At 44.1% G+C, this 54,656-nt stretch overlaps 7 protein-coding genes and 1 long non-coding RNA gene across 11 annotated transcripts; 4 read left to right on the forward strand and 4 right to left on the reverse strand.

Moving 5' to 3' along the window:
• Positions 1 to 7,346: 7,346 nt before the first annotated feature.
• On the forward strand, positions 7,347 to 9,062 carry LOC100835495 (acyl transferase 15). The gene has a single exon (XM_003580886.4). The coding sequence runs from the start codon at positions 7,564 to 7,566 to the stop codon at positions 8,962 to 8,964; it is 1,401 nt and encodes a 466-aa protein (XP_003580934.1). The 5' UTR covers positions 7,347 to 7,563; the 3' UTR covers positions 8,965 to 9,062.
• Positions 9,063 to 14,792: 5,730 nt separating this feature from the next.
• On the reverse strand, positions 14,793 to 15,793 carry LOC104585484 (acyl transferase 15). Its single transcript, XM_010242390.3, has one exon. It carries the CDS (start codon positions 15,690 to 15,692, stop codon positions 14,793 to 14,795), a length of 900 nt encoding a protein of 299 aa, XP_010240692.1. The 5' UTR covers positions 15,693 to 15,793.
• Positions 15,794 to 17,692: 1,899 nt separating this feature from the next.
• Positions 17,693 to 19,010, forward strand: LOC104585485 (acyl transferase 15-like). Its single transcript, XM_010242391.2, has 2 exons — positions 17,693 to 17,710; positions 18,573 to 19,010. Exons 1-2 carry the CDS (start codon positions 17,693 to 17,695, stop codon positions 19,008 to 19,010), a joined length of 456 nt encoding a protein of 151 aa, XP_010240693.1.
• Positions 19,011 to 21,050: 2,040 nt separating this feature from the next.
• On the reverse strand, positions 21,051 to 27,214 carry LOC100835802 (DNA repair protein RAD5B). Its single transcript, XM_010241297.3, has 18 exons — positions 26,169 to 27,214; positions 25,939 to 26,072; positions 25,723 to 25,858; positions 25,569 to 25,619; positions 25,201 to 25,359; positions 24,964 to 25,115; positions 24,790 to 24,874; positions 24,248 to 24,451; positions 23,926 to 24,069; positions 23,674 to 23,823; positions 23,497 to 23,564; positions 23,291 to 23,413; positions 23,071 to 23,170; positions 22,592 to 22,704; positions 21,933 to 22,506; positions 21,778 to 21,849; positions 21,563 to 21,661; positions 21,051 to 21,428 (listed from the first exon to the last, which is right to left on the reverse strand). The coding sequence occupies exons 1-18, from the start codon at positions 27,129 to 27,131 to the stop codon at positions 21,306 to 21,308; spliced, it is 3,450 nt and encodes a 1,149-aa protein (XP_010239599.2). The 5' UTR covers positions 27,132 to 27,214; the 3' UTR covers positions 21,051 to 21,305.
• Positions 27,215 to 27,871: 657 nt separating this feature from the next.
• Positions 27,872 to 40,287, reverse strand: LOC100843008 (actin-related protein 9). Of its 4 annotated transcripts, XM_024455581.1 has the most exons (21): positions 40,131 to 40,287; positions 39,909 to 39,981; positions 39,454 to 39,575; positions 39,293 to 39,352; positions 39,147 to 39,218; positions 37,985 to 38,087; positions 37,345 to 37,553; positions 35,851 to 35,971; positions 35,078 to 35,142; positions 33,745 to 33,834; positions 33,546 to 33,596; positions 32,449 to 32,580; positions 31,093 to 31,182; positions 30,773 to 30,843; positions 30,619 to 30,692; positions 30,479 to 30,522; positions 30,342 to 30,391; positions 29,910 to 29,955; positions 29,662 to 29,712; positions 28,365 to 28,511; positions 27,872 to 28,268 (listed from the first exon to the last, which is right to left on the reverse strand). In XM_024455581.1, the coding sequence occupies exons 1-20, from the start codon at positions 40,131 to 40,133 to the stop codon at positions 28,368 to 28,370; spliced, it is 1,671 nt and encodes a 556-aa protein (XP_024311349.1). In that variant the 5' UTR covers positions 40,134 to 40,287; the 3' UTR covers positions 27,872 to 28,268; positions 28,365 to 28,367. The 4 variants fall into 4 exon arrangements, with proteins under 4 accessions (XP_024311349.1, XP_010239600.1, XP_010239601.1 ...); XM_010241298.3 differs by having other exon boundaries at positions 27,872 to 28,214; positions 30,479 to 30,692; XM_010241299.3 differs by having other exon boundaries at positions 30,479 to 30,692.
• A 1,105-nt stretch (positions 40,288 to 41,392) lies between these two features.
• On the reverse strand, positions 41,393 to 43,788 carry LOC100846873. Its single transcript, XM_003579852.4, has 5 exons — positions 43,523 to 43,788; positions 42,793 to 42,907; positions 42,584 to 42,673; positions 41,871 to 41,969; positions 41,393 to 41,772 (listed from the first exon to the last, which is right to left on the reverse strand). The coding sequence occupies exons 1-5, from the start codon at positions 43,588 to 43,590 to the stop codon at positions 41,671 to 41,673; spliced, it is 474 nt and encodes a 157-aa protein (XP_003579900.1). The 5' UTR covers positions 43,591 to 43,788; the 3' UTR covers positions 41,393 to 41,670.
• A 2,724-nt stretch (positions 43,789 to 46,512) lies between these two features.
• On the forward strand, positions 46,513 to 48,170 carry LOC100845142 (1-aminocyclopropane-1-carboxylate oxidase homolog 2). The gene is made up of 2 exons (XM_003579847.4): positions 46,513 to 47,269; positions 47,477 to 48,170. Exons 1-2 carry the CDS (start codon positions 46,758 to 46,760, stop codon positions 48,054 to 48,056), a joined length of 1,092 nt encoding a protein of 363 aa, XP_003579895.1. The 5' UTR covers positions 46,513 to 46,757; the 3' UTR covers positions 48,057 to 48,170.
• A 152-nt stretch (positions 48,171 to 48,322) lies between these two features.
• On the forward strand, positions 48,323 to 48,961 carry LOC112269528. The gene is made up of 2 exons (XR_002961403.1): positions 48,323 to 48,528; positions 48,623 to 48,961. It is a non-coding gene; the product is annotated as an uncharacterized LOC112269528 (long non-coding RNA).
• The last annotated feature ends 5,695 nt before the right edge of the window (positions 48,962 to 54,656 follow it).

Here is a 54,656-nt window from a genome sequence, read left to right on the forward strand (position 1 = left end):
ATAGTAGAGAAGTGTGCACATAGCTTTCACATGGACATAGGATCTTGGTATCCTCTGGCTTATCTTTATATGCAAATTCCAGAAATCCATCCACACCAGCTACGTACTCCGAAGTTCCTCTTGGATAACACAAAAGCAACTTGATAGCTTCTAAAGCCATATCAACACTGTATAAAGAGTTTAGTCTAGATAAGCGATCTAACAAAAAAAAATCCGACCATGCATCAAACAAGATGGCAGTATTATCAAGCATCTCAAACAGTAACATGAACATCAATAATACTATGCTAAAAGTATTATCACCGGCATAAATTAGAAAAGTTGCAAAATAACAGATTTTTCCCCAGCTGTAACACAAAGCATTGCCATAGCAAGGTGCAGCCATGATACTAGTATTATTGTAATCCACGAAAAATTAGATAAAGGGGATAGACTTTCAACACATAACCAAGTTGGCATGCACAGCGAAACAGAGATAAAATTGCTATGGCTGCAGCAGCCATTAGGAGAACTTACCAATGGGACTCCCACAGACATAGATGGCGTTAGCAAACGGAGGAAATCCTGACAAGATTGATTGAGCTCAGACCTTGGGACGGTGGTAGGCCGCATCCAAATCACAGGAGGCAGCGGAGACGAATCTGGAGAATAAAAACGATTTAGAGATTTATCTGATTATGGGTGAAGCTAGGTGGACAAAAAATTTCGGTACTCAATCTGCCTGAGATTCTTACCTGCGTCCTGTTAAGGATTTGGAGAGGACGAGGGGTTTGGATGGAGGAAGGAGATGGCCGTGTCCTGTTAGGGATCTGGAGAAGATTGTGGGGGATCTGGAGTAGAGGAAAGAGATACCTGGAAGGAGGAAGTCGTGGAGGAAGAGGAATTTGGAGACAACTACAGGCAGTTTGGATCGGAAGGAGATCTCTTCTCGGTTTGTTTCGCGCGACTTTTTTTTTCAACGGTGCTTTCTCGGCGATTATTTCTTTGGTATTTATACCTTCTCTATAAATATTGGTTTAATGGAAAAAACTATTCAGAACTTAGCACAAAACTTTTGCAGTTTATTGTCGTTTAAGAAAACTAGATTAATCAATGAATAGTTTAATTATTTGTCAGATTGTGACCGCGAGACTGATTAGATCATATAAGTGCATATGAGATTATTTGCAACGTATAATTTGCAACAAATATATGTGTTGCTACGGAAATTAATTGCAACATACAATTTGCAACACCTATATTTGCGTACCTATGAAAACTAATATTAGCGAATTGAGTTTTCAACGCATATATTCGTAGCTATGAAAATTATTAGTAACACATATTTAAAGCGTTGCAAAGTATGCATTGCTAAATCGGGGTAGTTGTTGTAGTGACGGGGCCAAAGAATTCTACTCACCACAGGTTTGATGTGTCCGATCTTGCGGATTTTGAGTTTGTATCCTCGCAGATCTGTTCTTACAGATTTGATGAGTTTTTGTCGGTGTGCCATGGTGCTTTCGGTGGCATGGTCTTTTGTGGCTTTGAAGTGCTTCTCTGGTTTTCTTGTGAGATCTTGCGGTTCGACAGCTAGTACTTTTAGGGGATCATATCCGGCCCAAGTACGTCCAACGCTCATAGCTTCTCGTATTTTTTGATAGGCGACTCGAGGGGCTTTCTGAAACCTTTGAAGGCAGTCAACTTCGTGCAGGGGTATAGTGGCGGTGTTGCCGCTCACGTCTAATTGCAGTCTCTTTGCAAAGATTAGTATCACGGAGAAGATTTTTCCAAAAGATTTCATTTGTAATTCTTAATTATAAGAGTTGCTTTGTAATTTTTTGTGTTTATGATCCAGAGTATTGTACATGTAACGATTGTGGAGTTTGAATAAAGTTATGGGTTATTCAAAAAAAGCCATTAACGTGGGATCCTCTCAAAAAAGAAGAAGTAATTAACGTGGTAAGAAAAGCATAACTAAAATCTAACGGGCTAACCAGTCAACTGAGATTTTAAGGGGAAAAGTGGAAAATAACCGAAATGCAAAACTTGAGCGAAATTGACCCTTCATCGTTGAGATTGTAGTCAGATGGGTGTTCCATACATGCATGGTGGGTATTGGAACAACTCAGCATTTTCTAAAAGGAAAAATACGCCATGTATAGATTTGCGGCCATGTCGCATAAGCTACGAAGCCAAAAAGAAAAAAAGGGATTGGTGAGATAGATCGATATATAACGTATACCTTACAATAAGAAAAGTCAGAGGAATCTGGTGACCAAACATTTCTAGATTGAAGGCCTGTTGTGTCCAGTTACTATTTGTGGTTGGCAGTCAGCTAATCAATACACACAGTGACATGCAGACGTATCGTGAGATGACCGCAAAAAATTAAAACGCTTTCCTCATCTTTCAGTGAAGCTAAAAAGCCTCAATAATATATAGGTGGCTTGGACCCGGATCTCGCTATCAGGCCGAGCCGGCAGCCTCGATATATATTAGAAAAGCGGTATCTATAGAGTGAAACCAAATTGCTAGCTTGCTTGGGTTAACTGCATATAGAGCTGCCATGTGAATATAGTGTACTATCTATTTAGTTCATTTAGTTCCTGACGAGGGATAGTACCATGGTTTTAAATAGCGCACTATTTTCTCGCTATAGCGTCGCTATAGTATATTTGAAAACCCGACGTTACGTTTAAGTAATTTTTCTAACTATGCCTCTAATCTCGCTATTAGCATGCTAAATGACGTTAAACGCTATTTCGTGTAGCGTCGTTAAATATTTTTGTGTCCAAAATCCAAATAGTACCATGTCGGTCTAAAACCCAGGCCCAAAATCTCTCAGTCTCTCTTAGATCTAACACACTCGAGCAACAACGCGATCACTAACCGGCTCCAACCCGAGGGCAGCGGCGGCAGATCCTCCAATTCGTGACCAGCAGCGGGGGCGGCAGCTCCTTCCTCCAGCTCGCGATCGGACGCCTTTCCAACAGGTCGCGACAGTGGCAGCACCTCTAGTCCTTTAATTATGCCTCATATCTGTGTTTATCTTATGGATTTTGTCTTGTAAACGATTGGAGAACCTTTTAGTACGTTGTTATGCTAATTTTTTTAATTTTGGGCTATATTTGCTTTATTTATTTTGCAAAACGCTATTTAAAATAGCGGCCGCTAGCGTTTATAGCATCCGGAGGAGACCGCCCCTAAATGTCGTAGCGTGACTTTTAAAACCATGGATAATACTGTTGAGTGAGCGAATTAAAACATTACACGTGGACCGGAGAGATAGGGCGGCCGACATGCATCAGCTAGAATTGTGGTATGCAGCTAATTAGCATCCACGTACGCCACACACCAATCTCGTGGCCAGACAGCATATTCTAATTTGAACCGCTCAGAATCGTGGTTGGGTCCATCTCGAGAGCTTACGTCTTCGTCAATACGTACACATACAGTGACATGCAGACGTTCACGTGAGAAGATGCATGTCTGCCTACAGGAGCATTCATGTGTATTACCTTGCATCTTGACGGAATAGGACGCGGACAAATCATCAAAGTCCTAATTATATGATCAGATATATATGTCGCAAAGAAGCCACCAAATCCATGGAATCAACAGCATCACCATTAAGACTAGGATCCATTAGCAGATCAAACAAGGTGGAAATATGCAATGTCGCGTCTAAGAAGCGATCTGGTTCGTTTGGTGGCGGCAGCGACAGGGAATTCTTGATATGAAAAAAAAAGCATGGTTATAACTCATAATTTGTTTTGAAGTCACCAAATTACCTCGCTTAAGTAATTTAGTATATGAAAACCCATTATTAAGTTCATTTTCAAAATTATTCTCATCCCTCGGTCTCTGCATTGAGACCAGCCATTTATTTTATTGATAATGGTTTTCACAAGAGTAAAAAAAACAAGCAAACCAAGTGTATGCAAAGCAAAAAAATAATATTGCGAGAATATGCAAAGCAGTTAAGAGTAGACCAGACATAATATGTGGTGGTAGGAGGTTGTAAATGATATGGATGACATAGGAAAACAAGTGTTTGCAAAATGTGGTGGTCAAAGGAGTACGTGTGTGTTAATTAACTGGATCCAGGGTCGGATGCAAGCGGGGGACCCTACTTATGTCCTGTTTCTAACCGATTATGTACTTCTTTGTTCAAAAAATATGCCCACAATTTGACTTAAAAATTTAGAAATTGATCTTTGATCTAGGATCGAACATACCCGAGATCACGTTACAGGGTCCCATGAATTAACTAGGACAGTTGGCTCGTCAGTTTGCTTTGATGAAATATATACAAGATGCCAACTCATGTAGCTATCTAGTGACCACAGAGTACACAGGAGTCGGTACCAGGAGTACTATCTAGGCTACTAGTCAGAGCAACTGAAATCAGCTGACAGCCTCAGAATCTCATATCTGGCTGCCGGGAAGGAATAATTGCTGGAGTTGTAGCTAGAGCAAGATTCCTTCCAAACATGATGAGCCTTTCGCTGATGGTCCGCCCGTCCACGACGACGGAGCCACGGAGCCTTTCGGTTAAGCAATTTTGTATATCAAGACCCATTATTATGTGTTTTTTTCTCCAAAAATTATGTGCATTTCTGTGTCTCTGAATCGAACGTTGTACGCAGCTATTTATTTATCGTTAAAGGTTTTCATAAAGAGAGTAGAGAACAGAAACAAGCAAACCAAGTGTCATCAAGCATTGTGCGCAGCCATTTATTTATCGTTAAAGGTTTTCACAAGAGAGTGTCAAAAAAGACAAACAAGCAAACCAAGTGTGCGCAAAGCAATTAATAGCAGACCAGACATAATATGTGGTGGTAGAAGGAGCATGATATGCGTGACATAGGAAAACAAGCGTTTGCAAAATGTGGTGGCCCAAGGAGTACATGTGTGTTAACTGGATCCAGGTACCGATGCAACCGGCGGATCCTACTTATGTCCTGATTCTAACCCATTATTTACTTGTTTGTTCAAAAACTATGCTCAAAATTTCAGAAATTGATCTTTGTTAAGTTGGTCTTTTTGGAATTGTCGAAATGATTTGATTTTTCACAAAAGATTTCCATTTTTTGCAATTGGTTCTTGGGGCGTCTCATTTGCTCCGTATATGGTCCCTGCTTCTTCAGCCGGAGGCATAAGGGTCTATGGAATCGAGGTGCAACTGACTGGAGACAGTAGCATGAGATTTCTTGTGCTGGTTTGAGTGGGCGCACAGAACTTAGACTATAGGATGTGTGATTTTGTTTTGCTTGTCTTTCTTTTATTGTACTTTGGAGACATGTACGTTGAATGATTTATAATAATTTGATTGTTGTGGCAACAACCGATGCAGAGGCCAGGGCTTTATTCTCCTTTTTGAAAAAGAAAAAAAGTTTAGCATCCCATACAGGGTCCTATGAAATAACTAGGACAGCTGGCTCGTCAGTTTGCTTTGGCAGAAATATATACAAGATGTTGTAAAAAAAAAGAAATACATACAAGATGTTATTTAAAAAAAAATGCTCACTCTGATTCTAAATTCTTGACTCAAATTTGTCCAAATATGAATGTGTCTATTCTTAAAAAACGTCTAGATACAAGTAATATTTCGTCAACAATTTAAGATCGAAGGGAGTATATACAAGTGACCTACACGGTGCACGGTAGTCAGTACCAGGAGTACTCGCCGCTAGGCTACTAAGTCTAGAGGTGCAACATGGTGACCCTTAGGGTACCTTTTGACCCTTCTTAGTTCAGACAAATGAACTAGTTTTTTTAAAAAGTTGTGTCATTTTAAAACTTTAGTTCATTTGGTTGAACTAAGAAAGATCAATGGGTACCCTGAACGTCACAAACTTGCAGCTCTAACTAAGTCGGACCAACTGGAATAACTGAGAGCCTTTCCGTGAGCAAGTCCCCAACGGTGGATTCTGAGAGTGGTGTGGAATCGAGGGAGAGGAAACTGTCTGTGTGCGGCCGACCAGCAACGAGACAGAGGCCAGGAATGCATCCATGCAGGGACGACTTAGAGATATTTACATGATGTGAGAGTGTGAGACTATACATAGGAAGAAGAAAAGCCAGCAGTTTTTTTTCTCGAAAAGAAGAAATACCTCCGGCCTCCGCATCGATCGATGCACACATTCAGAAAAGCCAGCAGCTAGCTAGCAATATTATTGAGCAGGAAAGAAACAGATATATATGTTGTGGAGACAGGCGGTTAAGCTACCATCCACGTAAAACATGCCACAGCAATCTCGTGGTTGCTACATCGGGGGTCCCCATCGTACGTCTTCATCGGTATGTACAGCGTGACTTGCAGACGTACACGTGAACGTCGTCCTTATTTCTTTTCGATGACGAAGCTCAGATGACGCAATTAAACCCCATCATGCATAATTACCATGGTCCACTGTTGTTGCATGGTGTGTTGCATGGAAAATCAGGAAAAAACTATTATTACCCTTACGAGGGTTAATTTAAGATTTCTGTAAACGAAAATATTTGATTAAATTTCCCAAAAACCCACATACTTTTGTGGTTAGGGTTGTGGTGGAGCTGCACAACGACGCCTTCAAGAAAAAAGCGACGCCTCATTATTATGTTTTTTTTTCAGAAATTATGTGCACTTCTCTGTCTTTGCATCGAACATTGTATGCAGCTATTTACTTATCGTTAAAGGTTTTCATAAAGATAGTAGAAAACACAAACAAGCAAACCACAAGTGTCATCAAGCATTGTAGGCAGTCATCTCTTTATGAGCTCTTTTATTTATCGTTAAAGGTTTTCACAAGAGAGTGTAATAAAAGACAAACAAGCAAACAAGTGTGGGCAAAGCAATTAATAGTAGACCAGACATAATATGTGCATGGTGGTAGAATAGAAGGAGCATGATACGAGTGACATAGGAAAACAAGCGTTTGACTGGATGCAGGTACGGACGCATGCAACCGGTGGATCCTACTTATGTCGATCCCAATTCTAACTCATATTTACTTGTTTGTTCAAAAAATATGCTCAAAATTAGACCTGAAAATTGGTGAAATTGATTTCTGTTAAGTTGGTCTATTTAAAGCCGTCGAAATGATTTGGTTTTTCACAAGAGAAGTTCCCCATTATTTTTTGCAGGTGGTTCTTCAGGCGTCTCAATTGCTTCATATCTGGTTCCTACTTCTTCAGCTGAAGTCACATGGGTCTATGGAATCTGAGTGCAACCAGCAGGAGACGGTAGCACAGGAGTTCTTAAGCGGGTTTGAGTGGTGTACACAGCTCTTAGACCAGAGGATGTGTGATTTTGTCATGCTTGTCTTTCTTTTGTTATACTTTTGAAACGATAGGACGGGAGTTAGTAGGACAGCTGGCTCGTCAGTTTGCTCTGGCAGAAATATATACAAGATACCAACCCATGTAGCTATCTAGTGACCACACCGTGCACAGTAGTTCAGTACCAGGAGTACTCGCCCGGCTACTGTATAGTCAGACCAGCCGAAATCAGCTGAGAGCCTCAGATGAGATCTGCCTGCCTGGAACCAATAATAGTTGTTAAGCAGGTTACTAGAGAGGAAGACTCGGACGTACACGATGAGCCTTTCGGTAAGCAAGTCCCCGCCGGTGATGGTCCGCCCGTCGACGCTGACGGAGCCGGCGAAGAAGGCGACGACCCAAGTGCAGCTGTCGTCGTGGGACAGGAGCTACGTGGGCTTCCAGGTGACGGCCGTGCTCATCTTCGACGGCCCAGCCCAGCAGCGGCCCATCGAGGCCATCAAGAAGGGCCTCTCCAAGGCGCTCGTCCCCTACTCCCCCATCGCCGGCCGCCTCGCCCCCGCCGCCGGAGCCGGAGACGAAGACGATCTCCCGCTCCAGATCGAGTGCACGGGCGAGGGCGTCCCCTTCGTGGCTGCGTCCGCGGAGTGCGCCCTGGCGGACCAGGAATGGCTGCACGGCGGCGTGCCTGTCCCGGGGAGCGCGCTCTACGACCTCGCCTCCTACTACCCGGCGCCGGAGCCGGCGCGCACGGAGCCCTTGCTTGTGATGCAAGTCACGGAGTTCTCCTGCGGGGGGTTCTCCGTGGGCGTGACGTGGAACCACGCCCTGGCCGACGGCGACGGCATGGCGCAGTTCCTGCAGGCCGTCGGCGAGCTCACCCGCGGCGCTATCCAGACGCCGTCCGTGGCGCCGGTGCGGGACGGCGGCGAGGTCCCTCTGCCTGCGCTCTCGCCGGCGGTGGTCGCCGGGAAGCAGTGGCTGATGCTGGACCGCGGCGGCGGCGCCATGGACGACGACGACATGGTCTACCTCGACGTCACCATCCCCAATCGCCTCATCGACCGCATCAAGTCAGACTACAAGAATCACGACCCTTCGTCCTACTGCACGACCTTCGAGGCCGCCATCGCCGTGCTCTGGCAGTGCCGCACGCGCGCGATCGGCACGGGCTCCATGGCCATGGCGCCGCTGGCCTTCTTCGTGAACGTGCGCAAGGGCGTGGGCGCGGCGGCGGGGTACTACGGAAACTGCGCCGTGGCGCAGGTTGCCATGGCGACGGGCGCCGAGGTGGCCGGCGGCGACATCTGCGACGTGGTGAGGCTGATCAAGCGCGCCAAGGAATCGGTTCCCGAGCTGCTGCGGCGGGAGGGCGGCGGGGCCGTGGAAGGGATGGCGGAGATGGGCGAGGAGGAGACGGCGGCGCTCTTCGGGTACAACGCATTCATGGTCACCAGCTGGCGGAACATCGGCTTCGACCGCGCCGACTTCGGCGCCGGCGCTCCCGCCAGGGTCGTCGGCCGGTGGCAGCAGTCCACTGTGCCCGGGTGCATGGCCTTCCTCGCCTGCAGGGCTGCCGGCGCCGGAGAAGACGGAGGGGAGAAGATGCTCACGCAGTGCGTCAGGGCAGAGCACGCGGCCGCGTTCCTCGCCGAGATCGACAAGCTCGCCTCCTATGCTGCCTCTGCACCCGTAGCCGTAGCAACTGCATCTGCATGAATATTATTTCTGTTCTGTGTGCATCTTTCTCTCCTTCCTGAATCCTGACCTCTATTTCTGTTGGTTTTTGAAATGAATGGATTTGTTACTCTATGTTCTCTCCGTCTCACATTAAGTGATTCAAATTTATCTAAATATGGCTAGGAAAATAAAAAAAATAAAAAAATGGAGCTGTTGCTTTACTTAAGCCTCAAAGAATATGTTTGGTCCGTCCAGGCATATATAGACTGATGAGGCTAATGCACGAGAGGCAACGATGCTTTGGAAAATCAGTACTGTTAATTTCTTGTAGTAGTGTGTTTGATCAGTAGAGTTGTATTCCTATTAATTGTGAACTCGGTGCGCTGAAATTTTATTTGTGATTTCCAGCAAGAATTCGAGAAAAAACTATTCTACTGCTTCAGATGGACATTCCTGTCAAACCTGCAGTATTACTTCTTTGTTCCTCAAATATAATTAGCTGGCATCAATTAATATCATGGTTGTTGCAACTACATTTTTTTGGGACCTTGTACTGAATGCTGCAAATTAATATCATGGTCCTATCTACATGCATGCATGATCAGTGTAGCACCAGATACTGCAAACTGGTATCATTTATCTACATGCATGATCAGTGCCGATCGAAAAGACTTAGAATCTTGTTGAGATTTCGCTTAAGTTTTCTGAGATGTCTGTGGGGAACCAAAGTAATTTCAAAATTTCCAGAAACTTGGGCCATTTTGGTGACGACCTCAAAGGTGTCGCGTACGGCATGCATGCGCCAGATTTTCAAGCGGTGCATTATTGTAACAGTACAGTACGAGCAAGCAAATAATTGTACGAGTAGCAAAGCAGCACATGGGATGGGAGTTCCTGCCTGAATGTGGATACGCCTGACGGCAACCAGATCAACACTTAGCACCGCCCTAAAAAATGTCGGGGACAGCCCCATGCGAAAGGCAGCGGCTGTGTACTGGGGTACGTAGCTGGCTCAACCACACCACTAATCGCTTCTCAGGAGTAATAAATCGATCGATCATCCATTCACTACAAACCAACAGCTCGACACAGGCTTCTGTAGCAAAAAGATCCCAAATCCCACCATACAAATCAAGATCAACCCCTGCCGGCGCCGGAGGAAAGGAGATCAAAAGAAGTCTGTACTACGCACAAGATCTGCTACAGCAGGCCCGAAAGAACGGCGTGGCCGATGACAGACGCGGCCTGCAGCTCAGTGCCAAGGCCGACCAGGCCGAGGACGCGCTGGACGAGCTCCACTACTTCATGATCCAAGACCAGCTCGACGGAACCCGGTACGCGGTGCCGGATCTGGGTGATCATGCTCGCCACGGTCGCCATGCTCTTCGCCACACCGTCAGTAACTGTCTTTCATGCTTTTCTTGTTCGCCTATGCACCAAGATCATGATCAAGCTGCTGCTGCTGTTACCCATAAATCACGCAATCCAACCAACTCTGCTAGTGCTAGTAGTGGAAATAATGGACCAGCTGATAATTCGCCATTCGACAGAGTGGCAAATGTCCAAGAAAATTAAGTTGGTCATAGAGCAAATACTTCCCCTTTGTGACACGACAGATATTCCTTTGTACATAACCACGTTAGCAGATTAGCTGCAGCAGCAACCACCTTGAGAAGATGAGCTACCCGCACCTCCAGCTTGGCCGGGACTACATATCCAACTTTGATTCCGTAAGGCTGCAAATTCGACAAAATATGTATTAGATCATACTCATGTGGCGGTAACAAGATACATGTTACAAGCAAGCAAAATATTTTGGAGAGCAGGACAAGGTTCCTGGTGGCAAATGGCATTTTCACTATCAGAGAATTGCTAGTTTCCAGAAAAATGGTTTCTCTGCTAATCCTTGGACGCTAACAGGTAACAAGAGTGCAAGGTCTTAGTTGATAGCAAGTTTCAAGAGATCAAGGACAAACAAGAGTGCAAGGTCTTAGTTGATAGCAAGTTTCAAGAGATCAAGGGCAAACAGGCACTCTTGTCTGCCAAATGTTGATCACCAGCTCGGTGTACTCATGCAGCGCGATCTCGCAGATGTTGTCTGGATCCTTGGAGAGTTGGCCTACTGCGAGACTGAAACAGTAAAAAAACAAAACAAAGAGATCACAAGCTGATGCTAGAGACTAAACAGAGAAAACTGCGGCTCGATCCATTTCACTATTTGATAAAATCAACAAAAAAAAAATCAAATTCCGATTGTCATCTAATTGGAACCACAACTTCGTTAGAACATGTACAATATATTTGACCAAAAACATCTAAAAGGATTGAGCCGTTTAATACAGATCTCAGAAAATTCAGGAAACCCTAGAGAAAGGAAAATTTTGAGGAACATTCAAATTCAATGATAACATACATGCACAAATCAATTGTTGATTCTTCATAGGTTTGCACTTACAATGACAGTAAAGATGAAGGTCGCTGGCAGTAGCTCGAGTCCCCTGGCTGTCAGCTACAACCTTCAAGCTGTTTTGCTTGCACAGCGGTCGCAAAATAGTTGGGTCGTGTAGTATTTGCAGTATGTCAGGTGTTCTTGTGTGCGTTTGTTCCTGCTTGTGACTCGATAGGAGGACTTCGCTCACTGTCCGTAAAACTCTGTTTCAACTCTGCTTAGTGAAATACTGGTATGATGCTGTTCGAGAATAAAAAAGACACAGCCTTCAAGCATTGGCAAACAAAATGATAACACGTGAAAGAATGAGGGACACATGGTAAAGCACGACAATATCATAATCTGTTTCACAAGGCATGACTCAAAAGTTCTCTAAGCTTACTTTATAACATATATCTGCCTTCCTACCTAAAAACAGATGTGCAATTTCATTTTCTCTATGTGCTTCATATTGATAAATCTATTATCCATGCTCATTAGGCATAATCAACATTTTTTCGTCAGCAAGTTGAGAACCTATCATGATACGATGTGCATATACATGGAGATTAAAGGACCCGCTGTTTACCTCATGGCCATTATTCCCTCAAACACCTCCTGCGCGAGTCTGATGTTGCAGATGGAAACTTAAAGATAGTAACTTAATATCAGACAGATAGTAACTCAATATCAGACAGAACATGATTTTAGCATTTTACAAATATAAATTAGCTGGACGAGCACCGTACAACTGGACAGATTTTCATTGATCTGGCAGCCTGGTGCACGTAGCTCCCGCTTGCGCAGGGTCCGGGAAAGTGTCCGACCACTTTGGATCTTTTGTACGCAGCCTTTACCTGCATTTGTGCAAGAGGATGTTTACAGGACTTGAGGTCACAAGGCAACAGCTCTACCGCTGCGCCAAGGCTCCCCTTCTGGGCAATGAAATATATAGAAGCAAATTTAGCTGAACACACAAAGGCCCCAACGTCATTGTACAGTATTGTCAACATACAAAAGATCTTTCCTAGAAACATACAACAAATGCTTTGATGTTCATGTACGAAAAGATTACAGCGTATATATGGAATTACAGCGTATATATGGAGGCCTAACAACATCTGACTACTTTCGTGGCCAACCACCTGCATAAATTCACAGGGTGCACACACACATTCAGACAGGAGAAATGAAATGCATATGCATCTAATGGTAGATCAGATAAGATGGAGATATCACCGGGCAAAAGAAACATATTACTAATAAAAATGTCGTTGCCAACTCGGAACTCTTACACAAGAAAACATAGGGAAGGCAATACATTAACTTAGTCCCAGTTGAGTGTAGACATTATTTTAAATAAACATATAGAAAGGCAAGAGAGTCACAACTGAGAGAAAACTAAACATTAATACCACGACATTCAAAGCCAAAATGCCACAGGATTCACATTGCAAGGTGCTTCCACAGGCACCTCGTAGGATTGCACCGCACTCTTGGCAGCCGTCAGGTCTCCATTCATGTCAGAGCTGAGAGAGAATGTCGTCAAACGACAACATGAGCTTAGGGGGCACTTGTCTGTCTGATCCAGCTGTTTCCACTCCTCCAGCCACTTGTGCACATCCCCATTGCTGGCGCATGACTCCACAAGACAGAACCTGCTTTCTCCCAAGTAGACTAGTGTAGTGCCTAAAAGACTCTCATCTGGGTCCTTGCTTGACAGATTCTCCTCGCTGAACCACACGTGTTTATCATCACCGCCTAACCACCTGCAGAAGCAGAGGTGGCCTTTGAAGGCGTCTGCGTCTTTTGGGAGCCCAACAATCTAGATGGGCCCATCTGATGTTTATTCCCTTCTTCCTTATCCTGTAGCATCTAATTATATTAATCGCCAAAAATATTAGATCTCATCTATAATAAGGTTCAGTTTGGCTTTAGTGAACTGTGTTGCGCTGAATTTATTTTATAATATGTTTTTAGTTGTGAAAAAATACACACGGAAGCGGTGAAAAGTTGGTTAGCCAAAAAAGAAAAGAAAGCAGAAGCTGGTTGAAAGGCTGGATTATCATAATCCAACTCAATACCAAACTTACCGTAAGTAGTTAACGTCACAGTGGTTAGTGGTGGGTGCTAGATTGACTTAGTGTGAGTGAGAAACTGTTGAAACGTCACACTGAAGATGCCAAAAATGGTAAAGCCAGATTGAGTTTTATCAGGTGAGTCATTACCAAACAACCTATGTTTATACCTACGAGCATACGCATCGCCTGGCTGTGCATAAATCTCATAAAAGTCGATTGTACATATGTATAATTACGCATCGCCCAACTGTGCATAAATCTCACAAAAGTCGATTGTACATATGTATAATTATGTCTACTATTCGATCTACACTAAATGCAAGGCTCTTGAGTTCCAAGTTAAGAGCTTGGTTCGTTAAGAGCTCAGATCGTTAACGATTTGAGACCATTGTTCGGCTCGGTTCGATAAGAACTCACGAGCGCTTGTGAAGCTCGTTAAGATAAATATATGGCATGCTGATATAAACTTTTTGGCATGACCTATTTTTTTTAGATAAATATTGACATCAAACAAAATAAGTTCCTGTAGCCACTCAAAAGGATGTACAAGCGCTCGCCGAGCTCGTTCATTAAGATCGTTAAAGGAAGTTTGGTTTGTTTTTTTAGTTAACGAACCGAGCCCTTAACGAACCGAATTAGCGAGCGTTTAATAGGATTATGGAACTTCGATCTTTTTGTGTCCAGGCCTATCTGAGGATTCCAAATGGGGTCTTACATGAATGGAAGAGGAAGTATTATATAGAGAGTTTTTATGGTACCTGTATACCGCTGACCTCCTCTGAGCAGTATATCAGATCTAGCCGTTGATTCAAAACGTAATTATAGATCTAACTGTGGGGTAGTTTGGTCTTTTGACGAGGAGTTATTAACTCGATCATGACAGCCCTTCTGTCCATCACCAGAGACTCCCCTCCGAAACTACACGATGAGACACGACCTCTGCCGCCGCCGCCGCCACAGCTACCTGCCCGTGCCCCAAGAATTCGGCGCCACCGCATTCCCGTGCAGTTGTTGTCAGCCTGCTTCTCTGTGACCGATCTCCAGGCGCTGCTCAAGAGATTGCGAGTTACTGACGACTGACATGGTCTTCGATCATGAACAAGACTGACAACTTGATCTATGATGAGTACTCGTTCATTAATTGATGTAGATAGGTTCTGGACAAGGTTGTCTATTTGTGATGCTACTTCGTGGAGGAATAATTGGCGAGAGATGGTTTCTTCAATCTGATTGTTAAGTACAGTCAGGTGAACAATTGTAATGGAAATTATACGTTACTTCTCTTCAGTTGGGATCATGGGAATTAATTCTTGGTTTACTAGTTTATGAATTTATGTTTTTGTTTGTAAGCAGTGATATCAATTGATCGCTTGCCGCCGCACGTTGCTCAGGAACGCCACCGGCGCCGGTAATTCGTCGTCGTCGTACCCGTCCTCGGCGCACGTCGTGATTGCCCGGGTGCGGCTCCGCCAGAGCAGCGCCGTGACGGCCTCGAACACCGTGCAGGGCTGCTCCTCATCGCCATGGCCGTGCTTCCACTCGGCTCTGACGCGGGCGATCAGGCTCCAGGGGATGGTGATGTCGAGGCTGGCCATTTCCTTGCTGGCACTTACGCCCATCATGGCCCTCCGTGCAGCGACCGTCGACGGCGGGAGGCACGGGAGGAGCGACGACGATCTCACGGGGACGACGGACGGTGGCGATGACACCCCGCGGGCGAACTCGCCGACGGCCCGCAGGAACTGGGCCATGCCGGCGCCGTCGGCCATGACGTGGTTCCACGTCACCCCGACCACGAACCCGCCGCAGGAGAACTCCGTCACCTGCATCAGCACCAACGGGTCCACCACAGGGCGGCACAGGTCAGCAGGGTAGCCCACGGCCAGGTCGGCCATGGATGCCGCCTTGAGCGAGAAGTAGTCGTCCAGGACGCAGCTGGCCGAGGCGCCCACGAAGGACACGCCCTCGCCGGTGCACGCGATGCCGCAGCCGTCGGCGGTGAGGCGGCCGGCCATGGGGTGGTAGTGGCCCACGCCCAGCGCCTGCGACACGGCCTTCTTGATGCTCTCCACGGGGTCCTTGATTGGGCGGTCGAAGACGAGGAGCAACGTCACCGGGAAAGGAGCGAAACACCTGTCGAAAGAGGACAGATCGATGGTGGACTGCCGGTAGTGGTCGTCGTTGGCTCCGACGACCACAACCGGCGAGGACTTGCTCACTACTGCTAGTGGTGCTACCTCTCCCATTGTTGCCAACATAGACTGAATTTGATAGCCAGCCTTTTGTATGTTGCCTGCCGTCTACTTATAAGTGTACACTTGTAGGGTTTATCTGCTCCATATATAGCTGAGCTGCGAGCCTGTCAATTATCGTTGCTAAACCAGAGGACTTCATTTGTATAATTATAAGTAAATATATACGGAGTATATTATTTGTGACGAGTTGTTGGTGTTTCATTTTCTTTCTCGTAAAAAGTAGCATTTCGCAACAGTCCAAGATAGCAATTAGCATCTAACTTTATTAATTGTTCAAAACTATTGGATTCCATCTGTGTTTAATTAACGTACGAGTGGTTAAGAGCATCTCTTCACCAATTTTAAGGATAAGAGAAACATCTTCTTTTAGATTTACGTTGCCTTTTTGTTAACCGAAATAGCAGGTGCTCTGCCTTTGTATTAAGAAGAGGGAAAACATCCAGTTACAATCAGAAAAATTGAAAACAGAAAAAAGATCCGCTGTACAAAGATTAAAAACTGTTTCCCAAAAGCTCTTTCAAACTCAGCAATTCCATCGATCTTTGATTTGGCCTTTCAGGTCCCATGGAGTTCTTTTCTTTCCTTCAAATGTTCTTCTGTTCCTCTCAACCCAGAGATTCCGAACTATGTAGGCGGCCACCGTAATCTGATTTTTGATTTCAGCATTGTTCCTTGCCCCACTTGTCACTTTTATCCACCACTTTTTAACTGAAATTGCCTCAGCAGCCCGAGCCACTCTTATATTTTCATGGGAGAAGAAGAACCAAACCTCTTTTGCATAAGGGCAGTCCAGAAATAGATGCCTTGCCGATTCAAAGGTTTGATCACATAACAAGCATTTGACATTGTGAGGCCAATCCCTAGCCCGAAGCCGATCCGCCGTCCAAAGCCTGTTCTGGATCAGAAGCCAAAGAAAGAATTTTATTTTCCCCTCAGCCCGAATGGCCCAGATCCTCTCAAGCTGCGGCTGCAGCTTTGGAATTCTTGCGCTGAAAAGGAAATTATATGCAGATTTGGCTGAGTATTTTCCATTCTTGTCAGGCTTCCACGCAATCATATCCGGACTATTTGACAGCACCAAAGAATGCACTTTCTCCCATATTTTAATGAAGGAGTCAATCTGATCTTCAGTGTTCATTCTCTGCAACCCAGCCATCCATTTTCGTCCCTCCAATCCTTGCCGAACAGTGATCTTCTTCCTTCTTGCAAGTTTAAAAAGATCAGGCGCCGCATCGCAGAATGCTTCCCCATCACGCCACCGGTCAGTCCAGAAGAAAGCCGTCTGTCCGTTTTCAACTGAAATGGCAATGCATGCTTGAAAAATCGCCTTGTTAGTAACATCACAAGGTATAGCAACCCCTTTCCAAGGCCTATCCCCCGGCATCCATTGCAGCCATATCCATCTCAAGCGCAGGGCTCTACTGAAGCACTCAGCCACATCCATCCATTGCCGAGATCTTAGAAGGCTTCTGAAATCCAAGTTGCTTGGTCTTGCTGCTGTCGATAGGATTCGGTGGAGACAGAGATCCAGAATTACGTGGATCAAGCATGGGGACGCAAACACAAAATTGTTTCATTTGAGGGCTAATGGCTGACGAAGGAAAAATCATATCCCAGTGTTGAATGGGCCTTCAGGGGAAGTTTTTGACCAGCAGTCTAAAGCAGCGATTCTCCGCAATCATTTCAGAAATTTGCTTGGTTCATCAGTGGCAGGGAATATTTCGTTCAATTGGCAGGCTCTTGGCCTGAACTCAGCTAGCCTGGAACATCTAGATGCTCCTTTCGCTCTAGAGGAATTGTTTGCTACTATTTGTGATCTACCCGCAGAAAAGGCGCCGGGGCCTGATGGTTTTTCCGAGGCTTATTTTAAGAAATGCTGGGACATTGTTAAAGAGGATTTGTTGTTGGCTTGCAATCAAATGCACAATCTCAAGGGTTGGTACTGGAATTTGCTTAACACGGTTCACATTGTTCTCCTCCCTAAAAAAGAGTCGGCTTCGACGATGGCTGATTTCAGACCAGTGAGCTTTTCGTTGTCTTTTCTCCAACGGGTTTTCGAAACTCTGTTCCCGGCCATCTATATGGGCCACCTGTCAACGACTGACATGTTTTTCCTCTTCTTCCTTCTCCTATAAACTTGTGCTCTCCCCATGCCTGACGCGCTGGAGCCCAAATAAGCCCACCGCCGCGACCGCGCTGTGCCACCTACCAGTGGCTCTCCCGCCGTCAAATTAATCCGATCAAATTAGTCGCCACCATCAAAATTTGCGCAAATCTGCATCGATTTCCGCTGCCATTGGTCAGTGAGGGTCGCAGTGGAGAGGGGACGTCGCCCATGGCCGGAGGTGGCTGGCGATGGTAGGACAAAGATGACGTGGCAATGGGTTGGTCAGAGAAAAGTCCTGATCGTGGCAGTTATTTTTCCACGAGAGCTTTTCTAGTTTTTGATAATGGGATGTTGGTTCACTAGAGATTTGGAGATGAGTAGAGAGAATTTTAGCGAATACCCTAATTAGAGATTGGAAATGGGAGATGCAACCTGCTGGGGCATGTTTTCGGCTTGTTTAATTTAGAGAATTGTGACCAAAGAGAGCCGTGACGACTGCCAATTATCATTGTTAAACCAGAGGATTTTGTATACTTGTAACTTAAATTTTATTTATTTGCGACGAGCTGTTAGTGTTTCATTTTCTTTCTCGAGAAAAGGAAAACTATACTTGCGTCCCGGTTATTTTGCAGGAGTCCAAGATAGCAATTAGCATCTAACTTTATTAATTGCCAAAAACTATTGGATTCCATCTGAAGTGGTTAAGAGCATCTCTTCATCAGTTTTAAGGATAAGAGAAATAATTTTGTATAGAATTTTTTGTCTTTCTCCAACAGGTTTTCGTGGGCGCGGAGGACGGCTCCTACGGCAACTGCCTGGCCGTGCAGGCGGTCCAGGCCACGAGCGGCGCCGTGGCGAGCAGCGGCATCGGAGACCTGGTGAAGCTCATCAAGCAAGCCAAGAAGAGGATACCGGCGGACCTGTTCAAGGACGGCGCCGGAGATCATGAGCTGCAGCCGGCCGTTTCGAGCGCAGGTGTTACCAGGTGGTACAAGACGCTGGTGGTGACGAGCTGGAGGAACCTGGGACTGGAGGCGGCGGAGATGGGCGGCGGGAGGCCGGCAAGGGTGATGTGGCAGGCGGAGCAGACCGTGGCGCCGGGCTGCGTCGTGTGCCCGCCCGGCAAGGGGAAGGGCAACGGCGTCAACGTCATGGCGCTCTGCGTCAGGCCGGAGCATGCCGGTGCTTTCCTCGCCGCCCTCCAAGCTTCTTAATTCCATCGTCGGCTGGCTGCTGCCTGTACTTCCTCCGTTCTCAAATTTGTAAAAAAAAAATTAATGTAGTATCTATTTTTTAAAAAGTCTAGATACATATGATATTTCAACAAGAATTATGGAAGGGAGTAAGTATTCATATATGCATGCATGTGGAGAATAAATTCTGTGTACCTTGATGCTGCTGAGAATGCACAAATTAATATATTCCTGCTGTATACTTGGCCCGATCGCCTCCTCTTTCCCTCAGGCTTCGTTTTGCTTATGGTTACACTAAACTTATTAACCGCACAAAACTCAGGAAATTGTTTCACGAATCACTAGCGTTTAGCCTAAATTTCTCCCGATCGATGGAACGGCGCTACATCTTTGTTTTTTAAATAAGGAAAGGCGCTACATACAGATCGGGCCTGTGCAAAGCGTGCGCGAGGTGGCCCAATCGCGTTCTCAAGCGGCACGGGCCTAAGATTTGGCCCAATCACGGTCTCTGGTTGCTTCCTTGCTGGTCCAGGAGAGCGAGAGCTGGAGTTGGGCCGCGGCACCCGATGCAGGTCACTCGGCTATCTGGGCCACTTGGACCGACGGGACGAGCTTCTGTTTTCGTTTCCGACTGAGCGGCGTGGCTTTGGTTGCTGACTTGCATATCCGCCCCATGAAGATCGTCCCGGACTGCCAGATGGTGAATGAGATTAAGTTTCACAAAACGTCAGTTTTCAGGGCGATCTCCTCACGCAGTTCCTGTATTTGCTAATTTGTTCGGAAAAATATAGTTTTGAGTCATAATGTAACAACATGTTCCAAATAACAAGTTTAGGTCTTCTGACAGTTTTTTTTACAGACCAAGCCCACATGTAAGACAACCCTGACCCTCAGCTCGTCTTCAGCCCAACTCTAAACTCAAAGAACAAATTCCAGACCCTTCCCGACCGATTAGAACTCGTGGAGGCAGTTCAAGACGACTTTTGGAAATGACACTTATGAGAAATCAGCAATTTTCAAAGCATCTTCGACAGCATACAATATTTCGAGTACTCAAAACTATTATGAGTAGGAGGGAGATAAATATGAGTCTAATTATTATGATTAGAACTAGTGGAGGCAGTTCAAAACTATTATGAGTCTAATTTTGCTTGCCCAAAAATGAATACCCAAGACTAAGTACCCATATGTTATTGTCTTTTTTCCTCTCATCTGTTTCATCGAACACGTCAGGCGCGTCACAACTCACCGTCAGCTGAACTCTAGACTCAAAAAACAAATTCAAAAAAAAATTGTATGATGCTACGCAGATACATTCAAGTACCTCGATGCAAGCTGATGCCTTGTACAAAAATGGAGGTCGATGCAATTTTCATTAAAAAAAACATGGAGATCGATGCAATTTTCATAAAAAAAACGTGGAGGTCGATGCGCGAGCTGCTCCGCGGGCCGCCCCTCGGCCTGCCGGTCCACGCGCCTGTGCAAAGCGTGCGCGGGGTGGCCCAATCACGGTCTCAATCAAGCGGCAGCGGCAAGATGGGCCTAGGCTTAGGCTTCCTTTTTGGGAGGGAAACAAAAGCCCACGGATCAGGCGCTGGTGGGCTATCTGGGCAAGGACAGCGAGAGGTGGAGTTGGGCCACGGCACCCGACGGAGGATCTGCAGGTCGCTAGGCTATCTGGGAAACTTGGACCGGCTGGAGGAGCTTTCCATCAGGCGCCGTTCCATCAGGGCTGGGCGGCGCGGGGCTCGCAAGTATTGAGATGAGATGGATGGAGTTGGCGCTTGGCGAGCTCGCAGTTATTATAGGTGCCAACGCGCCACTAGCTGCATCAATTAAGTTTGGTCATTCATCTAAATTAAGGGGTTCACAAACATCAGTCTGGCTACGATGCCAATTTATTCAAAGTTGTAGTCAATGTCGCTGTCGTCTTCTTCTTCCATATTTTTACAGGAAAGGTAGTTCTCATCCAATGATTTGTACTGACCAATACCAGTTTTGAGATATTGACCTCTAAGTAAGAACAAGCTCAAATAAGGACATTTTGCTTCAATGCTATAATGGATTGGGATTTTAGCACAGGCCAGGCCTTCTCATTCATAATAGATAGTCCGATAATGAGACCAAAATATACATTAGCACGAGGATTAATCATACCAACAAAATGTGGAGGAATGGTTCTTCATCCCCCATTCACCAAGGTCTGAACCCAAAACCACCTCTGCTCATCTTCCTTCCCCAAGGGAGATTACTAGGTACTAACTACTACCAAGACTACCAACTATATATACACAACCTTCCGCGGTCAGCCAGAGATCACTTGAACAACATCTTGAGCTGCTCGATGCGCGAGCTGCGGACCTCATCATCCGTCAGCGCTCCAGAGATCATCAGCTGTTTGCGAGCCTGCACCTGCTGCATCCGCTCCTCCACCGTATCCTGAAATCCAGACAAACAATTGACTTGATTTGAGCTTTGCTGGTTACCTGGGAGTTTTTTATGTGGTGCATCTCAAACAGGATTGGTGATCTTTGTTTTTTTTGAGTAATCAGATTGGTGGTTTTAGGTCGTACCTTGACGATGAATCGCCTCACTTGGACCTCTCTTTTCTGCCCGATGCGGTGGATTCGCATGATAGCCTGCTCCTCCACTGCAGGATTCCACCATGGATCCTGTAATAACAACAGAGGAAATGTTCAGGTAGCAAATTAGTACTATAGTAAACTGGCTGTTTTTCTTACTGTTGCAAAGTAATTCACTGAATTGACAAGGTAGATGGTAGGGTTACCATGAGGAAGACATTGGAGGCAGAAGTTAGATTCAGACCTACACCTCCAGCCTTGAGTGACATTAATAGCACCTGAAAGTACAGATCAAATGATCAGCAAATGTGATGTTTCAAGAATCGCTTCTTTTTTCACAACAAACAAAAACTGAACATACCATCTTGTCCTGGCTTTCACTGAATTCCCTAAGTACTTTCTCCCTGTGCTTCTGGCTGAGCTGCCCATCAAACCTCAAGAACTTGATCCCTTTCTGATTGAAGGGGAACTCCAGAAGATCAAAGAAAGATGTGAACTGGCTGAACACAATACTCTTCTCCCTCTTCTTCTCAAGGCCCTCCAAGGTCATGATAAGCTTGGCCACCTTGCATGAATCCTTCCAGTTGTTTTTGGCATCCACCTCGAAGCGGCACTTGCCAGGCAATTTAATGAGCTGATCTTTGGTGACGGGGCTTCGGCACAACGGGCATGGCCCCCCGGCTGGGGTGCTCCAGCTAGAAAGAAGGCATTCACGGCACATCCGGTGCGCGCAGGGCGTGATAACAGGATCATCAGATGCTGACTCAAGGCAGATAGGGCACTCTGTGGTCGCACCCTGACGGATTTCTTCAACAACCTCCTCTACATATGCTCGGGAGGGTACCACAGCGAGTCGTCCAGAATCACTCTGCACCCCTTCCAGGAAACGTTGTGCTAGTTCATCAAGGTCAGTATACTTATTGGTATCAGCTTTGCTGCACATTGAGAATTCAGCAAAGGAATAAGAGGATGAGATTGATCAAATGCAAGGAAGTCTTTTCGTTGCAATGAATGGCTAACCTGATGACTAGGAAAGGGTGATCACAGCATTGCCTTAGCCGAAGAAGTAGCTCAAGAATATTAGCATAGTTTCTAAGAACATTGCCTTGTGCCACAAACTTATCAAATTGAACCTGTTGGAAAGACCATTTTGAGTTAGACATGCAGAAAAAAGTACTTATCCATGAGCTTCCAAAGTATGTTGATAATGGTCCGAAGCATAGATCATTTTAATTTCACCTAGATGAACAAGTCAGTTAAAGCTCTGTCGTGAAACAGATATGGGAAACCAACCCAACTTCCATATCCCTTTGGCAGCATCTACTAATTCGGAACTTAATTTGAAAGCCATATTTCGACCCGGACGCTTTTGGGATGTTTCTAATAACCAACGAATGGCAAGTGCTCTTCCTTGTTTAGATCCTATTTCAATCGGAACTTTCCGCGCTGATCCTTTTTTATTACGTCTTGCTTTTACTCATAGTGACCTAGAAGTATACCTTTGATCTCCTGAAAAGTGCTTCATAAAAATCACGTTCCTCGACAGATTGTTCACATTCCACAACCTCAATATGAGCTGGTGGGAGGACCAAAATTGGGCTGAAACAAACATGAAGGGTATGATCAACAATATTTCCAAGAGGCAAGGCATGACATAACATGCTTATTGATGCAGTCAAGAACATCAAAGTAACGCAGAAAAAGAAAATGAACGCATACTTTCCCAGCTTGTCTTTTGTTTCCTTGGTTCTCCTCAGCATGAGTGGCCTAAGAATAGCTTTCACAATTTTCAATCCCCTCTCATCGCCATTCTCATAAGGTCTCTGAATCAGCCTCTGCCACCTAGAGGGAAATCAAAACAGCTTATGAATTAGGTTTTAGAACTTCAACAAATATATGAATTGAGTTGTCTGATAAAGTCTTACCAATTTGGATTACACCATGGCTCTACATGTAGGAAGCAAAGAAGACTGTAAAGGTCCTCCAAATTATTCTGCAGTAAGTCCTCATAATAAGCTAGTGTTTCCAAAAACTTGGATAATACTTTCCAAAATTATCAATGATATGAAAAAAAATCACAAATGCAGTGGCTCCATGCGCACCTGCAATGGTGTACCAGTAAGGCACCATCTGCATTGAGAGGCTAACATATAAGCTGCTTGGGCCACTTTGGTTCTGGGAGATTTTATTGTATGTGCTTCATCAAGAACAATTCTATACCAATCTATCCTGTGAAAGACACTGCTGCCATCCTGAGAAAGGTAAAATTTTAGTTAGCTAAACTGCAATAGACATTTTCTCTCAAAAAATATGATCTTGGCACTAGAGGTAAAAGCCCAAGGAGAATCTCTTACAGCTTTGTGAGCTGATTGAAGGACACGGTAAGTCGTTAAGACAACGGTATGCTCAGCCATCAATCTTAGGTCACCAGTTCTATCACCACCATAGTATACAAACACAGAAAGAGAACCTTGTGTTGAATGTGCCTCTAATTCATCCTGCAAGGAATAAGGAAAATGCTCATGTTAGTACTTCTCTTGCTGAAAAAATTATTGCAGACAAACAAGTTGCTTAAACATGCAAGTACAAGGAAAAATGTGATAAATCTGCAACATAGCACTGCACTTTCAGCTATGCTGAAGTTGATCGTAGACTCCATACATACAAATTGCTTACCTTCCATTGACCCAGTAATGCCATTGGGCACACAATAAGGGTACCTCCTCTTATGGAGGGTGATGAGGTGCGTGCTCTGGTGTCCCGGCCTCTTACAGGCCTCACATCTCTTTCTATGTACCTGGACTGCTCCCCCCTTGGATTTGACAGTATAAGAGCAATAGTCATGACAGTTTTGCCAAGACCCATTGCATCTGCCAGTATCTACAAACACAAAAACTGATACATAAATATTTCTCAACAGTACGTGGTCATGATTAAATTAGGCAAATGAAACCTCTCATATTTATAGAAGAACATATAAAAAACGATAGAAGACTTTCTGAGGCATAATGCTAATAACTGGTAAACTTGCAGTGTGTCACCAGACATGCTCAAACAAACAACACAGGATGCAAGAGTAGACAAGCAAGGCAACATGATCAACAAAAAGTCAAAACGGCATTAGCAAATCTAGTAATAAACAACAAGAAATCATGGGGACATGGTATACATTTTCAAATATAGCCTGCATACATGACCGGCCATCATAGAAGACTTACCCCTCCTTGTGTTGTCCGACTTAAGCTTGGAAATCGGGTTGTCGCTTCACCAGAGAAAACATTAATGTACACTTTCGGAGCCCTCCTGAAAAGATATCAAAATTGTCAGTTCTTAGTTCTGACTATCATAAAATTTATTTTGAATTTATTCAGATAACACTGGAAAGCACATACTTGTCTGCAATACTGTAGGCACTAAAACAGGGATCAACAGTTTGCTTTGTTTCATCATCAATACTTCCCTTCTCCAATTCAGACATCCAGAAGAGAGCTTCTTTCTGGTACGGTTTCAAGGTTGAAACAAGAGTGCTTGGGGGCTCTGCTTCCTATTTTACCCATTACAGACCAAATATTCATAAGTGCAGATAGGATAATGTAAGTGGCAAAACATAAGTGCATTTGTATGGTTACCTTCAAGTCATATGTTTCAGCTGTGCCGATAATTTTGTTCAAGGCAGCCTCTGAGATGGCCTGCTCATTGGCGCCTTGCTCTGGAAAAGTTTGGCCAGCGGTGCGATGTGTTTCAAGTCCAACTATAGGAGTGTATTCCGCATCGCTGTTGGCATCACCCTATTTTACATATGAGAAAAATATAATGAGCAATCACTCAATATCAATACAAGAAAAGAAACTGACAAGAAGCCTGGCAAGTAGTATGAGTAAGTTAGAAATGTATCAACAAAATGGGGACACCAGTAGTACATAGTATTGCATTGCACATTTTCCCAACAAATACACATGCTGAAAAACTGATAGCAGTAGGAGCGTCTTTAGCGTACCCTCAGATTCCACAATCGCTGCCTTGTGAGATCATCAAGACCGAAATCAGCCTGCCCACGACAAACACCAGCATGTAAATTGAGTCAGTCAGTCATCGTGAACACTACAAGTCTACAAGGACAACAAAAAACAAACAAATTGCTGGAGTGATACCTTGACAGATGCCCTTAGCTTGAGTAATTTGAACAAGGCATGAAGAGGGTTGTCAGAGAAATCAACACTGGCAGGAGCGAGGTTGCTCAAGGATGAGTTGTCGCCCTCGGTGAACACAGACTTGTGGATGTAGAAGCTGTACGAACAACATTTAGCATTAGCATTAGTACAGCCCAATCGTGCAATGTACTATGAACAAATCAAATCAGCCATTACCTAACATAGAGCAAAATCTCCTGCATCAACCTCAGTTCCATTGTCGGGAACACAATCTTCCCCTGGATCTTAACCTTGGATGAGTTTACCAGCGGGACGAGACAATTTGTCCACTCTGTAGATAGCTTTCCAATCTGCATTCAACATCAAAGGTTGAACAAGATTCAGATAATTTTGCGCACACACACAAAATCAGCCCCCAATCATGGGAGTAATAATGGGCAACTAACCTCTCCCGCGCGTTTGGTGGAGAATCGCACAATCTTGGCCAACGCCGCCGCCTTCTTGGCCGACATCTTGATCCCGCAGTGTTTCCTGTCGTAGGACGGGAAGGCGAAATGAACGATCTCGCCGGCGTCCAACATCCTCGTCCCGCTGTGCGTGGACAGCCCTGCGACGTAGGACTTCTCGACGAGGAACCAGTCAGGCTCCGGCGGGAAGTCACCGAGCTCCGCCTCCGGCGGCGCCACCACCATCTTCCAATCCTTCTCAGGCGCAGGCGCAATCGCCCTGACCGGCCGCGGGCGGTCGTACATCCCCGCGGCCTCGTGCGACGGGATGGCCCGGATCGGCTTCGGGTTGAGGTACGGCAGCGGGTGCGTGGCCGTGAGGTCGACCACGTCTTCTTCCCGGACCCTCTTCTTGGACCTCGGCGCGACGTCGTTGATCTCAACATCGTCGTCGGCACGCGCCACCACGGGTGGCCTCGGCACGAGGCTTATGCCGCAGGAGCCAGCGACGCGGAGTCGGCTGGTCACCTCCTCCTCCTCGTCCTCGTTGATACGTCGCGGCGGCAAAGGCGCCGCTTTGACGGGATGCGAACCTTGGTGGGGCCGCTCCTTCTTGACCTCCTCGCGGGGCTCGGCCTTCACCTTGGCAAGAGCCATCGGCGTCGGCGTCGGGGATGCGTCATCGGCAGCAACGTCGCGCTCCGCCTTGACGGGAGCTTTCTTGGTGTCCTCGTCGGCCGCGGCGGAGGCGGCGGCGGCGTCGTCGAGGAGTACGTTGATGGCGCGCTCGGCGTTGCCGCCAACGCCGCTGCGGAGGAGCACGGAGAGGACGAAGGCCTCCGGGATGCTCTCGCCGAGCACCGCGCGGACGGCGGCGATCTCCGCCGTGAAGAGGAAGTCCTGGCCAGGGCTCTCCTGCCAGTCGCCGCGGCCGTCGTCGTCGCCGTCGCCGTAGCACGTCATGGGGGCGAAGGTTCCAGGATTGGAAGGGGGGTGGTATCCTGCGGCGGCGGGGCACGGGCTGGTGAAGCTGAGCGGCGCGGAGATTTTGGGCGCGGGAAGGGATTTTAAGGGGGGTTTCTTTTTGGCGCGGAGAAGAGGAGGGAAGATGTTTTGTTTTGGCGGGGGAGGGAAAGTAAAAAATGGTGAAATGGTTTTCGCGGGGCCTTGGAAATGACAGCAACGTTGAGAAGTGGGCGGGCCACTAATGACAGAGCTTGCACGAAAAATAGTTGAGACAGAAAAAGAAATTACAAAATAAGTTTTCTGTAAACATTCATGCTGCTGGTGATGGTGCGGTGGTGCCCAAGGGGTGCTGAAAATGTTGATTTTGTAGAGAAATCTGTCGTTTCAAAAGATCACCGCTATTCAAATTTTTTTTGTAAAAAAGAAGAAATTGTTTAATTCTAAGCTGGCTATAATTTTGTTAATCTTAGCCACTAAGATCGTGCTAGTACTAAATGGCGCGCCACTGCAACATTAGGTTTGCTGCATTTTGTAGTGATTTTAGATTTCTAAAAAGTTTAGACAACTGAGAATTAGCAAAATGAACCGGGTTTCTAAAGATGCCAACCAGTGGCCACGATTCGTCATCTTGTTGTGGCACATTGAACTGGACGTAAATATATGAGATGAGAACGACTTAAATGTGATTTAGTCAGGCACAAATGGTACTAGTATAATTATATTTGAGACCTGCGGAGTCATTTTTCTGTGCTACTCCCCTCCGATCCATAATAAGTGTCTGTGAATTAGTACAAAATTACAAGTATACTGAAAAAGAACCTGGCATTTCAGAACAGGACTAATGTGATGGATGAGAAGTGTCCATAATTATCTTGACAGTCAGGAAAAATATCGAGAGACCTTCTGTTCTACTTTACAAGGTAAGCAACAGAGGGCTACTAAATCGCCCTGAAAATAGATAACGGGTTTCAGAAAGCATCTCTAAGATGATTTACAAGCATCCCTGCGATGCTACTTCTGACTTAAAGGGAAGAAGCCTTCCCCATCTTCTTCTCCATGCCCCTTCTGAAATATCGCAGTCTTGCGCGCCCAGAAATTACATTATAAGATAATTAAAACACATGCTCAGTCCACCTGTAAAAATGTATTAAACCATACTTAACACCTTCAAACTGTATGAAGATGGTTCAATGCTACTACCAGAACACAGCATGCGATGAAAGAGAGGACCTGTTATGTATTGTAGTAACACATTGTTTGCGCTTGAAGGAAATAGGAATCCCTGTATTTTCTGGGAATCCCAGGGTGAACGCCATTGTTCATCCATTCTTCTCTACGGATCCAAGCATCACGGCCAATATCAAGGACGCCCAGGATCTGTCCTAACATGGAGAGGATTTAGGGATTTGAAATATAGGAGCAGTGGAGCATATAAGAAAAGGCAAACATAACCACAACGTCGAGGGCTAGGATTTAAAAACACACACCACTATTCGAGAAATTTTCAGAAAATACTGATCAGCTACTGAGCACGTCTTAAAAAGCAAAACTGACATGCGCGTCCTGTTTGTCAGGTCCGAGCTGGCGCCCCCTAAGCATTGACACAACATCGCTAGCTACCTCCCCGACCTGGCCCTCCTCCACCTCAACTCCAGCCCTTCTGCATAATCCCAAACACCTCCAGCATGCTGCGCCTCCTCCATGAGCTCGGCCTCAGCAGCAGCACTTCTTCCTACTGTCAAGACATGCATGTAAAACACGAGGCCTCTTGATATTCTTCCTATCTAGATAGTTATAAGCACTCCTCTTATCATGCATCCAAAACGCCGAGCTGGGCCGCTTCATGGTGGGAACCACCGACATGCCAGACCGTTTGTCTGCTACCGATGAAGACGAGGGCGATGCGCTCTATGTCGACGCTCAGGTGGCACCAGCTCAAACCTAACAAGCAGGCCCCGCACATAAGCTCTGCTGTCAAGACATGCTCATCAATCGATCAGTGGTATCAGTCAAGCCTGCCCGTAGCTCAGTGGTTTTCTGAAAAATTCTCAAATAGTGGTGGTATTTGAAAATCAGGCCCTCACTGTGGTGGTTTTCTGTAGTGTACTCAAAAAGGAGCAGGACACACTACACTCATTTCCAGCCTACTGTTGACATTAAGAGCCACTGAAACGACTGCCAATAAGTATTTGTCCAGGTGCGGAAGTGTTTCCTCTGGAGTTATGGTTAGATATGGAATATTGCTTGCGTATGTGATTAAAATAAAAAATAACCAGCACAGCATGGCTATTGAAAACAGGCATGTACAAAGAATAACATCCAACTTAAATAATCATGACATTTTTCAAAGTAATTTTAGATTCAACTGTTTGCAGAAATTGTATTAAAAATGACAATTCACACATGTAAGACATTTAAAACTTTCATCAGCTTGTCTTATTACCAATAGCGAGCAATTAAATATACATGTTTCTAGTTCATAATGCGCACAAGAAACTATACCATATTGAAAATAGATGCTACTTACCACACCACCTTTCCATGGGATGAATAACGGGTTTCTCCTTGACTGTAATACCTACGAATTTAAGACGAGAGGTTACAACGAGGAAAAATAATAGATTTTGAATCTACATTACGGACCCACTGCAGCATTGAATATAAAACTGAGATAAACTGATCACATAATCCATCCAGGGATGTTAATCACAAGAAACAGCGTGTGCATTCTTATTTATAAAAATTATGGATTCGCATGCTTGCAAGGAGACATACCTCGACCTTCTCGACTGGTTGATTTGATGGAATAGTACTAAGGACCCTGGACAGAAGAAAAAATATATCAAAAAAAATCTAGTTGGTTTTCAGGACATCAATGTGCATCTGATTTTCTTTCAAAAAAAACAGGGGCTGCATTAGCAATAGTTATTGCAGCAACACTGTGATGTTCATTATCGCAAAAGATCTTTGAACAAAGACTACATAACTACTCCCTCCAATCCTAAATTGTTGCCGTTGTTTTAGTACAAATTTGAACTAAACCAACGACAAGAATTTAGGATCGGAGGAATAGTAAATACAAACAAATAAGAACAGTTGCTTGGCACCCTTGTACATTAGCTACATATGGTGGCACATTTCTAATCATTCACACAATTATTGCAGTAGTCTTCCATTAAATAATGCTGGAACAAGGTGACAGTTAACCTTTGTTCGAGAACTAGTGCAAGGCCCGCTGTTAAAGCTGCGCCACCAACCTGAAAAGCACATTAGCACTCCTCTCAACTGTTCCTTTTTTGCATCATACAGCAATACTGATATGAAAAACAACGCTGATACTTTACCAGCTGAATACTACAGAACAGCTTCCTCTGGAGGTCAATACGACCTGTTGAAAGAACACTACTGAGAATGGCTTCTACGAGGCCAATATTATCAAATTTCCTCAATCTAGTGGGTAACATTTGATAATTGTCCCACGCACCAAGCCCACCATTCCCAGAAAGACCGTCGCTTGTTTGCCATGTATCTTCCAGCATGTCATCACAATCTTGGAACCTGGAAACATGCACATGTCTTGTTTGAAGCAATCATCATGTCAAAAGGCGCAATCACCAAAGTAGAGAATAAAGTCTCACCAAGGTCGAGGAGGTGGAGGGTACTCTTCTGGAATGAGAAGCCTAGGATAAAGAAGCCCCATAGGAGGAACCTATTTTATCACAACAATTTTGAATTTGTAGATATATTATTTAACAAGAAATACTGCAAGTAAACATAGAATTACTCTCCAGCTACAGCTCAACCACCACTAGTAGATTTTACAAATAGAGGGAGGTCGGGAGGGGGAGAGAGTCCGCATGGCATTTATTTGCCAGGTCAAATAACATGCAATCTCAAAAGACATTGTCAACAAAAAGAGATAAAAAAGAGAACAGAATGCACTGGTTTAAAAAATTACACTGAGAGCTGACAGCCTTGTCTTCTGATGCCCAACAGATTTTTCATGCTCATATGAATGAACAACCGCAACAGCATCAAAACTTCCAGTCTGTGAAAAAAGTGCACTAGAATAAGATTAACAGAACATTCTACCTCAACTTAGAATAATATCATTCAAGTTTAAGAATGACAAATTTCGAAGTTCTGGCGTGGAGACACCCATGTAACTGGGTGGCAGATCACAAGGTTGTTGTCTTTGAAGTCATGGGTTCAAGCACCCATTCTTCTTCACTGAAAAGGACATGGAGTTCCTTTTACGTATACTAGTTTTCTTCATTTTGTGCAACAATTTTCACACGAAGTATGGTGGTACATAGTATGTAAATATATGAAGTGTATGTTTATAATGAATTCCTATCTGTGTTGATATATGACTGATTCATGAAGATAACAGACTACATAATATAAAGTCCGTGTACTCAAGGATTTACAAAAGGAGAAAGAAAGGGAAGCATCAAAAAATGGAAAGGTAATGAAACTAATAATAATTCACATAAGAAGCACAAGGCAAATAGATAGGTCCAAATAAGATCTCTCTCTTTCTAGAGGATTTGGCAATGTGCATAAAATAGTAACAGGAGATATGTCCTATGTAGTCAGCAAATTACAATTAATGCTACTAGAGCTCTCTTTTTTGTATTATTATTGTTATTTATCAATGCATATAATGCACTACATGATAGTCCCTCCGTTCCTAGTAAGAAGTCCTAGCTTTGCCCTAAGTCAAACTTTTAAACTTTGACCCAGTTTATGGAAAAATCTACTAACATCTTAGTTTTATTAAATCCATCATGATATATATTTTCAAAGTATATTTATTTTATATTCTAGATGTTAATATATTTTTCTGTAAACTTGGTCAAACTTTAAAGAGTTTGACTTAGGACAAATCTAGGACTTCTTACATTTGGGAATGGAGGTAGTAGCAAATAATCATAGATTATGCATCTTCCTAAGCCCATGTCTAAATGTTTCCATGTGGCCTTTTACTAACTTACTATGTTCTGACGAAATAGTACAGAGCGGCAAGCACACAGACAGATTGGGGAGAAGCTTTGCGAATATACTGATTCTAGGACTGCTATAGTCCCATGCACGGGAGAAAATGTGTTATCAAATTGTGTAAAGTCAGATGCACATGTTATCTCTTCTTTGTATAGAGTTCAGGGTGAATTTAATCAATTCAATAATACTGTAACGAACTTTGCGTGGATGGGGGAAATGCTGAACTGAAGCACAAGCAGACTGTCCAACTAGGAATTCTTTACAAGTATGAAGTTTCGAGACTTAGTAAAGCTTAGAATAAGCCACTCACCCTTATTTGGCTATATGCCTCTTTTATTTTGTTGAGCATTAGCATATCTATGGGCTTCTTCATGGGATCAGTTTTGAAATTTGGCCACGTGTGGTGGCGATGTTGAACCCAAAGTAGGCATCTGGATATGTCCTAAAAAAATGAAAATGACAAAGGCTGTACTTGGTTAGTTAATCAATCAAAATAAAGTGCAGTACAGAACGGAAGAAAGATATACAACACAGGCCATAAAAGCAATTCATGCAAAATAAAAGGTGATACGATCACAAAACAATCTAGCCTGTAGCCTTGAAGGAGATCATCCATAAATAGGTTCCAACAATGCCATCCAACAATCATGTTATAACTAGCTCACATGACACATCATAATGAATGATATTTATAACAGTTCAGCCAGTTTTCAACGTCATGGTGAGAGATTTATTGCTGTAAAGCCAAATTTACCCCAAACCCACGCTTCCGATCTGGCTGAGACGGTCAAGCATGGCTCAGGCTACTTTGTCGAGACCAAACACAAGGCAGTTGTCATGCCCATACGCTTGCATGATGCCTGCGATGCACATGGGCACAGACAAGAGTGGAAGAAGGCAGGAACAGGAAAGTAAGTTTGCATTCCTAACACAGGGCTCACTGATGGCACGGTATTTTTCATGGCTTCGTGCCTTTGCAACAGTATTTTGCTAAATGTTGCTCTTTGTAATGCCAGTCGCACAATTTTTAAAACCGGAGTACAGCTAACTTTCAACTGAGAAACTATCCAGAAGAAATAGATTGTTGCTTGTATTCATAAGATCATATTATACATTATGAACAGGGTAAGGATACTAATAGATGCATATTTTCCTACTGGGAAAAAAGTGGCATGACAAAAAGTTCGTACACAACAGTTACATGAGACGAAACTTAAGGAAGACCCTTTTCCTGACACTAAAAACTGGAGGAGGCATGGTAGTAGATAATGGCATGAGAACATACAGAACTGATGACAATAAACAACAGATTCTACAAAATAATAAAGATAGAATGACCATGAACAACAGATTGCCCGAGTAATGAAAATAGGTTGTCTAGGTCAAAGACCATAGTTCAGAACATACATCTCCACCATATGGAAGTGCCAAAGCTGTGTGGGGCAAGGCTACTCCATCCTGCAAAGGCTCACAGAAGACAGTACATTGATATGATGATATCTAAGTGGTGTTTTATAGGAAACTAAAGAACGGTCCCTGGCATTCAGAGTATGAACCACCCTTTTCAGTGCTTAATGAAAGAAGAATAAAAAAGCATGGTTATTACCTCGACACAAACTACTTGTGTAACTTGAGCACCAATGTTGACGACACAAGCAGTCGACAAACCATTCCCAAATGCTGCAGCTAGTGCTTCCTAACAAAATATTAACATAAAAAGAGTAAATAGGGATGTTTAATGTTCCTTCATGTTACAATTTATGTCTCGACAAGTCTTTAGTCTGGAAAGCAGAATACATTAACCACAATAAGGTATCAAGTTGTATTTCCTCATTAGTGGTATTACATTAAACTTAACTGAAATAGTTATATTGTACATTACTAGATAAAAACTAAAACTAGGAACAGGCAACTACCCCAAAACAACTCCAAAATAGGCTAACTCCAGGTGTACAGCGTACCAGGTTTAAAGCACAAAAGTTAGAACCCAACCTTCACGTGCAAAATACTAATATCAACCCAATAGCACGAAAGGTTCATCATACCTGGTTTCATGAGCTAACCCGCTAACAAAATATGGACTGCTGTTAATCCAGAATAGTTAGCACCTGGAAACAGTGCCAAACTGGTCTAGGCTAACAACAATTCATCTGGCAGTAGACCATGCACTTAGTCCATCCTTTTGTGAATGGACCAAGCTTTGGAAATATTAAAAAATAGTACATCATCTGTCTCAAACTATAAAGTCGGTAATTTTCACAATCTTGTTTCTAAATACAACAAGGCATGCATACAGAATTGATGACTTTTTCTCCTATTTGTGATCATTTATATCTCGTCTATATCTCCAACATTGATGGTTAAACATGCACATTAACCATTCTTGTTCCAACAACACTAACTCTATAGTCTATAGGCACCATGACCATTTCTCTCTACTGTTCTCTTGGTTCCATGCCCTCCTTAATCCTTGTACTCGATCAAAATCAGCCTTATTAAACGAGACTGAAGTATAGAGTAATAAAGGTAAAGCTCAATTCAACGTACTAGTAAACGTGCACGTGCAACACACATGTCTACTAATATAAATTTATCTCCATCTCCACTAATATAAAAAGCACCAGTCGTGTTCGATCCAAATAACATCCAGCCGTTTGCATAAGACAACTGCATTATGCTGATTCTATGTTAGAGCGCAGTCCGTTTGATAAATACTACTGTACTTTATAGTGGTTAGCCTAGTACAATAAACTCAGAACTGAGGAAAATATCCCAAAATCCTTGAAGTAGCGTTACCCCAAATTATCAAAAGAGGTCCGATTTTGGGACAAAAGATCCAATTAGTTTGCTTATCAATTGCAAATGGCAAAAAATATCTTCCGTTCAGATGTAAAAGAAAGTAAATGTTAAATGCTAGGAGACTGGGGGCAAAGATGAACCTGATGTACCACAGCTGTGCTAAACCCCAAATCGCAAAGTACAATGGACAGCATCTCTTTTATTTCTGACATGGATAGGATAGATATTAAAAAGAAAGTATAAAAACTACCTAATGCAACAGAACATATACTTTGCAGTAGAACTACAGAAGGTGTTGAAAAAAGATAAAGCAAACAGTCAACAAGAGACATTTGTCAACAACATCTCAAGATTTCCTAATTATGAATCATCAATTCAAGGCTACCATACTAACGGAGTAATGGGTCATGGACACATCGACACACAACAGTAGCATGAGGGATCAGCCAAAGGATTATTCATGGCCGGCCCCAGCAGAGGTTGCAGAATTGCAGAACAAACCAGGGATTGAATAAATGTACTGCCGCCATTGCAAACTATGTGTCTACAAATGTTGCAGTCATGTTGGCTTTCCAGACAAGAGCATAAGCTTTCGACTACCAAGTTGCCGTGATGACAAACCGGCCAGCCTTCGGTAGATTAGGGGTTGGAGTCTAATCTATGTTGACATAATGATTACTTGATTCAATTACAATGGGGCCTCCCTTTATAGAGAGGTTTTGGAAAAAAAAAAGGTTGAACGAAACCTAACAATAAGCCAAGCGACAAACGTGGAAACAAATTCGATATAGTTAATAAGGATATCGTGGTCCACTTGAGGATCAAGTCACTGGTCCTAAGGATCATACACAACCCCCATCCACATGGCATGCCACTACACATCAGAGGTACTATTACATGAAAGAAGAAATACCTCGACTGTCAAATGTCTCCCCAAGAACAAGAACTACAGAATATAGATTTCGGTCTTTTGGGTTGATATGCAACTTTTCTGTCAGCATCCAGTTCCAAATAGTGCGCAGATCTTCTAAAACCTGCAATAGTGTTTTTTTTTTCAAACATCTACCATTTAAGATGCTATATATAAGGAAAAAAACTATGGACACACATAGGTTTCATAACTAGTTTGAAACAGAGTCATCATGCCTCATCTCTTTCCACCACATTTTGTAGCCAGATACCATCAATTTCAACCAGGAAAAGCAAATCCAGCCTAGTATTTATTTATAATGTAACTTTCTAAAATCTGTAGTCAGGATTATGGTTAATCACTGGAAAACACATGCACTATAAAATAAACCATAAAGGCAAAGCATAACAGGTAATTTATAATAATTTCAGTTCTATCTTCGATCTCAAAACTCCATAGTTGTTTGGGTAAGAACTTCCCATTTCAATTATGTTAAGCTATATAGATAATGAACTCTACAGAACTAGACCACAAGGCCTTACTCCCTCCGTCCACAAATAAGTGTACATCTAGTTTTGTCCTAAGTCAAATTTTTCTACATTGGACCAACTTTGTTGAAAAAAGTAGCAATACATATGGCATCAAATCGGTATATTATGAAACTACATTTCAAAATGGAACTGATGATGCTAATTTGGTGTCATAAATGTTGCTATGTTTTTCAATAAAGTCGTTCAAACTTTAATATCTTTGACTTAGGACAAACCTAGAAGTACACTTATTTGTGGGCGGAGGGAGTATATTTGTAAATTAAATACTGCCATATAGGCAGAATAAACTGCTCAATTTTATGTGTTACCAATGAAGTAACAGAAAAATTAGTAGAAGCCAGGAAGTGTAAACTGGAAAGCAGAAAGGTACGTCATAGTTTTATTATATTCAGAATCTACTGCATAAACTCTTTCATATAAATAAGGTCCGTGACTATGCAAGAAGACAGCCGGGGCTACAAATGTTTGCACGAAGATATGTTTAGGACTGGCTGCTGGAACATTTGTGCGTGGAGAAATAGGCAGAAATTTAACCTTGTTCCTGCTAACGTGTTTCAGACTGAAGAGAATTGTGTTAAGGCCTTATTCAGTACATTTCTGTAGGCATCTCGCCTACTGTACTCCATAGATTTCAATAAAGATTCGCAACCAAGTTCACCAAAATGCTAGGAGAAATCTGATTCGCACAATCTTTGTCCTCATTCCTCAACAAACAATGTTGCAAGATCGCTTTCCCACACTGATAACTATGAAGCCAAAACAATACTTACAGCCACACTCAATATTTGTAAGACTAACAACATAACGATGGAAAGTATCAGTGAATGAACTGAAACTGAACTTCTCATTTAAAGGGCGGTGTTGCCAAATACATACCAAGAAAACAATGACAAATAACAAACCGAATTTTTGAAGGAAAGTATCGTACGGTAATCTAGAGTTTTACCTGATTTAATGAATAATTCTGAGAGATGTTAAAATGACCCCTCCTGATCGGACGACTCAAACAGTATGACTCAGAAGGAGGGATTTTCAAAGCATCCTCTCCAAATATCATTTCCTTATACTTGCTTTCTTCAGAGTTGTTGGGCCCGTTACCATCATCAGATGTGCTGTGCGAAGGATCTTCATCAGCATCGCTGTGTACTGACCTTTCTGGCCAGCAGTGAGGGGTCATCAATATTTTGTAATCATAAAATGCTCTGCGAAATATAAGCTACTTCACTTTATGTAGAATTGTTCTTCAAATCCACCGTAAACACCACAAAGAACTGAGCATAACTAAGTAACTATGTTTTTTCTTTATATGTACAAACAAGGGATTTCATCAAATAGCTGTGCTATGCCCCCACTCCGATAATGTAAAGCAGCAAGATAAAACGTGATGTCTACATGACATATGTAAGAAGAGCCGAGACCAAAAACTTCTAGATCTCATACCAAAGCAATATATAATATACAGAAGAACTTCAGTATTCTAGACTTTCAGACCTAGCTAGCTCCAGCAAATAAACAGACATTAACACCCAAAGGTCCAGGTTTAATAGTACTTCCACTAAAACAAGAAGCGAAAGATCAGAAAATACCAATTGACATTGATGATCTGATACTTCTGTCCATCACATCAGTCCAACTGAGTTTGCTATCATCTCTATTTTGATGTGAAGAAAGACCATCAACACGTCCCATCTGAAGAGTCAATATAACCACATCAGCACACAGATGCCAAGAACGTCGGTGCTAAATCAAATCATATAATTTATTTATGTTTCACACATCAAACACACATACTTATTTCTATTAGAATCTGTTGTCAGAAGTTGGAACTTGGAACAATAACAGCAACTTTAGGAGATGATTTGATAACCGATATAAATTTAGAAGATTCATTTTACCACAATTTACAATATTCACATGTAGGTGCATGTCACATACTTACTGTGCAGTATTCAAAATATTCTTTTCAACCCTTCCCCTTGAGAACATCTATAGATAAGTACAATATGTCCATGTTTTTACAGATAGCTATGACCTATAAGTACCATTGCAAGAGGTCAGGTTTGAACATCAAGTAGTTTGTTGAACATATAATTTATAAGTGCAACACACTAGATAATCGTGCAAGCCCTGAATCCAATGTAAACAGCTTATAAGCCTCGATGCGCCATAAACATCGACACTTTGACTGGCTTGAGTTTCCCCGAGGAAAGGGCCTCAAGCTTATCAAATAACACCAAGCTATCATGTATTCTTTTGTCCGTAGCTTCAGCTTACTAGGATTCACATTTAAGCAGTACAGGGCAGATAAGTCCCAAAGTTCCCTTCCTCCCACTCATTGTATTTCCCTGAGGGAACTGGATCATTATCAATTTATCATGATGCAGAGTACAGTGGCTGCACATGGCCTGGAATGATGTGGAAGGACAGAACCTCACAACTATAAGTTGCAACGAACAATTTCACATCATCTTCAATAATGTTTTCTCATGTCGAAGTTCCCATTTCAAGATAGTAAAGTTCTGAATGCTTCTTAAAAATCTACATAACTAGACACCCAAAGGAGGTGAGAACAGAGGTTCGGCATCCGTGAAAGGGAAACTCCACTCCATGAAAAGTTTTTCATTCTATATACAAGACAAAACCTACCTTCGGGCTTTACTTACATCTCACCAAGTAATGTGAAAAATCTTAAGTTGGACATGGAAACAGGTAAGCAAAACACCCAGCACAATGTACTGTACAAAATACCTTAGGAGGTAAGGGTTGGTTCTCTGAAGGCAATACTTCATCCAAAAATGGGATTTTGAGTAGAGAAGCAATCTGCAGGAGTTGGGTCTAATTAGGTCGGGTGGAAAACATAATCCAAATAGATGGTGAAAGTATTTATTGTTTACAGTATCATATGCCTTCTCTCGTTCTGCATTATGTGATGAACCAGCACGGCAATTGAGCCTCTGCAAACAGAAACGACTCTCATATATTGAAGGTACATGGATACTACAATGTAATCAGGGGAACAACAATAGGGGAGAAACTTCCCCTGTATCTGCACCACCTGATCCCGCAGCGAGAGCCTTGGTGCATCATTCTTCTGCCGGGAGATGCGCCGGGCGACGTAATGTGGTATATTGAATGGCACCTCCTGGCTAGCAAACCCCATGCGCACATTTGCAGATCCTACAAAGTACAAAGGACAGATCCTCGGTCAATTGACAATGACCATGACTTGGCAAAACTTATCACCAGATAAGAAGATCAAATACTTGTTTCACAGATATTAGCTATTGCTCGGCTCTAGAACATCATCGGTTTCCTACAGAAATCAACCTTCTGACCACGCGTTATGCGTACCACTCGGCACGTGAACTCAAAAGTAACCCGAATTCCATACATCATTTTACCCGAATTGGACCGCAATAGGCGTCAATCATCAAAAGAAACTAGTGCAGATAAATGTACACCAAGAAGACGGGTGAGTGACTAATGCGGAGGGTAGGTGTTTCCGCGCACCTGGGTTGATGACGACGAGATTGGAGCCGCGCTCGGCCATGAGCTGCGACGGCACCACCGTCTTGAGGTAATCCTGCGGGCGGCATAGAAACGAGAATGAGCGACCTACCTCGCTAGGGTTCCTCTGGAGGGGTTTAGTTTGCGGGGACAAATTGAACTCGCGGGGTTTGGGCGCTCCCGAGAGGGGTGGGGATAAGGGGGAGTAGCGAGTGGATCTCTTACCATTTGGTCGGCGACAGAGGCTGCAGGCCCTCGGCGGCGGCGGACCTGAGCGCCGGAGTTGAAGGCGGAGGATTTTCGTTTACACTGGCGGCGAAGCAGAGCCGCGGGGTTTGGTTATTCGTGTGCTCCCTGCAGTTCAGAGCAACCAGGTAACATGGGCCGTCCGATTCACATCCAACGTGTCTCCATGTCAATTTCTAATCTCTACTACTGTTGGAAGCACGAAAGTCATTAGTCATTACATATCTAAAAAATCTCAGCCTTCGCTCGAAAAAAAATCTAAAAAATCTCAGCCATCCAAAAGTTTAAACTAACATTCCACGTTGTTTCAATGATACGTATAAAACATGTTTCAATTACTGATATATCACCAATGTCACTGATATACCTAGACGCTCTTGCCCCATCAATTTTATAAACTTAATAAATTACAAACCAATCTCATTTTAAAAAAAAAAATCTCAACCAACTTAGAAACTAAGTTTCGACCAATTATAAAACCATCAATTAATTGCAAATACCTCTCATGCATTTGATGGACAATTTTCTTCATGTATTAGTTGCCATGTGCATTGCTCGCAGAGAGTTACTGAAATTCAGTTTGATTTCTTTTGTCGGACTGATTTTTCTAGCATTGCTTAGCAACAAACATATGTTTATATTCCCTAGAAAAACATATGCTCAACCCTAGCTTAGGACGGAGGCTCAAGGATAGGGAGGCAGCTTGTGCGTGGAAGTGATGTAGTTGTCCTTTATTTTACAACACAAGACCACATTTGCTTCGAAACAACGGTTATATCATTAGCTAAAAGAGGTACAATGATACAGGGAAATGAAACCAAGACATGGCACCAGACTTTTCAACTTGGCTAACTCACGGGCGACCATATCTGCTTCTCGAGGACAGCCACCGAAGATCTTCTCAAAATCCAAAGATAGGTGATAACAATCGTCGAAAACGGGCAGCGCTGCTAGTTCAAAAGCCAAGCCAGAGAGCCTGAGCCTTGGAGGCAAGCACATTCGAATAACATTCAATCTTCCAGCTCATGCCAAAACGAACTCGCGACGATTATCCCTGATAACGGCACCTGCTATGCCCCAAAGACCATCATCCATATCAGAAGATGCATAGCATCACGTCAACCTTAAAACAATAAGGAGGATGCCAAAATTTATATGAATTGACCACATCAAAAAAGGGTCCCTAAATTTGCCTTCATGAATACATTTATAATTTATTTATTTATAATCAATAAAGAAACTGAAAGAAAACTGCGTTTAGTGATTGAGGAACTCAACAGTCAAGACTGTATCTTTTGATGTCGCATGGAGACAAGCTGTTTCTGTAGCAAAACGAGGCATAAAACACAAAGCACAGAACCGAAAATAGAATCAATCAAGATGTGCTTAAATTCCTACATATAAGTTCTGCAAGTCCCAATTCACAGATTCTATGGGCAAAAGTGGGACAGGTACTGTTTTAAGTATATGTAAACAGACGAGCATAATAGCTTCCCCCCTCCTACTACAGTTGCTGACTTCAGTTTGTCTTGGCCTTTGTGGTTCTTCTCTTCGAGTGCCTTCTTGGGATAGAGTTCTTCATCCCCAAGAAGAAAAGTAGTGCACCGAAAAGTGCAAGGTTCTGAACAGAGAAAGGAATGCAGTTATAAAAAACAGTGACAACTTAATGATGAAATAGTTCAATGTTAAAGCTTACTAGGCATGATTTGCCAGACAAACCTGTGAAAACTTGGTGAAAAGCACGACAAATTGCTGCGACTCCATTTCATAGTTGTAGAAGTCATACACAACAGGGGTTATAAATGCCAAGTAGACAAGCTGCACAAGTGGATGACGTAAATATTTACAGGTTTCAACAAAAGAAGTGAAGAACGGTAAGAAAGGAAAGGAAGCGACTGCAAGACTAATATAGTCAAGGCATGATCATTATTTTCGTCGAATTAATATATCTTTGGTCTCTTTATTATAAACCATAAACAAATCTATGGTTTAGCAACAGCATGGATTGATGTCCTGAAGGATTGTTAACATTTGTTTAATTGGGATATAGAATACATTTTTCTTTATTACAGCAAATCAGTTGCCCAAAATTCATCAGATAAAAGCCTATCAAGTGAGTAAACTATACTATATTTGGAATCTTCCCAGAAATTTAAAGTTTCCATATTCAGATGCTAGGACAGGATATTACAAACGAAAATGTATGAAGGATCATATGTCGCAGTAGCAACAATGCTAGCGAATTGCCAATGAAATGTACACACTAAGACATTTACAACAAAATGCATCATATCTTTTAAATTATATTCGCACTGCATCACAATGATACGTCTTTTAAAAAAGTTCGAGAAAACATGATGCGACCAGTCTACATTTTGAAGTCCCCTTAATGTAAACTTTATATATAGTGCCTGCAGAGTAACAATACCCACCAGTAGGACCGCTCCAAATGAGCTGCTGATGATGAACAGCAGACCACCAAATGCTTTAAGAAACATGGTTGATGCAACAACAGTTTTAATCTGTAAACGAGCAAGATAAAAGCCATCAAAATGAGCAACTAAGTAGAATGAATTCTTACAACAACAAAAAAAAACAATGAGGTGGAATGAGGCAGGAAACCAGGAAAAAACATTCCTACATCGATATGTGGCGCTGCCATTCCTATGTTCTTGGACACTTGCTTGACAAAGAGCTCGAACTTTGGCTTCAAAGAGCTTGCTGCCGCTCCACCATCGGCTCCAAACTCGCTGAACCTGCATGTACGATGTTAGTGTACCAACCACAATCTCCACGAGCATACGTATTACTAGATCGGTATAGAGTACACTGAAGCAAACAACGCTAGCAGAAGAAATGAAATTCAAACTTAAAAAAACATGGTCCATGGTGACTGAAACACGTTTGTGGGTACCAACCAATTCAAGGAATTCCATGAGAACCAACAAGTATAGTGCCCGAAACCCTGGGGGTGGGGGTTGTGAAGCTCAGCGAAATGACCAGCCCGGATTCGACGAGAACAGCAAACAGAACTGCGCACCGCTATCCGCAGTGATCTGGAAGGAACCCTTGCACGAACGTACGGATCCACCCCCACCTCTAACGATCCACCGCGGAAAAGGCTAACATCTACCGACACTGTCTAGATCAACGTCGAGATCCGAGAACACGGCGCACAGTCCGGATCCCGCCGCGAGCGAGCAGACCTTGGTCGTTTTGTGTCCCCGCCCAAGCCGCGGCCTGTACGGAGCCTACTCGGCTCGAGTCCGGTGACGGCGACACGACGGAGGGCGTCCATCCACGGGAAGAAGGAGCTGAAACGAGTTGAGATCTGGTGGAGAGAGAGAGGGGGGGAGGGGGCGTGGACGTACTCTTGGTAGGCGGAGAGGAGGAAGATGGAGGCGAAGAGAACCCTCCCGACGAAGGAGATGAACCCCATGGATGGATGGATCCTTGTTCCGGCAGCCCGCCTCGGTCGATTTCCCCCCTCTCCTGTTCTGCGACGAGCACCCACCCGAGGAGGAAGGAGGATGGAAGGAGGCGATGGATGGGATGGTCGCCGAGTTCTCTTGTTGGTCTTTTGCTGCCACGCACGGCTCGCCTTGCCGACGCCCAAGTTGGCGCTTGGTCTGATTGTCTGAGTGTCTGATCGGTTGGACTGGACTTGTATACGTGTCGGCGAAAATGTGTCACCTTGTTTGAATGTACAAATGTTGAATCTGTATCGTCACACGTAACCAGTCATACTTCTTTCGTTCCAAAATAAGCGAGATGAATTTGTATAATTTTTGGGATGGAGTAAGTAATTAATATTCATTGATTGTGAACATTGTTTGACAGCCAAAAGTAACTTGAGTGGACAAAAGCAAACGACACCAAATCAAGGGGGAGCAAATTGATATGGGTGCGGGGTGGTCAGATCTTTCGATGAGATTGGTAACTCTTGATTTGGGTAAGAGGTGACGTTGATGATCTAACTACAGCCTAGAAGACAGCGCCTTAGCAATCGATACACCAACTCCGGAGGGTTATTGATCACGCGGGGACACGATCAATCTGACCACGAAGGTCTTTGTTCCTGCAAGCAATTGAAGAACAAGATAAATAACGGATGCAATCTGAAATTGCGAATATACTATATCAAACCAATGTCTTGACGAGACGATAAGTTGGGGTTCCGAAAGCGGTAAAACAGGTGGTCTAACCGATACACGCGATTACACGAAATAGTAGCGATGTCTAACTTTTAACTAAACAAAACCCAAGTCTCTATAGGGAGGCTCATGGGGTATATAAAAGGAGGAGGGAGAGAGATTTTCGTCCACCTTGAGTAAGGAGGCCAAAATCCAATTCTATCTATAACTTTCCTAACAAATTACAACTCTTTAGGAAACAGACAAACAGATCCGTCAGCTTGTTTTGTCTGCCACGGTCAGCACGCGTTGAATCTCCTTGTGGGGCCGGATCCGTTGCGAAGGTTTTGTAATTACCTTTCCAACAAGTACTTTTTTGCTTGATTTGGACTCCGGATGCAGCCTGGGTGATTAAAACAAATTCGAGTCTCCTGACAGCTCGGACCCGAATCGGATTCAACTTTAATTCGTGATATCTTTCTCTAGCAAGCTCCGAATCATGTGCCGTTTGATTTGTTGAAAGGTAAATTTGATAGGCTTCACCTTGCGTCACCCGCTGCATGCTATCGCACCTCATCTTCACTTTGGACTTGTAGAGTTCAATAAGATGTCTGCATAATAAGATCATACAAAATAGTAGCTCTGCCTCTTTGCAAGTACTATATTGAACAAATTTAATACTTGATTTCACCTGATTATAATTGTTATTGAATACTCCAACAATTAAGGTTCTAATGGTCGTATCCATGGTGGCCATGTCAATATCACAAATCTTACAAAATTAGCAGGACAAATGTATACATCATGTTAAAAGGCACCGAGCAAGAAAAAATATAACCAAATGATATATCGTTTTCAATATACGTCTACCATAAGAACTCGCCACTACCTACGACTTATACCTAGTAGTTTACTTTTGTCTCTTCTTTATATAAAAATGTATATGTTGAGTCCTCGACTTCAAAATGGGACAAAAAAAGAAACTCCAAACTCTCCAATTGAACAATTTGGTCCCTTCACTGAAATAAAACAGTACGAGCAATCACATGGCTTGTTTTTAGACCTGAATTGGCACGTGGCTTTCCACTTTGCCACATCTATGCTACTCGACATATATCCTCTCTTATTTTTCTTTCTGTACCTGTGGGACCCCTTTTTCACCTGATATAGCAAAACCATGGTGTCTGGGGAGGACGAGAAAAACAGAAGAGGCTGCGATGGAAGGGAGTGCCCGAGAGCCGGAGGAGGAAAGAGAGAGAGAGAGTCAGGATAGGAAATTAGAACATTTTTTTCTCTGACATAGGAGTGCCAAATTGCCTACGAATGGGACCTCACTTGGGAATAAAAATACCCCAACTTCTCCATTATTTACACCGCTTCCCCTATTTCTTCTCCCTGTGTCTCTCTTACCTGCCCCAAACTTCGCAGCGACGACCAATCCCCAACCTACCAACCCGCGCCTCAATGCCATCCATGGCAGGGACTTCACCATCGCCACCACAACCGGTGACGACGTTGTTGCCGCTAGTGGCTGTGTTCTCGCCGTCACGCCTTCGCAGGCAGTCGATGTGCTCGCCATCGCCCGCCAGGGTCTTCGCCGCATCAAACCTTCATGTCGCTCAAGGCTCCGACCTTCAATGCCATGGTACGAGAGATTGGGTAGTTGGAGGAGTGGAATTATTGAGTATTTTTATCTTCTTCTCAGATTTGGCATCAGAGCATCTACTTGCTCTGGTTCCAAATATTTCGCTTTGGCAATGCTGGCCTTATGACGGTTAAAAGCGGTGCCAAATGCTAAATTGCTATTTGGTCACACCACGTAATTCCTTAGGAATGAGTTGGTTAGAGAGACAAATAAGATGAGGTCGATGGCCAAATGCTGATCCTCCCGCAAAACTATACCGCGTCATCACTCTTCGCTTGAAGATAGGGAACTAAATGTCCAGCGGAGTTGAGATACTAGGTACATATTTTCCGATAAATCATGGAAAAGACATGTGATTAGAGGTCTCAAGGGATCTTCACAAATCGTTTGATTAGATGTCCAATCTCTCATATGATCCATTTATTTAAGATTTAATGGTTATAATTGAAAGTTAATTTTTCGCTGACTAGATATTTTCATTTGATACGTTCCCAAATGAAAAAATAAAATACACTTTTCACCTTTTTAGTCTGTAATTTCAGGTAATTTAATAGGTTGAGATTTAAAATTCCGTGTCCCTGGGATCTTTTTGGATTTGCCATATTCATCTGAACGCATATGGACTGCTCCTGGTTACCAAGTCGTTGGTGCGTCATCACGCTCCAAGATTTGCTGGAGGAAGAAAAGTTGGATACGCGGTAGGTACACTTCCTCCCTCCTTCTTCCCCGTCGCTGTCCAAAGCAGGCGTCCCCGTCGCGGCAGATTTTCAGAACCACCAATTCACGCTCGCGCCACCAACCAACCATCCAAGATCCAAGCACGCTGCCATGGCGGGCGCCGCCGACTACGACCGCGCGGCCGACCTCCGCGCGCTGGACGCCACCTTCTCCGGCGTCCACGGCCTCGCGGCCTCCGGCATCACCCGGCTCCCGCGCATCTTCCGCGCCGCCGTCCCCGACGCGGCCGGCCAAGTCCAAGAGCCACCGCCGCCGCCGTCGCCGGCCGCTATCCCGGTGATCGACCTGAGCGGCGGCCGCGCGGCCACGGTGGCCGCCGTGGGGCGGGCGGCGGCGGAGTGGGGGTTCTTCCAGGTGACGGGCCACGGGGTGGCCCCCGAGGTGGCCTCCGCGGCGGTGCGGGCGGCCAGGGCGTTCCACGAGACCCCCGGCGGGGAAGGCAGCGAGAAGGCGCGGCTCTACTCGCGCGACCCGGCCATGGCCGTCAAGTACAACTGCAACTTCGACCTCCACCAGTCCAAGCTCGCCAACTGGCGCGACACCCTCTACCTCCGCATGGCCCCCCACCCGCCGCCGCCCGCCGACATGCCGGACTCCTGCCGGTGAGCCTCCTTCCATTACCGGACTAGCTGCTAAACAGAGTTCTTGAATCTTGATCAGTCTGCACTCTGCAGCCAAGAAAAGTCCACTGTTAATTAAGTGTCAAAGTCTCTCATGCCCATGTCTCGTTTGACAAAATTACCGCCCACCAAAGAGAGATAATTCTTGATCTGAACAACAATTGAATTTTGATCTTGATCTGGTTGCAGAGACGTGTTCTTTGAGTACGCCGAGCAGGTGAGGAACCTCTGGGACAAGCTCTTCGGGCTGCTGTCCGAAGCACTGGGCCTCAACACAAGCCACCTGTCTGACATGGGGTGCAACAAGGGGCAGATGATCCTCTGCCACTACTACCCTCCCTGCCCGGAGCCCTCCCACGCCGTCGGCACCACCCGCCACTCCGACTCCGGCTTCCTCACCGTGCTCCTCCAGGACGCCGTCGGCGGGCTCCAGATCCTCCACGGGGACCGGTGGCTCGACGTCACGCCGATCCCCGGCGCGTTCATCGTCAACGTCGGCGATCTCTTGCAGATGGTCTCCAATGACAGGTTCAGGAGCGTGGAGCACAGGGTCGTCCTCGGTGCCGCCAAGGATGCCGCCATGGCGAGGGTCTCCATCGCGTGCTTCCCCAGCGACCCGGATTCGACGAGGGTGTACGGCCCCATCAAGGAGCTGCTGTCGGAGGAGAACCCGGCGTTGTATCGGGAGACGCTCGCGAGGGACTACGTCGCGCATTACTACTCGCTCGGGTTAGGCCCTAAGATGGCCATGAATGATTTCCGTCTATGAATGAATGAATTTGATGGCAAGACCTTTCGGGAAGAAATTCAAGTTCGTGGGTGATGTTGATTCCAAGAGTGGCTGGCTTGTGTATTCTCTAATGCATTGCCAGACGTTAAATTATTCGTCAGAATATATAGAACTTGACAACAAAATGAACCCGCACGTTAGAGCAACACATGATGACAGTAACTCATACTTCCACCATGACGTCCTTTTTTCTTGTTCTGAAACTTACCAGATGACCAATAACCTGATTGCGATGCCCCCTTCAGACTCCAGTCATGGTCGAGCCCACAAACGGTCTATTTGCTGCCCGACGGCATGTTTGTTCATTACGGTTCTCGATCGGTGCTTACCTTGCCCACAAAGATAAGACATTTCCGTTCAGCAGGAGACAGAGGCCAAGAAATAACATGCATACTTGATGTAGTATTTGTCAGTACAAAGTAGGGAATTGATTTGGACAAAGCCCTAAGCCGTAAGCACTAGACTCCAATTGATTTGGCAATTCTGGAACCAGAATGGGCGACTGCCAGCCAGAATGTGATACTAATAACTGTATTTCGTATCAGCGACAATATGTGGGCCTTGTGAGATGGAGGAGGAGCCGTTCCTCGACGACGACAAGCTCTGGATCGTCAAGCTGACCAGGAAGACGCTGCTGGCTTCTCCTTGAAGCAAATCGACGCAGGAACTCTTGCGGGCTCGATCGATCTCCAAGCACAGAGTTCAGTTTTAGGATTTATGGACTATGTTGTCTAGTCTGTTAGGATTGTGTGATTATCGTTGCAAGTTAATTGCGGGTAATATATATCCTCGACATAGATCTGTGTTGATTAATTCCTGTATGCTTTTGAGACCATCCTTGCTAGCCCCTGTTTAATTTGAGGATTTTTATGCTCTAAAATTAATTCTGACCCGATTTTAATTTTATTTTGTGCTTTGAGACCATCATGCTAGCCCTGTTTATTTTGAGGATTTTGACGCGAGAAAATTAAGTCTGACGATTAATGTTGTTTTCGTTTTAATTTTTTTTTAATACTCCCTCCGTCCAACAAAACGTGTCTCAAGTTTGTCAAAATTTGAATGTATCTAGACATGACTTAGTATATAGATGCATTCAAATTTTGTCAAAGTTGAGACATCTTTTGTTGGACGGAGGGGGTATAATGTGTTTGGTATCGTTCATTCGTTCTAATAAAAATATGGCGGTGTGCATAAGACCTGGAGGTTTTGCCTTCATTCTTCGAAAAAAATAAATTTGCAGAGTGTCATCATCAATGTTTGATTTGGGCATGTTCACATTTTTATCCATTGCATTTTGTTTTCTGAACTCGCAAGTTATTGTACTCCCTCCGTCCAACAAAAGATGTCTCAAGTTTGTCCAAATTTGGATGTATTTAGACATGACTTAGTGTATAGATGCATTCAAAATTGGTCAAAGTTGAGACATCTTTGTTGGACGGAGGGAGTACTCAATATTCATTGATTAATTGTGACAACTCAACAAAAAAATTCTGATAGCAATCTGCTCATAAAACCACCCATGGATACCTGACCTGAATGGGGGTATGGATCGTCGTTTTCGTCAACGGGTGTCACCCATGGGGTAAGCCAATTAGTAATGGGCAGGGCATGAGTACAACTTGGCGCCCATGGGTTGCCTAATTATTTTTTTTAATAATGTTTATAAGCCAAACTACAATTATGTAATTGCACATGTAATTGCACTTTTTCATGTGAATTATGATCTTATATTGATGCATGCATAATACATATATTATCATTTCTTTCATGTTTATGATGTTCTTATATTAATGCACAACTAGAGTGACCCACACGTTTGCACGACTAGAGTTTCTACAGATTATCACCATCTTTGAGCCGGGGGTTCATCACCTTTCGTTTTGGGAAACTAAGCTCCCTGATATGGATGGCAATGGGTACTCACTACCCGTGCACTTACCCTCTAGGTATTTTTGTGTTCTTGTTACATGCTCATGCCGGCAAGGTTTTACATGGTCTTAGCACATGCTTTACAAAATGGACTATCTCTGATACATTTTCATAACTTAGGGTTTTAACTTTGTGATTTGAAGCATCGGACCAACTTTTGTAATTTTTTTAGTTGATATTTTTATTGGGCCTTCATTTAGCATTAATAACGAGTAATGTGAATGAAACAACAGCAAAATTGAAATAATTCTTAAAGTTGTCAAAACTTATTTATTTATTGGCATGAAGCCATACTTTTGTATACAAGATTGAGATAAATAAGTCAAGTCAATACACTAAATTTTAAATCGGTACACACTTCACAAATACACTTTGGGTATATAAGAATGGCCCGGCAAAGGTTTCTTCCTTGCAGATCTCCACCAATCAGCAATACAAATAAGCAGCTACGGGTGGTCTGAACTTAATTGGGTAAACTCGCCTTGTCTCTAAAGTCCGACGAAGATCTGGCCCACTCTCGCGCCCCTCGTTCTTTCCGGATGTCTGCTCCCTCACACGCGACAACTGTCGGTTCAGAAATCTTGGTCATAATAACCGTTGATAACTTAACTGAGTGTGTATTTTTTCCAAAATCATTAAATCATTATTATCATTAGAATAAATAAATAATTGGTCGGTGGTGCGTACGTGGACAAACAAATTGCGTCCGAAAAGAACACGTCTCGTCGTCCGACATCGATCAGAGTCCAAACCGAGACTGACTAGGGTTTGGTTGATCGACTATATATATCTGAACCCAGAGCTAGCCGCCGCCTCCAGTCCAGATCGATCTATAGAAAGAGAAGGATATATCGAGATCCGGCGAGATGAAGCATGATAGGGCTGAGGAGGTTGCGTCCGACGGCGACGGAGAGATCAAGTCGCAGAATCCGGCGGAGGCAGCAGAAGCAGCGCCGCAAACAGAGGGCCTGTCGTCCAAGAGAGCATCATCCGCCGGACCGAGCGGCGACGGCGACGCCATGATCAAGTCGCAGAAGGTGGCGGAGGGCGACAAGGCGGAGGCGGGGAAGGCGAAGAGGATCGCCAAGGTGCCCCAGAAGTACATCGATCTGCTGCGCAATGGCGGCTTCCCCAGGCTTCCCACCTTCGACGGCCCCAGCAAATCCCGATCTCCTGCCGTCCAGGCACGCGTGGCTCACTGCAAAGCTCTGGTGGACGAACTCCGAGCCTACAACGCCGGCATCCTGGCGCAGTACGACGAGCTCGGCCACGCCTACCATGAGGTCGAGGAGGAGCCGTGGATCGACGAAGCCATGGCCCGCCAGCTGGCCAGGAAGAAGCCGATCCCGCCGCCGGCTTCATCTTGATCGAAGCAGGAATTTCATCAAGAACATGCTTATCCATCCCCTGCCAAAACTATAGAGTTTATACGCGCGAGAGTCGACTTTGTATAATTAGAATTTAAGTTAATGTCCGTGATGTCCATCTGGGACAAGTTAATGCTCTGGTAATCGATAGTATAATCTGTCTCACAGTCCGGTTCAACTTGCCCTGCAGATGGTCATAAAAGACCTCATAATCTGTTAGTTAATGATCGTGACTTCATGAATAACTCAAGCTATTAGTACAGTTTCTTTTCCTTGCGTCAGTGACTTAATCTTAGATGAATTTAGCTGTGTTCATGTCGTGGTGGTATCACGGAACCGGAGGAGAGAGGACGTAAAGGGAACCACGCACGATTCACACAAGAACACACAGATTTACCCAGGTTCAGAGCCCTCTTGTCGAGGTAAGACTCTTACTCCTGATTTGTTGTGTTAGCCGAGATAGGCAAGGTCTACAATGGCGCTCCTTGAGCTGTATTCTTGAGGAAAAAGAAGAAAGGGGAAACCTTAGATGCCTAGAATGCTCCGTCCATCTCTACAGAGGGGTAAGATTCTATTTATAGGGGGTTACTTGGGCCTTGCCAGGCACGCGGCTTGATTCTCTCCAGTCAGTACCGCAGGGGACAAGACAGCTTTATTTTTCCCTGCCAGCCTGCAACGGGTACAGCTATCCTCTGCCGGCTTCTGTCATAGATTCTCTTTCGGTGCTTCTCTAGCGTGGTCTCCTGACACCGGTACGCAGGCGCTGACTGCTTTTCGGGAAATAATGATGGCGTTGCTTTACTTTGCACTGCGTGGTCAGGATAAGACCGTTGAGGGATCTCGGCTATCGCCGAGACCAATGTGCCCATCCTTATCCTGCAAACTCATAAGACAAGATAGGCCTGCCGGCATACACCCGGGATGCCGGCTTAGCGTTAGTTGTACTTTACGATGCCGACATACGTAACTATGCCGGCTTTGCCTCCGTCATCTCGGGTAGAGCTGTGTCGCCATGACCCTATCCGAGGTCATCCCCCCCGACAGTTCATGTATATGCAATGTGATACCTCCGACACTTGCTACGGAAGATGCGTCAGAGGTGGCGCATCACCACTTGACGCATAGTTTTTGACGGTTCCCTGTTTCGTCAGAAGAGAGGGTTTGAGGGTCGTCAAAGATAAACTGTACTGTAGTAGTGAGTAAACATCACGGGATAGAGCTTACAAATCAACAAGAAACTAAAAATCAACAAAGGTTTCTGAACTCTTGATCTGTTACAAGGAATCTCACAAACAGCTAAAGTAATCAACAGTTGTATGTCTCAGATGTCTCAGATCACAGGAACATCAAGATAAGCAGGAAGCTGAGAATTAAAGGAAGAGAGCGATTCGGTTTTTTTCTCAGTTAAGTCACTGTGTGGGCTGTCTTTCTTCTTATGGCAATGAGTTGGTGACATTAATTTTTTTTGTCAAAGTCTCAATGGTTGATGGACTTATGACACGTCCATCCTATCTAATTCCCTATCTACTATGCACTTTAATCCTCTAGAGATGATGTATGACAGACTCTTTGATCCTCCGGTATCTTCAGTTCATTTGGAGTTGGAAAGTATGTCGCCATGACCCTACCCGGGGTCATCCCCCGACAGTTCATCATGTATATGCAATGTGATACCTCCGACACTTGCTACGGAAGATGCGTATGAGGTGGCGCATCACCACTTGACGCATAGTTTTTGACGGTTCCCCGTTTCGTCAGAAGAGATGCGTCAGAACACCTTTATGATCACTCAGTTACGAGATGACGGTTGATATTCACAAAGTATTCTTCCGGTACTAGAGAATGACATGATCTCATGGTCTAAGGAAATGATACTTGACATAATAAAAGTTTTAGCAATTTAAACTTAAGTGACACGATCAAAAGTTATGTTTAGGTTTGGGTCTGTCCATCACATCATTCTCCTGATGATATGACCTCGTTATTAAATGACAACACATGTCTATGGTTAGAAAACCTTAACCATCTTTTAACCAACGAGCTAATCTAGTAGAGGCGTATTAGGACACGGTATTTATTTATTTACCATACATGTATTTAGTTTCATGTTAATCCATGCAAAGCACCTTAATCCGGCGTTGCAAGGCGAACGCGCGTCGAGGAAGATTCTGTGCGAGCACCTGCGCGGCGCGGCGGAGCCAGGGGAGGAATCTTTCTTCTAGTGTTGCGGATTACTCCGCTTCCATTTTCAAGGACAGACCACGAGAAGGAGGCCATTGAAAAAAAGAGAGCAGCTATGAGAAACATGCTGCTACGAGTGTGTACAAGGGTCAGTATAGTTCTCCATAGAGAATTTTACTTTATGTAAGCCAGATTAAGAGTAAATTCCACTTTTAACCTCAAGTTGCATTTTATTGACAACTTTTACCCCATTTAGTGAGAGTTCCAATTTTTTTACCCCATTTCAGAAAAGTTCGTCCACAAATTACCCATTTAAGATGTTTGGTGAATTCCCTTCGTTCTTGCTTGCGGGGCTCCCTTGCGGGGTTGACGTGGCGTGGCCAACGCGGATACGTATTTGGCTCCCACGTGCGTCCTTGTTGCCGGTTCGCAGACCGGCGACCGAACCAGTCAAGCTAGCGAGGGCTTGGGCGATGGCACGACCATGGACAAAGCAGAGGTGGCCGGCGCGGAGCAGCAGGCCGACTGGAGGAGGTCGGGCTAGCGAGAGAGAGATGGCAAACAACAAGGGACGCGCATGGCGGGACCCAATACGTGTCCGAGCTGGCATGCCAGGTCGGCCCTACAACTGGGGCCCAACGGTCAGAACGATGGAGATTTACTGAAAAATCTAAAATGGGGTAATATGTGGAACAACTTTTCTTAAATGGGGTAAAAAAATGAAATTCCCAATAAATGTGGTAAAAGTTGTCAAAAAAAATTGATGGTAAAAACTAGAATCTACTCACAGATTATTTAGCATTGTACCATTGCTTCCCTGGTCAGATTTCCTTTGCTACCTAATCTTGTGATCTACATGTGAAATTTAAGCAGAACCTACATAAATGACCAAATGCGGTCCAAGTACCGAGCTAGCAAGTCTCATGGGCCAATCCACTACAGGCCCACATATATTTTCTAGTTTCTCTTCTGAAAATAGAAAAGAACATTTTACAATTATAATTTAATGAAGCCTTCCAGAATAAGTAGTCCATTGCTGGGATGGATTACCAAATCACAATTTCACAACTCACAAGGCATTGCCACTTTACTATTTGTGCTG

Source organism: Brachypodium distachyon, chromosome 5, assembly GCF_000005505.3.
Source record: "Brachypodium distachyon strain Bd21 chromosome 5, Brachypodium_distachyon_v3.0, whole genome shotgun sequence".
NCBI classification, from domain to species: domain Eukaryota; kingdom Viridiplantae; phylum Streptophyta; class Magnoliopsida; order Poales; family Poaceae; genus Brachypodium; species Brachypodium distachyon.

Coding starts and splice junctions, on each gene's coding strand:
- LOC100846873 (XM_003579852.4), bottom strand. CDS start 43,590: ATGGGGTTCATCTCCTTCGTCGGGAGGGTTCTCTTCGCCTCCATCTTC. Junction 42,908..43,522: donor CTCCTCTCCGCCTACCAAGA/GTACGTCCACGC, acceptor TCGTACATGCAG/GTTCAGCGAGTTTGGAGCCG. Junction 41,970..42,583: donor CATTTGGAGCGGTCCTACTG/GTGGGTATTGTT, acceptor CCACTTGTGCAG/CTTGTCTACTTGGCATTTAT.
- LOC100835495 (XM_003580886.4), top strand. CDS start 7,564: ATGAGCCTTTCGGTAAGCAAGTCCCCGCCGGTGATGGTCCGCCCGTCG.
- LOC100843008 (XM_010241298.3), bottom strand. Junction 38,088..39,146: donor ACCAACCCTTACCTCCTAAG/GTATTTTGTACA, acceptor TTGACTCTTCAG/ATGGGACGTGTTGATGGTCT. Junction 31,183..32,448: donor AGGCATATAGCCAAATAAGG/GTGAGTGGCTTA, acceptor CTTTTTTCACAG/ACTGGAAGTTTTGATGCTGT.
- LOC104585484 (XM_010242390.3), bottom strand. CDS start 15,692: ATGTTGGCAACAATGGGAGAGGTAGCACCACTAGCAGTAGTGAGCAAG.
- LOC100835802 (XM_010241297.3), bottom strand. CDS start 27,131: ATGACGTGCTACGGCGACGGCGACGACGACGGCCGCGGCGACTGGCAG. Junction 25,116..25,200: donor CTGAAACATATGACTTGAAG/GTAACCATACAA, acceptor TGGGTAAAATAG/GAAGCAGAGCCCCCAAGCAC. Junction 23,565..23,673: donor TTACTGGTACACCATTGCAG/GTGCGCATGGAG, acceptor GACTTACTGCAG/AATAATTTGGAGGACCTTTA.
- LOC100845142 (XM_003579847.4), top strand. CDS start 46,758: ATGGCGGGCGCCGCCGACTACGACCGCGCGGCCGACCTCCGCGCGCTG. Junction 47,270..47,476: donor GACATGCCGGACTCCTGCCG/GTGAGCCTCCTT, acceptor ATCTGGTTGCAG/AGACGTGTTCTTTGAGTACG.